This window comes from Zingiber officinale, chromosome 2A (assembly GCF_018446385.1).
Source record: "Zingiber officinale cultivar Zhangliang chromosome 2A, Zo_v1.1, whole genome shotgun sequence".
Taxonomy (NCBI): domain Eukaryota; kingdom Viridiplantae; phylum Streptophyta; class Magnoliopsida; order Zingiberales; family Zingiberaceae; genus Zingiber; species Zingiber officinale.
The window spans coordinates 108,954,161-109,026,249 of record NC_055988.1 but is presented as its reverse complement, the minus strand read 5'-3'; the positions used below and the strand labels follow the sequence as shown (position 1 = coordinate 109,026,249).

At 39.6% G+C, this 72,089-nt stretch overlaps 2 protein-coding genes across 2 annotated transcripts; both read right to left on the bottom strand.

The window, feature by feature from the left end:
• Positions 1–19,649: 19,649 nt before the first annotated feature.
• On the bottom strand, positions 19,650–22,463 carry LOC122043891 (AP2-like ethylene-responsive transcription factor BBM2). The gene is made up of 8 exons (XM_042604455.1): positions 22,253–22,463; positions 21,469–22,168; positions 21,297–21,379; positions 21,139–21,147; positions 20,965–21,053; positions 20,810–20,883; positions 20,596–20,723; positions 19,650–20,425 (listed from the first exon to the last, which is right to left on the bottom strand). Exons 1-8 carry the CDS (start codon positions 22,461–22,463, stop codon positions 19,650–19,652), a joined length of 2,070 nt encoding a protein of 689 aa, XP_042460389.1.
• Positions 22,464–35,600: 13,137 nt separating this feature from the next.
• On the bottom strand, positions 35,601–37,538 carry LOC122043890 (uncharacterized protein ycf23-like). Its single transcript, XM_042604454.1, has 7 exons — positions 37,418–37,538; positions 36,422–36,543; positions 36,283–36,342; positions 36,102–36,191; positions 35,917–36,024; positions 35,719–35,841; positions 35,601–35,606 (listed from the first exon to the last, which is right to left on the bottom strand). The coding sequence occupies exons 1-7, from the start codon at positions 37,536–37,538 to the stop codon at positions 35,601–35,603; spliced, it is 630 nt and encodes a 209-aa protein (XP_042460388.1).
• Between the last annotated feature and the right edge of the window lie 34,551 nt (positions 37,539–72,089).

Genomic DNA, 72,089 nt, shown 5'->3' with positions numbered 1-72,089 from the left:
TTCCAAGTGGCGAAGTCTCCGTCGAACTTCTGGGGATGGATGTTCGCTTCGGCCATCGTCTTGATCGTAGTGCTTCAGTTGGCGGTTAGTCCTTCTGAGGCGATCAGGCTCTGATACTACTTGTTGGTGCAGCGGAGTGCCGGCAAGAGGGGGGTGAATTGCTGAAAACAAAAATTAAACTATACCCTCCTCGTACTTTCAACTCAGTTAGTGCAATAGTTAACAAAATAATAAAACAGTAAAAGAAAGACACAGAAGAATTAACCTGGTTACAACCAAGGAGGTTGTTAATCCAGGGTAGTAGAAGCGCACTAAAAGAAACTCTCCTTTGCTGAAGGCGGAGAAGCCTTTTACACTTTCAAAAGCTCAGAACTATTGCTAGGAAACACTACAGATTGAATGCTTGAGTTGTTGTTGAATTCCTAGCTCCAGGGGCCTTTTTATAGCTCCTGGAAAGTCTATCCCGAGGGTCCAAGGCACCTCCAACAAGGTTTAAGGCGCCTCCAGCTCGGTCAGCGGATAAAACTTTATCCACAGCGCAAACGGTCAAAACAGACTGTTGAAGGCGCCTTCATCAAGCCTGAAGGCGCCCTTGGAGGCGCCTTCAGCAAGGCTGGAGGCGCCTCCAAGCCTGATGGAGGCGCCTCCAAGCTGGCAGCTCAACATTCCAGCTTGTTTCTTTGCTCCACTTTGACTTCCGACGCTCCGATCTTTTGGGTGATTGTGGCCAACCGAAATAGGGCTCACCCGAACCCAATTTCTGGCCTTCCTCGAGCAGCCTTCCGTCCCGGCTTAACGTCCCTCGAACGTCGCACACGCTCTTCACGCCCACCGGAGTACTCTTCCGCAGCTCTCTCGTCCTTCGGACACACCGAGCCCGTCGGCTCCCTTCCCGTGCCGTCCTTCTCGCTAGCTGCGTCTTCCGCTCGACTTCCTGTGTTCCTAAGCTCCTGCACACTCAGACACAGGGATCAAACACAGCAGGACCTAACTAACTTGGTTGATCACATCAAAACTACCACGAGGTCCAACATATGACTTAAGGGTTTAATTGTTATGAATAAATTAATGTGGATACCATGTGTAATTTCTAATTTGTTGAGGGGCCAAATTATAAATAAGCAACCTAGGCTTCTATAAATAAGGGTTATGGTCCCAGTTTGCAGATGATACTTTTGTTTTGTTTCCTCATCGACAAAACTCTCTGGATACTAAGGAAGATCTGCAAATTGAAGATCTTGCCTAAAATCGATTGCATACTATGGATTCTGGTACGCTTCCGTAATTTTATCTATTCCGTTTACAATTTCTTAAGAATTGAATAGAATGCATAAGTTTTATGTGTTGGTTGCTACTTGGAAAAACCTAATGGTTCCATTGTACAAAAATTTTGTACAAAGGTCTGAACCTTTTCCTAGCTACCATGTGTTCTTTTAAATTAAACTTGGATCGCCTGCGGAACTTAACACGTTTGATCCAAAGTTTAATTTATTTGTTCTTTTAGGTTTATACTTGGATCTCCTGCGGAACTTAACACGTTCGATCCAAATCACCTAGGTTATTAATTCCATTAAATATTAATTTCCAAAATTGGCTTCCAGGACTGCATGGCGAGACACATAGCCTTCTTGGATATGGGAACAACCACCACCGCCTAGACAAAGCCTTTTAAGGAAAGTTAATATTTAATTTCCTTAAATAACTTTAGGTCGACCAAAAAGAACAATCAAATCACAAGGAAAAGAAAAACAAAAGAACACAACATCGAAAACAAATTCGAAATACTAGAATCGCATGCCTCTTGTATTTGGTATTTTTACAAAGAAATAAAACTAGTATGATGCGGAAATTAATTACTAGTATACATTTTCTTTTGCAAACAAAAACCTCTAGGTCTTCTACCGTATTCCTCTTCTAACCTCGGACGTTGTGTGGGCAATGATCTTCCGAGATGAGAAACCACCAAAGCACCTTGTTCTCCTTCTTGTAAGGTTCGGCCAAAACAAGAGCACCTCCAAGGATGAAGAGAAAACACCACCAATGCTCCAAGGGATGCAAGCTTTCTCTCCTTCTTCTCCAAGCTAGAATCCGACCACCACTTGATCTCCAAGAGAGAAGAAAGTTTCGGCCACAAGGATGGAGAGAAGAGAAAGGGAAGAGGCCGGCCACACCAAGGAAGAAAAGAGAGAGAAAATAATAGAGGTTGTTCACCTTGAAAGCTCTCAAAACCCCCTCTTTTATAATCCTTAGCTTTGACAAATAAGGAAATTTAATTACAATAAAATTTCCTTAACTTTCCTTGACATGAATTAATTAAGAAAAATTAAATAAAATTTCCTAATTGATCATATCATGGTCGGCCACCTCATGGAGAGCAAACAAGGCAATTTTCAATCAACAATTAAAATTCCTTATTTGTCTTCGGAAATTTTAAAAAATAAAATTTCCCCAGTGCGAGTTATAAGTGAGCATGCTCTCACACCCAACGACCGAGATGCATGGTCGGCTGTCCCAGACTCTCGCTCCAGTGCGAGTTATAAGTGAGCATGCTCTCACGCCCAACGACTGGCAGGTCGGTTGTTCCAGACTCTCGCCCGAGTACGAGTTATAAGTGAGCATGCTCTCACGCCCAACGACCGGCAGGTCGGCTGTCCCAGACTCTGACCCCAGTGCGAGTTATAAGTGAGCATGCTCTCACGCCCAACGACCGACAGGTCGGCTGTCCCAGACTCTGGCCCCAGTGCGAGTTATAAGTGAGCATGCTCTCACGCCCAACGACCGAGCTGCTCGGTCGGCTGTTCCAGACTCTCGCCCCAGTGCGAGTTATAAGTGAGCATGCTCTCACGCCCAACGACCTCTTGGTCGGTGCTCACCGCTCACTTACAGTTATAAGTGACACTCATCACACTGACTCACTCGCCGCTCTGCCCGGCACGCATTACACTTGATTCACTTGCCGCTCTGCCCGACACTCTCATATCACGTTTTTGCTCACCGCTGTTCCTCGGTTGGCACTCATCGCTTCACTCGCCGCTCTGCTTGGCACTTATCATCCGCGCTTCGCTCATTAATGTGGCCCGATCGGCGCTCACCGCTTTACTCACCGCTCTGCCCGGCAATTATAATCCACGTTTCACTATTCGCTGTGGCCCGATCGGCGCTCACCGCTTCACTCACTGCTCTGCTTAGCATGCTCACGCCCAATGACCTTCTCCTAGACTCTCGCCGATCCACGAAGTTATAAGTGAGCATGCTCTCACGCCCAACGACGGGCAGGTCGGCTATCCCAGACTCTCGCCCCAGTGCGAGTTATAAGTGAGCATGCTCTCACGCCCAACGACCGGCAGGTCGGGTCCCAGACTCTCGCCCTAGTGCGAGTTATAAGTGAGTATGCTCTCACGCCCAACGACCTCTCGGTCGACACTGACTCACCCGCGCTCTGCCCGACACGCATCATGCTTGACTCACTTGCCGCTCTGCCCGGCTCTCTCAGCTCACGTTTTTGCTCACTACTATCGCTCGATCGGTATTCACCTCCTCACTCACCGCTCTGCTCGGCACTTATTATTTGCTTTTTTGCTCATCACTCTTGCCCGGTCGGCGCTCACCGCTTCACTCGCTGCTCTGCTCGGCACTTATCATCCGTGTTTTGCTCGTCGCTGTTGCCTGATCGGCGCTCACCACTTCGCTCGCCGCTTTGCCCGACACTTATCATATTTGCTTCGCTCACCGCTCTATCCGGCTCTCGGCATCCGCGTTTCATTCACCGCTGTGGCTAGGTTGGCATTCATCGCTCACTTGTCGCTCTGCCCTTCATGTTTCGCTCATCGCTGTTGCTTGGCTGTTTACTTGACCACTCACTGGTACCACTCGTCTACTCGCTTTACGCCGATCGACCCATTGCTTAATGCTTTTCTCAGTTACGCACTCGACATCGCTCGCTCGATCTTATTATGCCATATAGGCATTCTCTCTGTTTCCCTATTGACACTTTTTGGTCACCTAGTCATGATTTATTGTCGTCCGAGCACATGCTCTACACCATTCGCCCATCATCTTTTGACTCGCTTGACCTTTTTGGTCACTCGGTCGTCATTTTTCTGGTCGCGCTCATGGCCTTGCTCGTCGGTCTATCTCTCTATAGCCCGGTCGCGACTTATTATCGCTAGGTCGACACACGCTCGGGCACGATCACGATTTTGGGCATCCGTCATTTCTCTTTATTGTCAAGTCACGATTCGCTGTCGCTCAGTCGACACTCGTTCGGTCACGATTATGGCTTTGCTCGTCCGTCATTCTCTCCATTGCTCGGTCGTGATGTATCGTTGCTCAGTCAGTATTTTTCTCGATCGCACTCACGGCTCTGCTCGTCCAGCATTCTCGATCACCAGGGCATGATTTATCTGTTGGTTGCTACTCGGAAAACCTAGAGGTTCCACTGTACAAAAATTTTGTACAAAGGTCTGAACCTTTTCCTAGCTACCATGTGTTCTTTTAAATTAAATTTTGGATCACCTGCGGAACTTAACACGTTTGATCCAAAACTTAATCTATTTGTTCTTTTAGGTTTTGACTTGGATCTCCTGCGGAACTTTACACGTTCGACCCAAATCACCTTAAGTTATTAATTCCATTAAATATTAATTTCCATAATTGGTTCCCAGTACTGACGTGGCGAGGCACATGACCTTCTTGGATATGGGAGCAACCACCACCGACTAGACAAAACCTTTTATGGAAAGCTAATATTTAATTTCCTAAAATAACTTTAGGTTAACCGAAAAGAACAATCAAATCACAAGGAAAAATAAAACAAAAGAACACATCATCGAAAAACATATTCGAAATACTAGAATCGTAAGCCTCTTATATTTGGTATTATTTCCAAAAATAACTAGTATGATGCGGAAAGAAAAATGACTAGTTATACCTTTTAGAAAGACCTCTTGATCTTCTACCGTATTCCTCTTCTAACCTCGGACGTTGTGTGGGCAACAATCTTCCGAGATGAGAACCACCAAGCACCTTCTTCTTCCTTACAAGTTTCGGCCATCAAAACTTCTCCTAGGATGAAGAGGTTCGGCCACCACCACCATGCTCCAAGGGATGCTAGAAAAGAGGCTTCTTTTCTCTCCTTCTTCTCCTTCTTAGATCCGGCCACCAAAGCTATCTCCACCATGAGAAGGTTTCGGCCACACAAAGGAGAGGAGAGGAAAGAAAGGGCCGGCCACACCCAAGGAGAAAAGAGAGGAAAAATAGAATAGAGTCGTTCGCATTGAAGCCTCCTCTACCCCCTCTTTTATAATCCTTGATCTTGGCAAATAAGGAAAATTTAATAAAAACTTCCTTAATTCTTTTGCCATTGAAAAGGAAAATTTATTTAATTAAAATAATTTTCTCTTTTCAAATTATAATGGCCGGCCACTCTTCTCCCCAAAACAAGGAGAGTTTTAATTAAAACAAAAATTAAAATTTCCTAATTTGTTTCTAGAAATTTATAAAAATTTCTCCAATAATTTTAATCCCTTCATGATTGGTTAATAAAAAGAAATTTTATAAATTAAAATCTTTCTTTTAAACATATGGATAATTTCCAAAAAGGAAAGTTATCTCTAAAAATTAAAATCTCCTTTCAATATACAAATAAGGAAAGATATTAAATCTTTTCTTAATCTTTTGTAGAAACTAATACAAGAGAATTTTTTAATTTTTAAACTTTCTTTTAAATCATGAATATAATTAAAAGGAAAGTTTTTACCAAAATTAAAATCAACCTTTTAATCTACAAATAAGGAAAGAGATTTTAACTCTTCTCTTAATCTTTTGTAGAATCTTATAAAAGGAAGGATTTAAATTTTTAAACTCTCTTTTAAATTATATTATCCACATAAGAAAAATTTTAAAATTAAAATTCCTTTTTATTTTAATAGGGCCGGCCACATGAATTCACCCATGAACATACCCATGGCCGGCCCTAGCTTGGTCTCCAAGCTAGCTTGGCCGGCCCCTATAGGATGGGTAAGAAGGTGGGTATAGTACTCTATAATTAAGAGGCTACGATAGGGACTGAGAGGAGGAATTGGTTTTGGTCTCCCGATGAAATTAAGCATCCCGTGTTCGCCCCGAACACACAACTTAATTTCATCAATAAAAATTCATTCCACTAAAGAACTATTATTGAACTACCGCACCAATCCCAAATTACATTTTGGGCTCCTTCTTATTATGAGTGTGTTAGTCTCCCTGTGTTTAAGATAACAAATGTCCACTAATTAAGTAAGTTACTGACAACTCACTTAATTAATATCTAGCTCCAAGAGTAGTACCACTCAACTTCATCGTCATGTCGGACTAAGTCCACCTGCAGGGTTTAACATGACAATCCTTATGAGCTCCTCTTGGGGACATTCTCAACCTAGATCACTAGGACACAGTTTCCTTCTATAATTAACAACACACACTATAAGTGATATCATTTCCCAACTTATCGGGCTTATTGATTCATCGAACTAAATCTCACCCATTGATAAATTAAAGAAATAAATATCAAATATATGTGCTTGTTATTATATTAGGATTAAGAGCACACACTTCCATAATAACTGAGGTCTTTGTTCCTTCATAAAATCAGTATAAAAGGAACGACCTCAAATGGTCCTACTCAATACACTCTAAGTGTACTAGTGTAATTATATAGTTAAGATAAACTAATACCTAATTACACTACGACCTTCCAATGGTTTGTTCCTTTCCATCTTGGTCGTGAGCTACTGTTTATAATTTATAAGGAACCGATAACATGATCTTCTGTGTGTGACACCACACACCATGTTATCTATAATATAAATTAATTGAACAACTACATTTATCATAAATGTAGACATTTAACCAATGTGATTCTTATTTCTAGATAAATGTTTATACCAAAAGCTAGGCTTTTAGTATACATCCTAACATTATCGACGCTCGGTCAGTATTGTTCTCAGTCGCGCTCACGGCTCGGGCAATACTTTTCTCGGTCACACTCACGGCTTTACTCGCCCATCTTTCTCTCTAGGGATTGGTCGTGATTTATTGTCGCTCGATCGCACGCTCGATACCACTCGCTCGACATTCTTGATCACTCAGTTGGCCCTTTTCGGTCGCTTAATTATCGCTCGATCATTTTACTAGGCTTCTTTCGATCGTCTACTCGATATCGTTCGACATCTACTAGATCGCTCTTTTGACATTCGCTCGATATGTCTTGTGTCGCTCGGTTGGCACTTATTCTTTTCATCGCTCGACCCTTACCTTCATCCGCATCTCTTTTGTCGTTTTGTCATACACGCGTTGCTCGTGTATCACTCGTTGCTTTGCCTCATATTCGTTGCCCGGTCGACACATGTTTTTCACTTCTGGCTAGGCATTTGCATAATTGCTCGATCGCTCTGCTTAGCATCGCCCGACCGATTGCCCGCTCGATATCGCTCGACATTCGCCAGATCGCTCTTTCGACACTTGCTCGATATGTCTTTTATCGCTCGGTCGACGCTTATTCTTTTCGTCGCTTTGCCAGGTACCCGTCGTACACAGCTACTCATTCGACACTATGTGACAGACCCGCGATATGACTCTGCATTCAGTAGGGGTTCTGTGTTTCTTTTGGATGGGTCTAGTCAGTCGGACTTGCGCCTCCTTCGACTAAACTTGAAGGGGAGGCTTGTGACATGGATATGATTTAGGGCAGTGGAGGAATTAGGAGAATAGGGAGGGGTAATTTGGTCATTTTACATAGCACTTCTATTTAGGTTACTGTAGCATGCGTGGAGGGGGGAGTTCGGGTGGGGGTTTTTTCCGTTTGCGCCGCCGCCAACAGGAACACTGGCTTCCTCCCTCTCTTGCTCCTCGCCGGAGGCAACGCCGGCCGTCGGCCTCCTCCTCTCTTTCTCTCCCTCTTCTCGCCGACGACACCGACGACGCCCAGTAGCGTCTCGACTGCTTCCCTCCCCCACCAGCGGCGATACCATCTCCTCCTCCTCCTCTCTCCCGCGACCCACACTGCCGCTGGTCACCTGTCTTCTCGCGGCGCAGCCACCGGGCAGTCCATCTCCATCTGCCATCCCCTCGACTCCTCGCGCACACTGCGCCTCAAGGCCGAGGCCGCCGTAGAACACTGCTGCAACCCAAAGAGGCCTTCGGCGTCACCGGCAGCGGCCTCCCTCTCCTCGCTGCGCCGCCGCCGGCTCCTCCTCCTCGCTGCGCTGCTGCCGCCTCCCTCTCCTCGCTGCGCCACTGCCGGCTCCCCCTCCTTGCTACGCCGCCGTCGGCAGACCGCCACAGCTTTTCTCGCTCTCATGCACGCCGCCGCCGAGGCTGCTCGTCGTTGATGCCTATCGTCGTCGGGACAGAACCACCCTTTTCTCCCATTCCCTGCGCAGCAGCTTGGTTCGCCGGCAGTCACCGGGCGCCGCGACCCTGCTTGTCGACGCCTCCACGTGATATAGCCTCCCTGACCAACAGCCCCCGCGCGACAACAATCCACGTGTCGGCCGTCCTTATGTCGATTTCGTCCAGGCTCCGATTCCGTCTCGTTGTGTGCCGGCCTTCGTGCCGTATCTCGTTCCAGCTTCGTGTGTTGTGGTGTTTCAGCCTTTGTGCCATTGTTATTGTTCGACATCACTGATTTGATCGTATTCTGCTTTTGTTGTTATCCCGGCCTGCGTGCCGAGCCCGTGTCCCGGCTGTTAGGATGTATACTAAAAGTCTAGCTTTTGGTATAAACATTTATCTAGAAATAAGAATCACATTGGTCAAATGTCTACATTTATGATAAATGTAGTTGTTCAATTAATTTATATTGTAGATAACATGGTGTGTGGTGTTACACACAGAGGATCATGTTATCAGTACCTTATAAATTATAAACAGTAGCTCACGACCAAGATGGAAAGGAACAAACCATTGGAAGGTCGTAGTGTAATTAGGTATTGGTTTATCTTAACTATATAATTACACTAGTACACTTAGAGTGTATTGAGTAGGACCATTAGAGGTCGTTTCTTTTTATACTGACTTTATAAAGGAACAAAGACCTCAGTTATTATGGAAGTGTGTGCTCTTAATCCTAATATAATAACAAGCACATATATTTGATATTTATTTCTTTAATTTATCAATGAGTGAGATTTAGTTCGATAAATCAATAAGCCCAATAAGTTGGGAAATGATATCACTTATAGTGTGTGTTGTTGATTATAGAAGGAAACTGTGTCCTAGTAATTTAGGTTGAGAATGTCCTTAAGAGGAGCTCATAAGGATTGTCATGTTAAACCCTGCAGGTGGACTTAGTCCGACATGACGATGAAGTTGAGTGGTACTACTCTTGGAGCTAGATATTAATTAAATGAGTTGTCAGTAACTTACTTAATTAGTGGATATTTGTTATCTTAAACACAGGGAGACTAACACACTCATAATAAGAAGGAGCCCAAAATGTAATTTGGGATTGGTGCAGTAGTTCAATAATAGTTCTTTAGTGGAATGAATTATTATTGATGAAATTAAGTTGTGTGTTTGGAGCGAACACGGGATGCTTAATTTCATCGGAAGACCAAAACCAATTCCTCCTCTCGGTCTCTATCGTAGCCTCTTGTATATATAGATTTATACCCATCACATACCCACCTTCTTACCCATCCAATGGGGCCGGCCAAGCTAGCTTAGAACCCAAGCTAGGGCCGGCCAAGACCAAGTGGATGAGCCAAGTTGGTGGCCGGCCAAAGCTTGGGTCCCAAGCTTAGGTGGCCGGCCACTAGAGTATTAAAAGGATTTTTTAAAAATTATTTCTTATGTGGATATCAAGGTTTTTAAAAGAGAGTTTAAAAATTAAAAATTTCCTTTTATAGCTTTCTACAAAAGATTAAGAGAAGAGATTAATCTCTTTCCTTATTTGTAGATTAAAAGGATGGTTTTAATTTTTGGTAAAAACTTTCCTTATTTGTAAATCATCTACATGTTTAAAAGAGAGTTTAAAATTTGAAATCTTTCCTTATTTGTTGATTAAAAGGTGGATTTTAAATTTTAAGAAAACTTTCCTTTTTAACCATGTTCATGATTTAAAAGAGAGTTTTAAAATTAAATATTCTCTTTTATAAGTTTCTACAAAAGATTAAGAAAAGATTTGATATCTTTCCTTATTTGTAGATTAAAAGAGATTTTAATTTTTAGAGATAACTTTCTTTTTATCCACATGTTTAAAAGAAAGATTTTAATTTATTAAATTTCCTTTTTATAAACCAATCATGAAGGGATAAAAATTATTAGAGAAATTTTATTTCCGGAAACAAATTAGGAAGGTTTTAATTCTTGATTGAATTAAATTTCCTTTGCTTAGATTATTGTGGTCGGCCATGTTGATTAATAAAAGAGAAATTGATTTTATATCAATTAAATATATTTTTCATGGCAAAGGAATTATGGAAGTTTTTATTAAAATTTCCTTATTTGCCAAGACCAAGGATTATAAAAGAGGAGGTAGAGGTGCCTTCATGACAAGAACTCTATTCTATTTTTCTCCCTCTTTTTCTTCCTTGGTGTGGCCGACCATCCTCTCCTCCTCTCTTCTCTTTGATGGCCGAACCTCATCCTTCTTGTGGAGATTCATATGGTGGCCGGATCAAGTTTAGAGAAGAAGAAGAAGAAGGAGAGAAAGAAAGCTTTGTTTCTAGCATCCCTTGGAGCATGGTGGTGGTGGCCGAACCTCTTCATCCTAGGAGAAGTTTTGATGGCCGAAACTTGCAAGGAAGAAGAAGGTGCTTGGTGGTTCTCATCTCGGAAGGTCATTGCCCACACAACGTCCGAGGTTAGAAGAGGAATACGGTAGAAGACCTAGAGGTTTTTGTTTGCAAAAGAAAAGGTATAGTAGCATTTAATTTCCACATCATACTAGTTTTATTTCTTTGTAAAAATACCAAATACAAGAGGCATGCGATTCTAGTATTTCGAATTTGTTTTCGATGTTATGTTCTTTTGTTTTTTCTTTTCCTTGTGATTTGATTGTTCTTTTCGGTTGACCTAAAGTTATTTAAGGAAATTAAATATTAGCTTTCCTTAAAAGGCTTTGTCTAGGCGGTGGTGGTTGTTCCCATATCTAAGAAGGTCATGTGCCTCACCATACAGTCCTGGAAGCCAATTTTGGAAATAATATTTAATGAAATTAATAACCTAGGTGATTTGGATCGAAAGTGTTAAGTTCCGCAGGAGATCCAAGTCTAAACCTAAAAGAACAAATAAATTAAACTTTGGATCAAACGTGTTAAGTTCCGCAGGCGATCCAAGTTTAATTTAAAAGAACACATGGTAGCTAGGAAAAGGTTCAGACCTTTGTACAAAATTTTTGTACAGTGGAACCATTAGGCTTTCCGAGTAGCAACCAACAATTGGTATCAGAGCTAGGGTTTTGCCTCTGTGTATTTGGTATTAGTTTAATTATGCACATGTCATACATAATTTAGGCAGGATAATAATAGGATATGCTAACTTTGTGGATGTAGGATCCAACTATTATGGATTATAGATATTGTGTGTGTGATTGGACCCTTGGACATGCCAAGGGTATTTTATTGTGTGTGCATGATTGTATTATAAAATACAACAGGAGTTGTATTTAGTTTTATTAGGATTTTATTTTTTGATCTAGATACATGTACATTCCTTCGAGGAATATAGGATCGAAAAATGTAAAATTCTATTTATGTCGCGGATCGAATCTTGCAAAGCGTGGAACTTTTTGAGGATCAGAGGCACAGCGGAACAAGGAGCAAGATGGATGCGACAACTAGACCCGGTGGCGGTGGCCAAAGATGGCAGCAGCTAGGGTTAGCGACACACGGAGGACAGCAATAGATAAAAACCATAATAGTTGAAAATTAGTTTTTCTATTTATTATTTTTTATGTTGTGCTGTGTGTACTTGTTAGTATGCATGTCAAGTAGGCTAGCATAGTCAAAATTCCTCACTTTAAATAACTAAGTGGGAGAGAGATTTATTTTTAAATAAATTCCACGGTCTCCATTACTGGTTTATAAGTGATGCAACAAGCTTGCGCGTTGGCTCTGAGTGCCTTCCTCCATATCGGATGAGCTTGTTTGCGGATCACTAGATTAAACTTCCATTTTGGATGACTATAGGAAGTTAACTAAGAGCGTGTGATCTTCCCCATTGGAAGGGGCACAATCTTATTAATGGACTTAATGTCAAGTAATGGTATACACTTAGACACGTCTAATAGTATCCTCCCCATCGGAGTCACTGCTATTATTTGTGCGACTGAAGAAAACCAACTATTAATTTGTCAAATAAATAGGTTGACAAGATAATAAAATTAAAAACCCCTCTTACAAATGTTTGATTTTGTATACGTCCACACTATTGTGGCATACAAAATTCATGGTGTTTGAGATAATTTAATTTGTCATAAAGATTTATTGACAAGATAATTAATGGGTAAACCCCTCCTCTTACAAATGTTTAATTTTGTATATGTCCACACTATCGTGGCATGCAAAATTCACGGTGTTTGAGGTGTTGGTGAATTTAAATAATATTATTTGAGGAATCAATGTTATTTTAAATTCAAAAGTTTTGACCAAATATTTGATCAAAGAAAGATCAACTATTAATTTTATTCGTCATAATGTAAAGTTGACGAGATAATAAAATTAATGGATAAAATCTCTTCTTTGATTTTGTATACGTCCACACTATCGTGGCATACAAAATTCATGGGGATTTTAAGGAATTGATCTTGAACAAATATTTTTGTGATTCTTAGGATTTAAAATGTTTGTCAATTCCCTAGTTGTTATACTGTAAAAAAGACTTAGTAGTCCCGATTATAATGATTGGAAATAAGACTTGGACATTAAGGTAGTTTGTCTTTTTAGAACTAAAGAACAATATAGGTGTATTTAATTCATTAGTTGAAACATGTTTAGTGGTGTTATCTACTAGAACCTGGAGTGTAGATACAGATGTCATTAATCATGTCCGCAATTCATTGCAGGGTTTCAGGAAACCCGACAACTAAATGAAAATAAAAACACCGTCCACATGGGCACTGCTATAAAAAATGGCAGCTGTTGCAGTGGTAGATGTTTATCCTTTGATAAAATATGGATTTTAAGTAATTATCTTTACGTACCAAGTTTAGAAAGAACTAGTTTTCAGTTTCTAAACTATTCAAAGAACTTGATATTCTGCCTCTTTTAATAACAAAGTTGTTATTAAGAAAAAGAGAGAAATTATCTGTTCTGGTACGTTGGTTGGCAATTTATAAATCCAATAACTCCCACGATGCAACAAATGGAAATTAGTAACACATCTTCTAACTTTAGGAGAAAGCAACCTTCGGAAATGAACCAATTATATCTTTGGCATCTAGGGCTAGGTTATATTAACTTGAGTAGGATTCATTGGTAGCTGATGAACTTTTGGGTTCATTGGTAGTGGAAATCTTTCCAACCTGCAAGTCTTACTTGGAAGGAAAAATAACCAAGAAGCTTTTAAGTATAAGGGGTATGGAGCCAAAGATACATTGGAATAGGTTCTTTCTGATTTGTGTGATCCTATGACAAGAGTTAGTATCGAATATTTCGTCTAATTTATAGACAACTATTCAAGATACGGATACATTTACTTGATGTGTCGCAAGTCTAAGTGCTTTGATTAGTTCAAAGAGTACGAGGCTGATGTGGAGAAACGTCAAAGTAAAAGTATCAAGACACTACAGTGAGATCATAGTGGCAAGTACCTCTTGGGAGAATTTAGGAGTCACTTATCAGAAGTAGGGATTCAATCCCAACTAACTGCACCCGGTACACCCCTACAGAATGGTGTAGAAAAAGGAAGGTATAAGACTCTTATGAAAATAAGTAGATTGATGATGAGTTATTTGGAAAATTACCAAATTCATTTTAAGGATATACTCTGGAAACGGAAGTGAATATAGTACCTTCCAAAGTCAGAACTCTCTACTCATATAGAATTGCTAAATAAACATAAGCCTATTTTGAAGCATATTCGGATTCAGGTAGTCCAACACATATGCTGAAGAGAGACAATGATAAGTTGGACAGGAATTCACTTGTTTGTAAGTTATCCTAGAGAAATGAAAGTAGATTTATAGTCTTAAAAATCAGAAGGTTATTGTTAGCATCAATAACCGATTTTTAGAAAAGGACTATGTAATAAACCACAAGCCCATAAGTAAATTTGTTCTTAAAGAAATTATAAAGGACATGTCTAATCTAGTACCAACTGTACAAGATGAAATATCACAAGAAACTGCAACACATATCACAATTGATACACAATTATAGACAGTGCATCATCGTAGTGGGAGGGTTGTCAAACAACCAAAAGGATTCATGGTTTGGGAGAGTTTTTGGACTTGATCCCAAATGAACATGAGTCTGATCCCGGAAATATGATGAAGCACTCCAAGATAAAGATGCAGCATCTTGGCAAAGAGCAATGAATACAGAATTAGAATATATGTATTCTAATAAAATCTGGAAGCTTATAGAACCACCAGATGGTGTAAAAGCCATTGGGTGAAAATAGGTCTATAATAGGAAAAGATGGATAGACAGGAAGGTAGAAACTTTCAAAGCAAGGCTTGATGAAAAAGGAAACTTTTTCACTGGTAGTCATGCTTAAGTCTATCCGGATTCTTTTATCTATTTGGCAAGAGGATGTCAAGACAACATTCCTTAATGGAAGTCTTGAAGAAAGCATCCATACAAAGCAACCAGAAGGGTTCATTGCAAAGGGCAAAGAGCATTTTGTGTGCAAGCTCAATCAGTCTATGGACTGAGGCAAAGCTTCAAGGTCTTGGAATATCTGGTTTATCAAAGGAATCCAGACCTATGGATTTATTTAGTAACCGGATAAGTCTTGTGTATACAAAAAGTGTGATGGAAACATGGTGGTATTTCTTGAACTATACATAGATAACATTTTTGGTAGTTGGAAACAATATCAAATTGTTGTCAGAAGAAAGGGTATAGTTGTCCAAACAAATCGATATGAAGGACTTGGGAGAATGTATATATTCTTGGGATCAAAGTAATAAGGGATCGCAAGAAAAGGATATTTTACTTATCCCAAGCTTCGTATATCGAAAAAAAAAATCCTTGCTCGTTTTAAGCATGCAAAACTCCAAGAAAGGTTTCTTACCTTTTTAGCATGGAGTAACTTTATCTAAAGAAATGTCTCCGTAGACATCAAAGGAGATAGAGGATATGAAGGCAGTTCTTTATGCTTCGGCTGTCGGAAGCCTAATGTATGCTATGCACGAGATCAGAAATCTGTTTTGCCAAGGACATAATTAGCAGATATCAAAGTAACCCTAGACAAGGACATTGGACTGTAGTAAAGCATATATTGAAGTACCTTAGAGGCACTAGAGATTGTATGCTAGCTTACAAGGCTGTTAATTTGGTCCTTGTGGGTTGCACAGATTTTGACTTCCAATCGGATAGGGACAATAGTAAGTCAACCTCGGGGTTTTGTGTTTATTTTAGGAGGTAAAGTCATAACTATGGAAGAGTGATAAGCATAGGTGCTTTTCGAACTCCACCATAGAAGCTGAGTATATGGAAAACCTTTGAGGTAGTCATAAAAGCTGAATGATTCAATAACCTCAAGATAGACTTAGATATGATTTCTGGTTTGTCCAAAGATTATTACAATTTATTGTAATAATAGTGGTGCAGTAGCAAACTCGAAGAAACTATGAGTCTATAAGGCAAGTAAACACAATAGAGCGCAAGTACCACCCAATACGAGAAATCGTATAAACGAGGACATGTTGTTGTTGCCTAGATGATGACCTATAGATCTTTTCACTAGGGCCCTTAAGGCAAGAGCTTTTGATGGACATGTTGAAGGGTTGGGAATCAGATGTATGACAGCAGATATAACAGCTTAGTCTTTTAGTATAAGTGGGAGATTGTTAGGATGTATACTAAAAGTCTAGCTTTTGGTATAAACATTTATCTAGAAATAAGAATCACATTGGTCAAATGTCTACATTTATGATAAATGTAGTTGTTCAATTAATTTATATTGTAGATAACATGGTGTGTGGTGTCACACATAGAGGATCATGTTATCAGTACCTTATAAATTATAAACAGTAGCTCACGACCAAGATGGAAAGGAACAAATCATTGGAAGGTCGTAGTGTAATTAGGTATTAGTTTATCTTAACTATATAATTACACTAGTACACTTAGAGTGTATTGAGTAGGACCATTAGAAGTCGTTTCTTTTTATACTGACTTTATAAAGGAACAAAGACCTCAGTTATTATGGAAGTGTGTGCTCTTAATCCTAATATAATAACAAGCATATATATTTGATATTTATTTCTTTAATTTATCAATGGGTGAGATTTAGTTCGATAAATCAATAAGCTCGATAAGTTGGGAAATGATATCACTTATAGTGTGTGTTGTTGATTATAGAAGGAAACTGTGTCCTAGTAATTTAGGTTGAGAATGTCCTTAAGAGAAGCTCATAAGGATTGTCATGTTAAACCCTGCAGGTGGACTTAGTCCGACATGACGATGAAGTTGAGTGGTACTACTCTTGGAGCTAGATATTAATTAAGTGAGTTGTCAGTAACTTACTTAATTAGTGGACATTTGTTATCTTAAACACAGGGAGACTAACACACTCATAATAAGAAGGAGCCCAAAATGTAATTTGGGATTGGTGCGGTAGTTCAATAATAGTTCTTTAGTGGAATGAATTATTATTGATGAAATTAAGTTGTGTGTTTGGGGCGAACACGGGATGCTTAATTTCATCGGAAGACCAAAACCAATTCCTCCTCTCGGTCCCTATCGTAGCCTCTTGTATATAGAGATTTATACCCACCACATACCCACCTTCTTACCCATCCAATGGGGCCGGCCAAGCTAGCTTGGAACCTAAGCTAGGGCCGGCCAAGACCAAGTGGATGAGCTAAGTTGGTGGCCGGCCAAAGCTTGGGTCCCAAGCTTAGGTGGCCGGCCACTAGAGTATTAAAAGGATTTTTTAAAAATTATTTCTTATGTGGATATCAAGGTTTTTAAAAGAGAGTTTAAAAATTAAAAATTTTCTTTTATAGCTTTCTACAAAAGATTAAGAGAAGAGATTAATCTCTTTCCTTATTTGTAGATTAAAAGGATGGTTTTAATTTTTGGTAAAAACTTTCCTTATTTGTAAATTATCTACATGTTTAAAAGAGAGTTTAAAATTTGAAATCTTTCCTTATTTGTTGATTAAAAGGTGGATTTTAAATTTTAAGAAAACTTTCCTTTTTAACCATGTTCATGATTTAAAAGAGAGTTTTAAAATTAAATATTCTCTTTTATAAGTTTCTACAAAAAATTAAGAAAAGATTTAATATCTTTCCTTATTTGTAGATTAAAAGAGATTTTAATTTTTAGAGATAACTTTCTTTTTATCCACATGTTTAAAAGAAAGATTTTAATTTATTAAATTTCCTTTTTATAAACAATCATGAAGGGATAAAAATTATTAGAGAAATATTTACTTCCGGAAACAAATTAGGAAGGTTTTAATTCTTGATTGAATTAAATTTCCTTTGCTTAGATTATTGTGGCCGACCATGTTGATTAATAAAAGAGAAATTGATTTTATATCAATTAAATCTATTTTTCATGGCAAAGGAATTAAGGAAGTTTTTATTAAAATTTCCTTATTTGCCAAGACCAAGGATTATTAAAGAGGAGGTAGAGGTGCCTTCATGACAAGAACTCTATTCTATTTTCTCCCTCTTTTTCTTCCTTGGTGTGGCCGGCCATCCTCTCCTCCTCTCTTCTCTTTGATGGCCGAACCTCATCCTTCTTGTGGAGATTCATATGGTGGCCGGATCAAGTTTAGAGAAGAAGAAGAAGGAGAGAAAGAAAGCTTTGTTTCTAGCATCCCTTGGAGCATGGTGGTGGTGGCCGAACCTCTTCATCCTAGGAGAAGTTTTGATGACCGAAACTTGCAAGGAAGAAGAAGGTGCTTGGTGGTTCTCATCTCGGAAGGTCGTTGCCCACACAACATCCGAGGTTAGAAGAGGAATACAGTAGAAGACCTAGAGGTTTTTGTTTACAAAAGAAAAGGTATACTAGTATTTAATTTCCGCATCATACTAGTTTTATTTCTTTGTAAAAATACCAAATACAAGAGGCATGCGATTCTAGTATTTCGAATTTGTTTTCGATGTTGTGTTCTTTTGTTTTTTCTTTTCCTTGTGATTTGATTGTTCTTTTCGGTTGACCTAAAGTTATTTAAGGAAATTAAATATTAGCTTTCCTTAAAAGGCTTTGTCTAGGCGGTGGTGGTTGTTCCCATATCCAAGAAGGTCATGTGCCTCGCCATGCAGTCCTGGAAGCCAATTTTGGAAATTAATATTTAATGAAATTAATAACTTAGGTGATTTGGATCGAAAGTGTTAAGTTTCGCAGGAGATCCAAGTCTAAACCTAAAAGAACAAATAAATTAAACTTTGGATCAAACGTGTTAAGTTCCGCAGGCGATCCAAGTTTAATTTAAAAGAAAACATGGTAGCTAGGAAAAGGTTCAGACCTTTATACAAAATTTTTGTACAGTGGAACCATTAGGCTTTCCGAGTAACAACCAACACCGGCTTGCGTGCCGATCTAGTGTCCCGGCCTGCGTGCCGATCTAGTGTCCCGGCCTGCGTGCCGATCTAGTTTCTCGACTTGCGTGTTGATCTCGTACCCCGACCTGCGTGCCGGTGTCTTATTCCGGTCTACGTGCCGACATTATATCTCGACCTACAGCTAGTCCTCCAGGTATATGCCTCGTTCAGCTTCTCATCGTTAGATCCAGCTCTCCATCCTGATCGGACGTCGTCTACTTTTTTGGGTTGCGACAACTCGAACCGCGTCCCATCCAAGGGCGCCCCCTGGGCCAGGGTACGTTCCTCATACATATCTCATATGCATTTTCATTATTTTAAGGCTTGGTCTTGTACTCATATATTCGTTGTATCTGCCTCGAGCATCGGGGTACCGGGGTCGGGTCAACCCGGTCATTGGTTGCAGGTAGCGTTGACCAGAGGACTTCCGAAGACTTGATCAACACGGGAGCCATCTCAGCACACCCCCCTCCGGGAAGTCGCGATTCAGTCAACATTCTCATCCACCTCATCCGATGATCCGTCTGACTCAGCTTCCGGACGGGATCACGCATGAACCGATGCAGTTAGTTTATGCAAGGGTATTACTATCATAGGTTTGAAATCAATTCCTAACGGATATAAAATACCTTGCTAGTTTCCCAATTTCTTCTTGCATGCGCTGTTCTTACTCTACGAAACCCCATGATCTACCTCCTTGATGATTTCATCTATATAATTCTTCTGAATCATAATTAATAAACCGCCCCAAAATTAACAGCCTCAGCCAGAAGCACTACAGCCTTCAACTGCTCTCGTCTGCCGGCCGGCCGTTACCAAGCTACCATCAGAAGAACTGATCGACCAAACCCATTTATATATGGAAAAACGAGGAAAACCTAAACTACCAAATTAGCAGTAAATTAAGAGGAACTAATAACTTGTTTAACGCCGCTTTCATATATCATCCATCATTATTCCACGCCCTGAAGAATGATGCTCCGGCGACGGACCTGGAATCCGTAGCTTGACCCGACGTCGGCATCCATGTGGCATTATTCGTATCCAAATGCTGCGCGAGATAATAAGCGCTGCTGTCGTCGGCGTCCAATCCTCGATGATCCATCGCCGCCATCGGCGTCGCAAACCCACCCTGCTGGTAGCCGCCGGCGTTATAGATGGCCGAGTTTGACAGCCCGGTTCCGGGCTCGAGCGGCGAGTACTCCAAGGTGACTAAGTCGTGGAGAACGGCGTTGGCCGGTGACGACTGGCGGAAGAAGTTGTGCGCTCCGCCCAAGTGGAGCTGACGGAGGCCGTGCCCGCCGTGCGCCGCCTCCTGCTCCTGCTTGCACCACCCCGCGCGCTGCGGCGGCGGGGCGTAGGGGTGATACTGGAGTGCGAGCGGCGAAGAGTTCTCCACCTGCCCGGGTGGCTGGCGGAAGGCGATGGTGGGCCAGCCGAAGCCGGCTGCATCGAAGTGCTCTCCGGGGGCGAGGAGGTGGCGGCCGTGATCATCAGCGGTAGCCGCCCGGATCAGGTGTCCGTGGACCCTGGCCTCCGCGCGGTCTTCGGCTGCGGCTTCCTTGAGCCGCTTGGCTCCTCCGCCGCCGATGGCGAGGGTGCTGTTCTCGAGGATGCTCTTGACGTCGTAGCGGCTCATGTCGAAGTTGGTCACCGCGTTGAGACCGCGGAATTTAATCGCCGCCACGTCGTACGCCTCGGCGGCCTCTTCCTGTGTACCTGCATGCATGCAGGACTTAATTACTATCCATTATTTATTATTATTATTATTATACATTAAAATGTTTGATTAATTAAATTAATGAATTTTGACTTCATGCTCTGAGTCAAAGAGACACAAACTAGTTTTATAATCAACAATTTGTATAGTTAAAGCACAGCATGTATACTGAAAGTTCCCAAGTAGAGATCCTTGTTTCCGGCTACTCTTCCTATTCTTGCTTGCCATCGACCATGCTGGTGATGCCTAGTAACTCCACGATAAATGGATGCACCCCTAGAGAATCCACTGCTTTTCCTGCAGCACATTTTCGTGCAATATACTGGGTTAATGTCAGGCCTTTTGGTTTCTTTTCCGTAGAGAGATTAAGTGTAAATATATACCTTCTAAGAGATGCAACAAGTTCCTGCCTCGTCATGTGTTTCATCTCCTCCAACTCTTTCTCATAGTCTCTTATCTGCAAGTGTTTTTAATTTAATTATTTGAATGAGAAACAGAAATCAGTGAAATTAATAGTGAGATCATAGTCGATATATACTGGGAAATTGGTAGTGGTCGCGGGACCCCAATACTTGAGAGCAGCTAAATCATAGGCCCTTGCTGCCTTGTCTTCTTTGTCATATCCACCTACATACAGACAGAACAATTAATGAACAACATAAAGAAAGACAGAGGCAATTTGAAGATTGTAGCACTTAAATTCATTTCTTACCTAAATAGACTGTATATTGATTTGCAATGAGTAATCATATTCACCCGGCCGGCCACAATGTAAGAAAAAGACAAGAGAAATTGATTGCCAATAGAAAACAAAAAATTATATTATATTACAACAGAATGAACAGATCATGTATACAAAGATTTGTATACCTTGTCTCCCTTTGCGAGTCTGTCCTTCTCTTCTGCAACTATTGTCCCACAGATGAGCCTCGTATCTACCTGTCCATCTATGCCTGCATCGAGTGAATTATTAGATCTAATTTCTTCCACTGGAATAGATTTGAAGCTAGAGGATGATGAAGATGCATGCGTAGCAGCGCACCTTGTGACGCCCCGGTAAATGGAAGTTCTTTGGCCGAATGTGTCCGCCGGTTTCCTTGAGATCGCTTCGACTGCACCTGTTTGGGCATCGAGCTGCCCGATTCCTGCCCCTTTCTGCTTGCTGTTGGAGCAGGAACTCTCGCCGCCGCCCATTGCGACTGGAGGCAGCAGCGGTAGGACGGCGCCAGAGCCGCTTTTCGACTGCGTCCCGGTGCTCATCGACAACGACAGCCCCTGCGGCGCGTTCGTGTTCGCGTACGCCGCAATATTCGTCGCATTGCCCGCGCTGCTGCTACTCTCTCCGGCGACCGCCACCATTTCGCGGTCAGTGATTCTGTCGACGGTGCCGGCCGGTTGGTTCCTCAACCACGTCTTGATCATCGACAGACCGATGGAGTTGTTGTTGCTGCCGCTGCTGCTTCCGGAGAAAGACCCGACGGTGTGGATCAGGCCGCCGGCTCCGTGATCGTGTGCCAAGACGACGGAAGCGTCTTGCACCGGGAACATGTAGTCGGGAAGCACTGCTTTCTGGTCGTGATCGGCGAAGGAGTTGTTTCCGCCGAGAAAGTCTTCGAGTTTGGGCTCCTCCTCGTCGTCATGAATGCCGGTGTGGTTCCGGTAGCTTCTGCTGGACCCAACCAGCATCGACAACTCAGACGGCGGGCCGGCGCCCTTGAAGTCCAAGATCTTCAGGTTCCAGTCTGACAAAAGAAACAACATAAGATTCATAAACCACGCACGATTTATCGGATCTCATAAAACAGGAGATGCGATATATCCACCACCATGGTTTTGGTGCACAGGTCGGTGGAAGGCCTCTAAGACACCGAAAGAGGCATCGTTTCTGATGGTCGGTATCCCCATCGGAGGATCGTCGACGTAGCTGCTACCGGAGACACCGGCCGCGAGCGAGGAGATGAGATGAGGGATTTGTGAGGAATTCGTCACCTCCTGCGGGGAAAGAGAGAAGGCTAACCAGTCGTTCATGGAAGCCATCACTCATTTAGGCTGGAATTTGGAATTGAAGAAGCAGAAGAAGAAGAGGGGATAGCTGGGAAGAAGGAACAAGTGTGAGAGAGTAGAAAGGGTTGGACTAGAAAGTGTGTACGTATACCCTCAAACATTGAGTTTATATGGACCTTAATTATATCCATCTCCTTCTCCCTCTTCCTCTTCCTCTTTTCTTTCTCGCTAGTTATTAAGGGCACATGCAATTTTGTGGCAAATATTGATTAAAGAATCAAGAAAGTGAGTATTCCACTGCTCTTGGTTGATTATGAATTGTATAGTACTAATGGGTTAATAAAAACATATGGCAAGGCTTTTTCTCGCAAGGTATAAGGGCTTATACTTTTGGTGAGGGCTTAAACACATGTAACATAGTTCGAAACATCTTCAATTGGCAAGGATCTACTAGATTGACTAAGTGGCCACAACGTTGAGGGAGATGATTAATAAATGGTAATGGCGATCACATAGGGTAATCATGAGTGATCTAGGGATAGAGAGTGCACCGTAGAACTAGGATATTGTTCAGTGTAGGCAAATTATGGCTACCCTGGTGGGCACGTTGCAAAGGGTACTTCCATTGGTTCAGTTCCGGTTGCAGGCTCGACAGTAGTGCCGCGACTGAAGCTTTGGTGAGGTGTTTGAGCTATCCGTAAGTGCACAGAATAGTCGTTAAGTAATAAAAAATCGATTCTTAGGGACTGTGATTTAAGCACTAATCAAGTAGGTGAAGGAAATTATCTAAACTAACAAAAGTTATGTGCAAGCTTAAGAACTAGAGAGAGTAAGAGTTGAGAGGAGAGTTGAACTCTAAGAGTGCAAATGAGGGGAAGTTGGGAATTAGTTTAGGAAGGCTACCCTAGGATTTCATTTCATTACAACACTAGTTGATGTGCTATGTATTATTCATATCATGTCCTCTATGTCTATGCCCTCGGGGTGGTGCGATGGTTAAGACATGGGGTGTTGCCACATGAGGTCTTGAGGTCGAAACTCGGCGTGACCGAGCATAACCTCCCCTATGTCTTAGCCATTTGCACTAATGGCTAGTAGTCACCCGTGATTTACCTCCTTCGTGTTGGCCTAGGGACGGGTTGGCGGGGGCGCTGGGGGCGAGCGAATCACCTTTTGCCACATTGTAGGGATCCTAATTCTTACCTCCTCCGTGTTGGCCCTGGGACGAGTTGGCGGAGGCTGGGGCGAGCGTATTCAACTTTTGCCATCTTGTAGGGATCCTAATTCCTTATGTGCTAGTCACTATTCCCAAAGCTAATAGCCGCCCGTGATTTACCTCCTTCGTGTTGGCACTGGGATGGGTTAGCAGGGGCGCTGGGGGCGAGCGTATTCGCCTTTTGCCACCTTGTAAGGATCCTAATTTGCCCCTAGAGCGTAGTGCAAACAGTGGGTGCATGACATCTTTGGCGTAATGACCAGGGGTCAATTCTCAGGAACTGACAAACTAGGGTTTACCCCACCATGCAACTAACATCTGTGTACCTATATTTACCTCCCTCCATATTTGTGGGGTCGGCACTAGAAGGGTCGTTAAGGTAGTGTATCTACTTTTTTTTTTGTAGGAATCCTAACTATGTACATGTATGATCCTCTCGAGCTGGTGCACCGGAGTGTTTCTCCCATGCGTATCCAATGCCACTAAATAGATGAGGTAACTTAGAAAGTGGTTAAAGGGATATCTCCTATCACATGACGACCCCCTGATTATATGCGTCTCTAAATTACGCAGATCACTTCCTAACACGAAATTGAGAGAAACTCATTAAGTAATTAGACCATCTCTTATAGAGAATTGACCTTCATTTCAAGGCAATGCTTGAGATATCCAGTTAAAAGGATACTCTTTGTCACGAAAAACCCCCTAGTCATATGATCTCAATTGATCCCCTATGTGGCGACCAACCAATTCAACAGTTCAATCAAACAAGACAAATTCATAATTAAACTTCACATAAGTATTTAATAAAACATGAACAAGACATACACATGTCATAAGATAAGAAATTAACAAATACATAGCGTTTACATCAACAATCATATTACAATTACTCCATACACCTTAGGGCATTTGCAATAGGAGGTTTATAGCATGCAATTTATGCTATAAATCTCTCAATATAAACCCCTCCCCCACTACATAGGTGAGGTTTATAGTTTTTTTTTAAACCTGTATCAAAATCTTGGAACCGGGTTTATAAAAAAAATAGTGGAAAAAGGATAGAGAGAGAATTTTAAAAGAAGTGGAGTTTTTAAAAGCAAGAGGTTTTGTGATAATAGAGAATGATTTTTAAAAGAAGTAAGGTTTTTAACTTTTAATATGACAATGATGTGACAGAGCATAAACCTCTTTAATAAGTTTACGACTGCGGATGCCCTTATAGTTTGAAAATCTACTCTATAAATATAGGAATTGGACTCAAAGACATAGAAGTAGGCAAGTTTCAACCCAATCAAGGAAAAAGGAGAAGAAAACTTAGCTGAAGAGGAATTCAAGCCATCAAGATCCAATCCTTTGCTTTAGAGATGATTGCGAGATGGAGCGCGACTTTGGATCGTCGATTTGTGGTCGGATCTCATATGGATGTAGACCTCTTGGTCTTTCTCAAAGGAAGAACCCTCCTCAAGAAATGGGGGAGAAGTCTCGTTATATAGGCTCGGGCACGGGCTTAGCCTAGTTACACCACACGGCGGTGCCTGCTAGGCATGGTCGTGGCGCGTAACTCTCTAGAAATGGGGATATGGCCATGCCCACTGGGCACGACGCGACCATGTAACCCTCTGGAATCTGAGGCATGACCTTGCTTGCCCGACACGACACGATCGTGTATCTCTCTGGAAATCTGAGGAACACGGCATGTCTGTGTTTGGTGGACATGGGCCATGTCAACCATGCTACTTGGCTCCTTCTCCTGGCTCCGAAGTCACTCTAATAGATTTCTCTATCTATTTAACCTCCATATCGCATCCTGTAAATGAAAACTACGAAAAAGTAGATGTCCGAATGAACGAGGGTAATCATGCTGATTGATCCGGATATAGTTGAGTGGCAGAGAGGAAATTAGGAGGAAAAGACAGGGGCATTTAGGTCTTTTTACAAGCTAGGGCTTTAAGGGGAGAGGGGGCTGCTTCGGGCTGAGGGAAGGCCGCCACCACCGCGGAGGGGGAATTTTTGGAGAGGCGGCGGCAGAGATCGAGGAGAGGAAGGGAGAGATGAAGGGCACGGGGTGTTCTTCGAGCCGCAACCACCGCGACACAAGAGGCACTGTTGAAATCGCCGCCACCCCTCTCTTCTCCGGTCTTCTCCGCCGATGGCCCCCTTAGAGCATCGCCGGGCTCCAGAGGCTGCCGACGCCGATACCTCTCGCTGCAGCCACTGTCGCAGCCGTCTCCGGCCACCAGTGCCATCGTCCCGTGCAGCCACGGCCACAGCCGTCTTTGATGGCCATCACCTCCAGCGTTCGACGCCGGCTATAGCTCCGGCGGTCGCCAATGACGCCTCCAGTCGTTGACGACACCTCTGGACATCGCCGCACACCTCCCTGGCCGACCCGTCTCCACACGCCACAGCTGGTGGGTTCCGCCGCCTGCTCATGCTTCCGCCCTTGCCCCTTCCAGCTATCGCCGGCGCTTCCGGCGGCCGTCGCCGCTTTCCCTAGCGGTCAGCGGCATCCTCCACTGCTACTGTCGCCTCCTGCGGCTGTGGGCGGCTGTGGGCGTCACCATTGATTCCCGTATCTGCCTCCTTCACCCACGGGACAGCCACCATCCATTGTGATCTTCGAGTTGGGATAGTGCTCGGTCATCGAGTCGAGGAGGTTCCCACCATCGGGTCGTTGGGTTTTACTCTATGCATCTTTATTATGATTATGGGCTATTTGTGCTATCCGGCCTGCGTGCCGCGTATCGGCCTGCGAGCCGTTATGTCTCAGCCTACATGCCGCATTCCGGATCCAGGCTGCATCGGATTCCGTGCTGTCACCATTAGATTTGACTTCTCAGCGGGTTCACACTCATCTACTTGTCATGACCGCGACGACTTGATCGGCACCACGACCAAGCTCATCCATCCATCCGAGGGCGCCCCCCTGGGCCAGGGTATGTTCTCGTACTCGGTATCTGTTTATTTTACTACTGTTCTGTTATTATCTGGATACTCATACATTTGTGGGATTCGCCTCGAGCACCGAGGTACCAGAGACCTGGGGAACCCGGTCGCTGGATGCAGGTACAGTTGACCGGAGGAGAACCTCTGACGAGCCGGTCAACGTAGAGGACAGATCATCAACCGGGTCATGGGGATGCGGTCAACCTTCCAGACACGTCACACCGGCAGGTTCGTTTTCTCAGCTTCCAGACAGGAACAAATTGGCGTCATCTGTGGTAACGTGCCTGATCTGGAACGTGAAGATGGACGATGCCGGAGAGTTCTGCCATCCTCATGACCAAGAATACGAGCTGGACGCTCGAGTTAGGAGTTTCCCGGGCCGTTCGGCCGGGAAGGATTACCCGAAGACCCCGAGCCGTTTGGCCGGGCTGCGTATGGGATACGAGCGATGCTTGAAATAGAAGATCCCGAGCCGTTCGGTCGGGAAGGATATCCCGAAGACCCCAGGCCGCTCGGCCGGGCTGCGTATAGAATATAAGCAGCGTTCGAAAACGAAGACCCCGAGCTGTTCGGCCGGGCTGCATACTATTATGGCAGGATGGAAAACCAAAACCCTACGCTGTTCAAGATGATAGAGGGAGGTTATTGCCTTGTATTCTGAAGAGTGTCTTATGTTCTCCTAACTCCACGGGTGTTCGGGAGTAGGGAAATGATGCAGATCTCCGTTGGTCGCTAGGGAGCGAAGGCCTGAGCCGCTCGGCCAGGTACATTTTAGCTGAGTACTACCTCAGGGAGCGAAGGCCTGAGCCGCTCGGCCAGGTACATTTTAGCTGAGTACTACCTCAGGGAGCGAAGGCCTGAGCCGCCGCTGTGTACATTTTAGCCGAGTACTGTGGAGCGAAGGCCCGAGCCGCCAGTACATTTTAGCCGAGACTACCTCGGGAGGATTATATACTGAGCCAAGCGCTCGATGTGAAGGCCCGAGCTGGTCGGCCGGGTATATGGTTTTCCGAGCCAACGAAGGCCCCGAGCCGATCGGCCGGAGGTTTATATCCGAGCCACACGAAGGCCCCGAGCCGTTCGGCCGGGAGGTTTATATCCGAGCCACAGGCTCGAAGCCGAAGGCCCCCAAGCCGTTCGGCCGGGAGGATTATATACGAGCCCGTAGCTGCTACGGGCTCGATGGCGAAGGCCCCCGAGCCGATCGGCCGGGAGGTTTATATTCGAGCCACGGGCTCGAAGACGAAGGCCCCCGAGCCGATCGACCGGGAGGTTTATATCCGAGCCACGGGCTCGAAGACGAAGGCCCCCGAGCCGATCGGCCGAGCCAGGGGCTCGAAGCCGAAGGCCCCCGAGCCGATCGGCCGGGAAGTTTATATCCGAGCCAGGGGCTTGAAGACGAAGGCCCTCGAGCCGTTCGGCCGGGAGGATTATATCCGAGCCACAGGCTCGAAGCCGAAGGCCCCTGAGCCGATCGGCCGGGAGGTTTATATCCGAGCCAGGGGCTCGATGGCGAAGACCCCCGAGCCGAGCAGCCGGGAGGATTATATACGAGCCCGTAGCTGCTACGGGCTCGATGGCGAAGACCCCCGAGCCGAGCAGCTGGGAGGATTATATACGAGCCAGGGGTTCGATGGCGAAGACTCCCGAGCCGATCGGCCGGGAGGATTATATTCAAGCGATCATCACCGGTTTCGGACCAGTTCAGCGGACCAGCACATCATATGTCTAGATCCCCCGTTCGGGGTTGAGTGGCCTTCACTGGTCACTGACCAGATTCATGATCATCTATCTCCCCCGTTCGGGGTCGAGCAGTCGTCGCACGCGCGGTATCGTCCGCCCGACGTTTATCCGATCGATCGACATCATTCCGGTCGCACGCGCGGTATCGTCCGCCCGGCATTTATTCGACCGATCGACATCATTCCGATCGCACGCTCGGCATCTATTATTCCGATCGACATCAGTTCGATCGCACGCTCGACTTCGTTCGTCCGGCATCGATTTCCGTTCCTATGAGTGCTTGGTCAGCGCCTTCGTGGTCACACGCACGACATCGTCCGTCCGGCATCTATCCGTCCGATCGACATTATTCCGATCGCTCGCTTAGCATTTTCTGCTCGACGTCTATCCACCTGATCGGCATCACTTTGATCGTCCGGTCGGTATCTTCGCGGCTGCGCAATTGGCATTGGTCCAATTTCCGACTTGGTCTGCTCGGTATCGTTATCATCTCCTACGACACCACCATTACAGCGACCGCTCGAGCGACATTATATTATTGGTTTAGCGATTTGGCTTTGACATCGAGAGCGGTTCAATTCTTTGCAATAGACTGTCTAGTCAGTCGGACTCACGCCTCCTTCGACTAGACTTGAAGGGGAGGCTTGTGATCCGGATATAGTTGAGTGGCAAAGAGGAAATTAGGAGGAAAAGACAGGGGCATTTAGGTCTTTTTACAAGCTAGGGCTTTAAGGGGAGAGGGGGCTGCTTCGGGCTGAGGGGAGGCCGCCACCACCGCGGAGGGGGAATTTTTGGAGAGGCGGCGGCAGAGATCGAGGAGAGGAAGGGAGAGATGAAGGGCACGGGGTGTTCTTCGAGCCGCAACCACCGCGACACAAGAGGCACTGTTGAAATCGCCGCCACCCCTCTCTTCTCCGGTCTTCTCCGCCGATGGCCCCCTTGGAGCATCGCCGGGCTCCAGAGGCTGCCGACGCCGATACCTCTCGCTGCAGCCACTGTCGCAGCCGTCTCCGGCCACCAGTGCCATCGTCCCGTGCAGCCACGGCCACAGCCGTCTTTGATGGCCATCACCTCCAGCGTTCGACGCCGGCTACAGCTCCGGCGGTCGCCAACGACGCCTCCAGTCGTTGACGACACCTCTGGACATCGCCGCACACCTCCCTGGCCGACCCGTCTCCACACGCCACAGCTGGTGGGTTCCGCCGCCTGCTCATGCTTCCGCCCTTGCCCCTTCCAGCTATCGCCGGCGCTTCCGGCGGCCGTCGCCGCTTTCCCTAGCGGTCAGCGGCATCCTCCACTGCTACTGTCGCCTCCTGCGGCTGTGGGCGGCTGTGGGCGTCACCATTGATTCCCGTATCTGCCTCCTTCACCCACGGGACAGCCACCATCCATTGTGATCTTCGAGTTGGGATAGTGCTCGGTCATCGAGTCGAGGAGGTTCCCACCATCGGGTCGTTGGGTTTTACTCTATGCATCTTTATTATGATTATGGGCTATTTGTGCTATCCGGCCTGCGTGCCGCGTATCGGCCTGCGAGCCGTTATGTCTCAGCCTACATGCCGCATTCCGGATCCAGGCTGCATCGGATTCCGTGCTGTCACCATTAGATTTGACTTCTCAGCGGGTTCACACTCATCTACTTGTCATGACCGCGACGACTTGATCGGCACCACGACCAAGCTCATCCATCCATCCGAGGGCGCCCCCTGGGCCAGGGTATGTTCTCGTACTCGGTATCTGTTTATTTTACTACTGTTCTATTATTATCTGGATACTCATACATTTGTGGGATTCGCCTCGAGCACCGAGGTACTAGAGACCGGGGGAACCCGGTCGCTGGATGCAGGTACAGTTGACCGGAGGAGGACCTCTGACGAGCCGGTCAACGTAGAGGACAGATCATCAACCGGGTCATGGGGATGCGGTCAATCTTCCAGACACGTCACACAGGCAGGTTCGTTTTCTCAGCTTCCAGACAGGATCACTGATAAATGATAAAATGGAGTATAATGACATAAATCATAATTAAACAATAAATACTAGTGAATATGGGTCAAATAATACATAAAAATATATATAATTTATGCGTATCACGGGGCAACAGCTAACTCTAGTTCAAAAATTACAACGATGTCACAAATTAAATTAAACACCTATAATCAAGATTTAGCCATTAAGTCCAACTCTAAGGCAAATATCAAAAGAATAAAGAGGTCTTTTAGGAAATTATAGTTACATTTGATTGAGTTTTCTTGCTTGCTGTAGAGGGCATAGGAAGTAGAATGTAGTTTGCTGTGGATTGCGAAGATCAGAGGGTGTGTGAAGGGTGGAGCATGGGTGGCATGGGTGTAGAGTAGGGATGTAATCGAGCCGAGCCGAGTCGAATTCTTGAATATTTGAGCTTGACTCGTTTATAATCGAGCCGAACTCGAGCTTTATTTAACAAATATATTTATGGCTCACAAGCTTCTTCGAACTTTTATCGAACCTAAACGAGCTTAATAAATATAAATCATAAATTTAAATATTCATTAAAAACTAAATTATATATTTAGAGTAAATTATAATAATATTATTAAAATTTATAATTTTATTCTAATATAAATAAATTTAATATATTTATCTATATTTTTCATAAGTAGAGTATAAAATTTATAAATTCAATATCAAAACTATTATTATTTTTATTTAAAAGTTACTTAATGAACTTAACGAACGTGTTCACGAGCTAACGAGCCAAATATTGCGAAACTTGAGCTTGATTTATTTATCTTAACGAGTCTCATTAAACGAGCTCAAACGAGCTTTTATCGAATCGAACTTCGAATAGTTTGCGAACGACTTGGTTCATTTACACCCCTAGTGTAGAGAGGAAGTTTAATCAGGACTGCATAATATTATCTCACTGTTTACCACCGTACCATAATCCTAGGGTATATATCTCTATTATATATGTACACAAATCTTGTCGACAAATTAAAATTATACGAGTAATTAGCATACTCTCCGCATCATGCGGGCTTTCCTCATGCCTTATCTATCTACGTAGACTAATACCAAGAAAGTTTTTGGGGGAAAAAAAAAAAAAAGGAAACAATTAATAATATTAAATAAATAAATAAATTGGAGATGGGTGAGCTAGTTGTGTGCCCTAGACGAGGACACGAACCCTTGTCTTCCGGGTCCTTAGCCCTATTTTCATTCCCCCACAAATCGGATGATAACCCTTTATATATAATTAACCCTCATAGGATCCTCCTCGAACCCTCTTCCATTCTATTTAATTTAATTTTTTTCTTCTCTCATGCATTACAATACTACGAATGGTGTAGGATATGAGTGGCTTTTATCTCGGTTGTTGGGCTCTTTGCCCAAACTTTGACCGTCAAACAAGGCAAGAAAACTTAAGTTCAGTGGTGAAACACAAACACATGATCTCTCTCTCTCTCTCTCTCAAACTTTGACTAATGCGTATATTTATTAATTAGCAATTTAATTATTTAATTATGCACGTAAACTTCATATGGATCACAAATTCACAATGAGCCTCCTTTGAAGTTTCATTGAACAGGGCTTGATTGTGGCCATGTTAACAGGCGTAGATCATTGAATGCATGCATGCATGCATGGACTCGAATGAATTTTCACGTCCGTACTGGTGCATGCATGCACATGGAACTGATGGATGTCGGTTCGACGTCCCTGTGAACTAACTCAAGTGGGCATTGAGGAACTTGTTCATTATTGCACTTAAATGAAATTACATAGATTAATTAATGTGCGTATGGGGAGAGCCTGAGAGAGAGTATTTACTTTGAGGTAGACCTGATCATGGTTCGAAATCGACGGTTCGATGGTTTCAGACAAGTCGACCCTTAACCTTAACCGTCCAAGACAGTTACGGTTCACGGTTCAGAACCGCCGGTTCACGGTTCGATTCACGGTTCGTCACGGTTCGCCACGGGCCAAGATTAATATGTTAAAAAAAATTAAAAATTAAAAATTAAAAATTAAAAATTAAACATTAAAAATTAGAAATTAAAATTTATTGAAAAAAGGGTTTGCACTTATTGAAGTTGCCTACGTATCCCTTTAGGGAAATCAAAGCTCACGTAGTTCTTTTACATTTTTATCCTTTTACATTTTCATTCACTTCCATTTCCTGTTCCTGTCGTATTTGTTCCTTCAGTATCAAAATCTTCAACTTCGTCATCTGAAAGTTGCATTCCTTGGATTCTTTTCTCCGCTCTAGTCCAATCGTCCAGTAATGCTTGGGCTTCCAATGAGTCGGGAGACAAAGTTGATCGTCGTTCATCTAATATGTTGCCGCCGGCACTGAACGTCTGCTCCACAGCAACAGTTGACACTGGACAAGCTAAAATTTCTTTTGCGATCACGGAGAGAACGGGAAAGCTTTGAGCCTTCTATGACCACCACTTTAAGATATCGAAGTTTTCGTTATCTGCTTCATTAAAATCAAAAGAAGTCGTAAAATAATTCTCAAGTTCCTGTGTGGAACTTGAGGATCCTCGTGGACGTTTTGTCCGTTCTTTTAATAAGAGTTATGCTTTTGTAAGTTTTAAATTACTACTAGTAGTTTGTTGAATTTCAGAAATATTAATTTGTGTTCCATATTTTGCATAATATTGATTATAAATATCATATAAATAAATTCTAACATTATATATAATATTAACGGGATCAGGGGAAGAAGAATCTTTAATTGGAATTAAAGCGTCATAATATAAAGTTAACATTTCTTGTAAAACTTCTAATTTAAATCTAGGATCTAAAGCAAATGCAATTAAATAAATTTCAGGAATTAAATAAAAATATTTTTCCTATTTAGTTTTCATAGCTAAGATGCAAGGAGATAAAGATTCATTATTAATATGTTCATTTAAAACTAATACTATATTAGAAAAATTTTCTAAAACTAATTGAGCAGTGAGATAATAAACACCGGAAAGTTGTTCGGTTGTATCATTAAATACTTTTAAAATTTCACAAATACTACTACAAATATTCCATTGTTGTGAAAATAAATATATATTAGTATTAGTGTTTTGTGCAAAAAATGAACATAATAATTCTTTATATTGAAATGAATCTTGTAATAATTGGTATGTTGAATTCCAACGTGTTGGTACATCACGTGGAAATTTTTTAGGTCTCATTCCATTAATTTTACAAAACCTACCCCATTGTTTCATTATAGATGGATGAGACCATAAATAAGAAATTATAATTGGTTTAATATAACTTTCTAAAATTTTTAAACCATCTTGAACACATAAATTTAAAACATGGCATACACAACGAATATGAAAATAATAAACCCAATAATAGGTTGACAAACAAATTTTAGATCATCTATACAAGTGGTATTAGAACTAGCATTATCTAATGATATTGAAAATATTTTATGAGTTAAACCATATTCTTCTAAAATTAAACATAATAATTGTGCGATATTATGAGCATTATGTGATTCATCAAAAACTCTATAAGCTAATAATCTTTTTTGGAGGTTCCAAGAGTTATCGATCCAATGGCAAGTCACACCCATATACGAATGTGTTTGCCAATGATCACTCCAAATATCGGAACATAAAGAAACTTTATTATCTAATTTACTAAATTCATCAATTAAAAATTTTTTTCCTTGTTTTACTAATTTTTTAATTGTACGAGTAAGTGTAGTCCTAGGAACACGTTTAGCACATGGATTAAGAGATTCTTTACAAAAATCTTCAAATGTGCATTTAGATCCAAAACTAAAAGAAAGATGTTCTACGGAAACAAATTTAGCTAATGATTCTCTTAATTTATTATCCGAATATAAAAATAAACCAGAATCGGTACTACCGCTAGTTGAAGAAAATCTTGATAATTGTGTTTGAGAACGGTCGAGTCCATATTCCGTCGGGTGCTTCGTTTCTACATGTCGTTTCAACGACCCATAGCCACCAGGCTTGGAATTTGTAGGAAGCATTGCAGTGCTTACATTTTGCACGCATTTCTCCCGACGGAAGAGTGACATTCTCAAAATGTTTAGTAAAAATAGAAGACTTTAGAGGAGAAAGTTCCCGAACCTTAGAAGTAATTGCATCGGTACTTCCTTGTGTTTCGGGTGTCGGATTCGGAAGATGCTCGATCTCATCATCGGTGGATTGAATGTTGGGGTCCTCCTCCCGCGGATTCATTATTTGTTTTCCCTTCCGAGCTCGTGATGATGCACCTCCGCGGCCTTCTTCCATTGTAATTGAAAACGAAAGCGTGTAGAGATTAGAGAATACGAAAATGAGATTAAGAGTAGAGAAGATGTGTGTGAAAAATAATGAAATGAGCTCTCTATTTATAGAGTTTTGATAGTAACGGACACTAGATCATAGCCATTGATTAAAAAACGGTCAAATGATCCTAACCGTTGAAAAAAATACCCAAAAAACCCTCCCAACGGCTACGAACCGCCGGTTAACCGGCGGTTCCAACGACTATGAACCGCCGGTTAACCGGCGGTTCAAGCCGTTTAAAAAAAAACAAAATTGTTTGCGGCTGAACCGCCGGTTCAACCCGCCGGTTCGCCGGGTTTACAGCCCATGAACCGAAACCGCACTACAAGAAAAAAGCTAAACAACAACGCTTTTTTGGCGTTGTCGTATGTACTTAAAAAGTGATGTTGTAGATGGTGTTGTAGAAAGTCATATCAAAGACAACGCTTTAAAAGCGTTGTGGTTGGTCACAAAGACAACGCTTTTTAAGCGTTGTCTTTTCGTTCTTAAAAAGCGTTGTTATAGATGCTGTTGTAAAAATGCACATATCAAAGACAACGCTTTAAAAGCGTTGTGGTTGGTCTTAAAGACATTGTTTTTTAAGCGTTGTCTTTTATTACTTAAAAACGTTGTCTTTTTAAATTTATAAAAAATAGTGTTTTTCTTAATTAAATAGCAAAAATTATAAAAAAATACTCAAAATTTACATATAATTAAATATCCACAACCACAATCATTTTTATAATAAGACTATTTAACAAATAAATAAAACTTTATATTATACAAACAAAATGTATACATATTGATCCACAAATTAAATTTGTATCATACAAGTTATCCTTAACTTCATGACAATAATTTTTCAAACACACAAGTTTTACAAAACCTCATCATTGACTAACCGCTGTTGTTGGTGTCCATCGCATGGAATTGCTTCTTTAAGTCCAGCCAACTCAAAAATGTTGACGTCCAAGTGTTAGTGTTCAACTACTTCTGACAATGAAGTAGTAGCAGATAATCAAGAACACAAGAGAATCTGAAAGAGTCTATATTTCTTTCACTAGTAGCAGATAATGATTAGATTAGAAAGCAAAAGAACGCATACCACACCAGCTGCTCCTGCTGTTAAAGCCATAGGTGCAGTGACAGCGCTTAATCCAGATGAGCACATAACTGGAATCTGAACTGCTCGGGAAATGGAGTATGCAGCTGCTAGCGTTGGTGTGGCCTACATTTTAAAGAGGAAAAATATCACATTTTTCATCACAAGTGTGCTAAGATTTCTTATTCGTACTGTTGTTACCTTCTCGATCAAACCAAGGACACCAGGTTTTGATGGACTTGAGTATTTCCCTCCTTCAGTTTGGATTATATCAGCACCTTCCTGTTCCAGCAACTCTGCTAGCTTCACCTTTTTAAATTGAACAAAAAACAACGAGAGATTGTGTTAGTGACAAATCTCAGTTTACGAGGAAATAAATGAGCTACCTGATCAGGGAGACTAAGCATGTGTGGCACGGTTACAGACAGTGTAATGGATGGAAGAATCCTTCTAGTTTCTCTAGTGAGCTTTAGAATCTGACAATGGCACCACAGAATAGTGACGAGATAGAAATAGCTGAAAATACTCGAGGAACTGCAAGGAAAAGTACGATCATGATTCATATACCTGTTCAGGGGAAAACTGAATTCCCATCTCGTAGAAAGAATCATAATTTCCAATTTCCACCTGCATTTAGCACAAGGATTTTAATGTTTGGTATGACAGACAATCCGATCGAAACCAGTCAAGTTCATCGCATCCTAACCATTTGGGCACCTGCTTCCACTGCAGAAGGAAATGCCAAAGGGTCCACAGAGGAAACACAAATCTGCAAGAACAAGATCATCATAAGAAAGAAGAGCTGTGGAACTCTGAAAATGCGAGCTACTGAGGCAGCGAGCAATCTGCTTGAACAAGGTAATCATGCAGCGTTGGAACTCTGTCGTGAGCATCAAAGACCAAATATTACCAAATATTAAGATCACTGACAAACCAAATAATAGGAAGATTATTGGTATAATCAGCTTCCATAGTTTTGATGTTTGTGGTACCGATGATATTAAAAGATCTTCCTCCTGAATGCTTTGACATTTTGGAATTTAGGAGTTCGAACATGTGTATTAAAATAGAAGAGAATCATACGAATGTGGTATTATTCGATATGATTTGATACAAATTTTGTTTTATACGATTCTAAGATATAAAAAACTATTAAAAAGTAAATAAAACTAATTGAAAGTAAAGAATTAATCTAATTTACTAGAAATTAAATTGAAAGCATTATTACAAAAGAAAAGCAATAATGGGTGAAGTTTAAATCATACAAAACTTGAAAAGAATGAATCTGCACTCTTCACATGGAGACACAAAATTGTCTATAGGTAAGGTCGATTCAACACAAAATAAGTCTAGCCAAAGCCAAGTTGATATAAAAATATGACAATAAGAGTGAAAATTGCACTTCACTCTAGAAGTTATGTACTCTAAAAATTGCCATAAAAATTGAATTTTAATCGATTATCATGGTTTTCTATGGTATACAATTTGGTCTTCTAGGAACAACACATGTGACAAACATGTAAACGATTCATCAACCTAAATGCCATTCTTCAATGCACCAAAAGCACCACATTTGAAGGAAGTAAAACAGCAAGGATTTCACAACCAAAGCATATTATAAGGTAAGTTGCAGAGACGATATTTCATCAGCATGATGATTGATGAGCAGAAAATGCAAGCTATGTTTAATGGCATCACACACCTTTTGAGCCCACGTCGATTGAGTGCTTCCAGATCTTGAAGCTATAACACCATTTCCAAGTTGCCATCAGTAAGTAAAACTCCCACATTGACATTTCATTGAACAGGTGGGGGACTGGCATTACTGGGAATGGCGATGCTGAGATTGGTTGGGACTAGGCCTTGCCTCGACCACGGCTGCTGCGCTGCTTCAGGTAGTAGCGAAGACAAGGTAAGCCACCAAGGAACTTCCTAATTCAATAAAACATCAGGAATTAATTATAACGATCCTTTTGCTATATAAAATGTTTGGAAGAGTAAGCTCCTGAATGCATTGCCAAAACCTGAACAATGGTCAATTCATTCGATAGAGGTGTACCCAGTTACCCTCACTATGTACCTCTTTTCAGAAGTTTAACGCCCCTACTCCCAATCCATCCCAAACCAATTCCATGATTGCCTTCATCATAGGAATTCAATTTGTAACCAACATAAAAAAGGACAACTTTAACTAAATCAAACAATAACTTTCTCCGGATTCACAGACCTATAGTGCAGGAACTTCCCCTTGTGGAGGGGGAAAAAACAAGGAGCTTAGGACAAGAGAGGTTACACGATTTTCGCCACTAGGGTAAAGCAAAGCGCAGGAAGACCACATAAGACATCAAATAAATGAATAAGAACAGTACAGGGCGAAAAGAAGGATGACGACTTACAGAAACCAGTGTGGATCATGAATACCTCCATGGACGCTCCGATCAGCGCCGATACCGCGCCAATCTTCAAGTACCAATCCAGAAACTTCATTGCCTAAAAGATTCGAAGACAAAAACAGAAACGACAAAATCGAAGCCTCAGCGTGGATCTGCAAGTCAACCAGCCGCAACGGCGACGCGAAACAAAGCAAGAAACGAGGGACCAAGAATCAAAGAGAACACTACAGGCCGCCGCTGAGAACAGGAAGTCCGTGGAGCGCCGTTGTGGCTCCGGCGGCGGATGCTCCGTCAACGCGTCAGCGTGCAGAGGGAAAAGGGGGCAGCTCTGGCGGCGGATGCGGTGGCTTCGCCCAGAGGTAGCGGCTAGATCTGCCGTCAGAGATGGCGTCGGCCGGCGTCAGAGATGGTGGCGGATTAGGAAGGGTAAGCTGACTTTGATTGAGGAGATGGGGAAATGCGAGATTAGGGATCTCGACTTGGAGGAGTTGGGCCGGCGTGAGGAGTTTGGGTCGAGATTAGGGTTCAGAGGAGATCACGCGGCAAGGAGAGGAGAAGGCGCTCGTGGAGAGGAGAAGGCGCTCGTGGAGAGGAGTGGAGAGGAGAAGGCACTCGTGGAGAGGAGAAGGAGAGGAGAAGGCACTCGTGGAGAGGAGTGGAGAGGAGAACTCGTGGAGAGGAGTGGTGAGGAGAAGGCGCGCGCGCGTTGAGGGTTTAGAGTTTAGCAAAGCGAGGGCTGCGAATTTATTTTAAGTGAGTTTAGGGGAAACATACACAACACTTTAAAAAACGTTTTTTAAAAAAATGTTGTCTTTGACCATAAACAACAACACTAAAGACAACACTTCATTAAAAACCGTTGTCTTTAGTAAAAAGTAAATACCATAGACAACGCTTTTCACTAAAAGCGTTGTAAAACAAAGAACGACAACGTTTTTATTAAAAAGCGTTGTCTATTGGGTGTTGTTGAATGCAAAAATTCTTGTAGTGCCGGCCATGCAACTTGCCGGGCCGGTTCCGGTTCGACCAGGCGAACCGGGTCAACGGGCAACCGACCCGTTGACCCGGTTACGGGCCCGGGCCAGGTCCGGGCCAGACCCGGCCCGGGGTCGGGTCTACTTTGAGGGAGTGTTCATGTGATCAGGATCAAGAGCATGCAATTATATTTAGGATGCATATTGTTTATTATCTTTTTTTTTAATCGTCAAGGGGATAAGGGATAAATGATTAAGGTGGTGTTTAATTTAGAGGTTTGGGAATGAGGAAATGGATTCATTCTCAAATCTTATGTTTGGTTGATAGGAATGGAATCAAGATTTTGGAATAAAATCCAAAAATTTGGGTATGGATGAAACTCACCCCCTCCTTTGGATTTTGATGAATGGAAATAAAAATTAAATTTTAGACGAAAATACCCTTAGTATATTTGTTCAATTTTTCTTTCATTTCACTCTTTCTCATTGTTATCTCTCATCATACTTTCTCTCTCCTCATTCTATCATCACATTTTATCTCTCAACACACTTTCTCTCTCCTTATTTTCTCTCATCATACATTCTCTATCATTTTCTCTCTGTATTCTCTCTCATCACACACAAGCTCTTATTATTTTCTCTCTCTTCATTCTCTTCTCATTTTTTCATCATACTTTCTCTCTCATCATTCTTTCTCTCTCTTCAATCTCTCTTACCATACTCTCTCTCCATATTTTCTCTCATCACACTTTCTCTCTCTTTATCCTCTTCCATCACACTCTCTCTCATCATTCTCTCTCATCACACATTCTCTACCATTTTCTTTCTGTATTCTTTCTCATCACACACACTCTCTCTCATTATTTTCTCTCTCTTCATTCTGTCCTCATTTTTTTTATCATACTTTCTCTCTCATCATACTTTCTCCTCAATCTCTCTTACCATACTATCTCTCCATATTTTCTCTCATCACACTTTCTATCTCTTCATTCTCTTCCACCACACTCTCTCTCCTCATTTTCTCTCATCACACTTCCCCTCTCTTAATTTTTTCCCATCACACTTTCTCTCTAATCACATTTTCTCATCATACTTTCTCTTCTCAATCTCTCATTTTCTCTCATCACACTTTCTCTCTCTTCATTTTTTCCTATCACTCTTTCTCTCTCAACACACTTTCTCTCTCATCATACTTTTTCTCTTCTCAATCTCTCCTATCATGCTCTCTCTCCTCATTTTCTCTCATCACACTTTCTCTCTTTTCATTTTTTCCCATGACACTTTCTCTCTCATGACACTTTCTCTCACATTCAACTTTATCTTCTATATAATTTTTTCTCTTACTTTTCTCTAAGGGTAAAAAAAGAAATTTAAGTTCATTCCGATTGAAAATATTCAACTAACAAAATATTATTTTTAGGAATGATACCCAAGTTCACATCCATTCCCATTCCATAATACTATGATACTCATTCCCATTTCGATTCCTAGGAGAGAACCAAAAGCCACCTAATTATTTATTGATCAATTGATTTAGTTTGTTTTATTTGGTCTTCCATCGTATTGAATAGACTTACTTAACCTAATTGACTCATCTCGATCAACAAGTGATGTAGATGGGCCTATATATCCGATGCATTTGGGATGATGATAACCAATCTTTTATGTATGTAAATGGATATGACATATATTAAATGCATCTTTCAAATTGAAATCTACCCTAATTTAAATTAAATATTTATGACATGATATATATTGTATCAATTTCCAACACCATATATCAAAAATAAATAATATAATTATCATGTCAAGGTGAATGGATGATATATGATGATATCATGACATATAATTTGACATATAAAACATGGCAAATATAGTATAGTAACATAAAATTATCTAGATTTTCAATCTAAGTGTTTTCAACTAAACTTTATGTCAAATACTCGATCTAACATAGGTAATCTATCTCCCTCAAATGTGTCAAAAATATACACTTGATATAATTTTGAATTATATCTTATTTGTGTTAATTTGAACAACTTAATGACTTAAATTTTTTTATTAGTACCCTATTAAATCCTCAAGGATAAAAATTAAAGTCTTATTCTCAAGATATGACAATACCTTGAAAATGCCCTAAATATTAATTTTGCCATAGTTGGATTAATTACTCTTCCAATTAAGGTTGACATACCATACACCCGTCTAGTGTGAAATAGACACACATAAGAATTCAATACCTATTGGTGCTCTTTAGGTGTATTAGGTACTCACTAGGGATAATCTCCCTAGATACTTTCCTAATTACTCTCCTAGGCTTCTTAGAAGCCTTAGTCATTGTGGTCTCATCAAGATTAACTTTAGGAATGACCTCCCTTTTAACCTTGACTTTACTCCTAGACCTAGGAATAGTTCCATAGTTATATGATAACTCTATACTATGAGGTCATACTTTCTATGTGTTAGGTTTATATCACAAATCCATTATTGTAGGGTTAGATAGCGATTATCTCGTGGGCTAACGAGAAAGAGGATTTATGGAGAAAACAAGAAGAGAAACTATCATCCCCCCACCCAAAAAAAAAATATCATTCAATAATAGAGGGTAATCCCTAGCTCAAATAGCTAAACATAAGTTTATATATACTAAATCTAACTCATAATAGGTAAAGTTGTCAAAAATACCTTACATACAAAAAAGAAAAATTACTAAAAATAATAAAATAGATGTTCGGAACCTTCGAAAAGGTCCTAAATAATATTTTTAGGATCCAAAATTTTAGGGTTATGGGTTCCACCGGCAACAAAAGGTCTATAAATGAGTTTCGTTTCAGGCCAAACAACGTCTTGTTCTGATACCCAAGTTAAAAATTATGGCCTTTTAAAATTGAATAGCTCTTTTAGGGTTGATTCTACATCACCCATCTCGTTCATAGAGGATAAATTCTTCTCTACCTATCTCTTGTGCTTCTTCGACCCTTTAATCTTATTTGTCATTTTCTTTAGGGTGTTCTCTGTTGGGTTGTAAGGTTGCAAGCAAAGTCCCACATTGAAAATACATGGAAAAGATCATGGGTTTATAAGGAAAAGATATCTCCATTGATATGAGACATTTTGGGTAGAGCTTAAAAATAAAACCATGAGGGTATAGACCCAAAGTGGACAATATCATGTCATTGTGGAGATATCTAAATTTCTTTTAGTCATAATAATTGGTATCAGAACTAGGACTGTCAGAAGGTCTAATCATCGACTGCGCACAAGAGTTATGATCTAATTAAACCATGTGAATAAAATATTGACCTCGAACAAAAGAAGTGAGGGCTCCCATGTTCGGATCAAGAGGACCAGACACCAGGTAGGAAGTCTTGCGGCTAGGCAAGGAAGTCGTAATAGGTCGGGTGGATCGAGGGGCATGTAGGAAGACCTAGTGGGTCAAGGATAGGACGTGGAAAGTCTGTAGTCCTTTATTTGAGGGGAGGATTATTGGGTTGCAAGGTTGCAAAAAAAGTCTCACATTAAAAATACATGGGAAAGATCATGAGTTTATAAGAGAAAGATATCTTCATTGGTATGAGACCTTTTAGATAGAGCTTAAAAATAAAACCATAAAGGCTTAGACTCAAAGTAAGCAATATCATGACATTGCAGAGATATCTAAATTCCTTTGGTCATAATATTCTCCAATTAATCAAGTCTTGACATCGAAACCTGATTTTCAATCCTTAAATTTTAATTTTTCATGATTTACTTGAATATTTATTTTTCTAGCCATATGTCTAAATTTCTTTAGGTTATTATCTAGAGTATTTTTTTATACTTCTATCCTTAGGTGAGGTAATTCTAGCATGATATAATCTAAAATTATCTTTAGAACATGCATCCTATTTTTATGATAATAAGACCAAAATTCATAAAATTTATTTCTAGCATGTTTTTTATCATGACATAAGGGAATTGCATTATGAAATGATACCTTGGAAGCTCCCCCTAAATTTGAGATTTCTTCCTTGTCTTTTCCTTGATTCCTCCCCTTTGGACATTGGTTTCGCTAATATCCTCGTTAATTACATGTAAAGCACACAATGTGATCGTTCTCTTTTCGGACCATAGAGTTCAACCTCCTTTAGCTTCTTCTTCTCTGTGGGTGCCAACTTAGTTTTTTCCTCATCAATTTAGGACACTTGCTCTTATAGTGTCCCTTGTCCCTATACTCAAAGTATATTATATGTTTTTTTTATAGTTGAAATTGTTATACCTTCTCAACCATAGGAGTTGCATGCGCTTCTTCATTCGCTCTAGATGTTGAGGGTTCATCTTATTACCATGTTGTTGATTTATCCTCTCCCTCAACTCTTGAGGTGGATGCTTCTTCATGTTCATTCTTCATCTCTACAATTGAGTGTCTCTTAATCTCCAAGTTTTTCAGTTCTTGGGTCGATGAGTTTCCCTCCTTCAACTCGTCTTCACTTTATATTATGGTTGGATCTTTATGAAGCTTTATTAGCTTCGCCCACAATTCTTTGGTATCTTGATATTCACCTATCCTACATAAAACATTGTTAGAGATCAAATTAACCAAAATTTTGATTACCTTGTCATTTATCTTGATTTTTTAGATTTGCTACTCGATCCATTTTTTCTTGTTGAGGAGTCTCCTTTGCTATCCTTTGGGGCTTTGAATCCCTCCATTAGGTTGAACCAATTCTCAATTGCCATCATCAAGAAATATTCCATCCTTACCTTCCATTGATCGAATCCATCCGAAGGATGAAAGTGCCTAGATTTCGTATTCGAATCCATCCCAAGTTTCAATTATGAAGCTGAGCTCCTTCAATGATCAGTCCTTTGACTTGTTGACATTGAAGGGCTTAAAATTTCAACTTCTTCTTCTACTTGTTGACATTGAAGGGCTTAAAATTCAACTTCTTCTTCTTCTTCCTCTAACTTTGTGCTCCAATGGAGATTAATTCGATGAAGAGCGACATCATTTTGATGCCACCTTTTAGGACCCTGCAAGCTAGAGGGAGTGAATAGCTTCGATCAATTTATCTCGATTGTGGGCTGATTGTTTGAATGCACAATTGAATTCTTGAATCAAATTTGATGCCACATACACAACACCCTAATTTTTACTTGGTATAGATCTCTCAAGACAACTAATCCAAATCCTAGTTATATCGATCTACTGCCACTAAATTTTCTCCTTCTTAGATATCTTTTGGAGGTAGAGAAATCTCTTATAATAAATTTTCTTAATAATACAACAAGAACATGAAACAAAAGAAAATATATGAAAGTAAACTACTTTACAAGAATCTATTTTGGATGCTTTCTTGTTGCTTGGAATTGCCTTTTGATGGTTCGGAAATGTAGCACTTTGTACTCAAACTTCCAAGAATTGACGCCCTCAAATGATCTCATAACTCTCTTTTATAGGGTTGTATTCTGACTGATTTTCTCCAAGCAATTGATTGCTTTCCTTCACCAATCGATTGCTATCAAATCCGGCTATTAAACCTACAAAACAACTCTTTTTTTTACCTTAACAATTGATTGCTAGAAACCACCAATCGACTGCCAATGAGGAATCGAACTAGCTAGTCGATTCCATAGCGTTATGTTCACTGCTACAGTGCCATCAATCGATTGATAGAATTCATCAATTGATTGGTAGTATATAGTTGAACAGACCAGTTCAACCAGCTAGCCTTCTTTCTCACCTCAAATCCCGAATTCGGGGTTTAGGGTTAACAATCAATTGCTACTTCTATTTTAACATTTTTAAGGCTAAACTCTTGCCTCCCCTAGTATCCGATTGACCTTAACTTATTAAAATTTCTTTTACTCAACATTTGGTCACCATTGACTAGTTGAGACTTTTCGTTGCCCAACATCCGATCAATCTTCACATGCTGTGAGTTGATTATTATCTAGTATCTAATTGATTTCAACCTACCAGAACTTCATTTATGTTATAGGTGTTTAATCCTTCATGACCCGCTTATTGGATCGAGACACACGTGGGAGGGGGTTTGAATCACATGATTTTAAAAAACTTATATTTTTTATTTTATAAAATAAGTACGCAGTGGAATAATATGAAAATAAAAATAAGTACACAAATTTGGTCAATTTTATTTGGTTCAGAGCTTTCGGCGACTCCTACTTCAAGACCCAGGTCTCGTAGATCTATCAATGGGTAATCCACTAATAACCTCTTCCGGAATTGCTAAAAGAGGGGGTCGAATACAAAAAGAGTAGGAACAAGTATAACATGCTACAATTTTCCTTTTGTAAAAATTAAGTACATAATTGAACTTTGTTACCCAACATTTTCGAAGATGATCTAATCGCGCTCAGTGTTGGACAACTTCTTAGCAGTAATCAGGCATAGAAATGTTGTAGTAGAGCAGTAGCAAGAAGCCAGAGCAGTCATAACGTCAAACGGACGTATAGAAGCTTATAGAAGAGATGTTGTTGAAACCATGGTCGAAATGCTCTTTTATAAGGGGATGGAAGATGCCTTCCATAGCATTGAAGGCGCCTTCAATGCCAAGTTCTATCCCTTAAAAAGTGGTTCCTTATCGACGATGTCTCTGCCTTATCCGACCAAAGGCACCTTCCAAGCACTTGAAGATGTCTTCCATGAACAGTACTCAAGGCACCTTCTGTCTCCTAGAAAGCTCCTTGGGTATATTTAACCTGCAAACAAGATTAGCACAATAATAATATAATTAGTTTATGACTTAGATCCTTTCCTCCAGACCAAGATCTAGTTAGGGTGTCAATTTAGACCAGGATCTAGTTAAGCACTTGACTGATGCCTACTATTTCCTCAATCGGGACACGTCCTCACTAAGTGACTCTCCTCCAGTGACTTACTTCCACTTACCTGTCAAACATCTGGTCCTCCGGGCCTATTTAGACTTTCTCTGGTTTTACTCACTATCTGATCAAGTTGATCTACTAAGACTTGTTGGTACCCCAAGATTATTTTTGGTGTGATCAACCAAGTTAGGTTAGGTCCTGTTATTTTCTGATCCCTATGTCTAAGTGTGCAGGAGCTTAGGAGCACAGGAAGTCAAGCTGAAGACACGGCTAGCGAGAAGGACAGCGCGGGAGAGAGCTGACGGGCTCGGTGCATCCGAGGGATGAAACGTTGCGGAAGAGTAAACCGATGGACGAGAATGGCGTGCACGATGTTCGAGGGATGAGAAGCCAGAGAGGAAGCCTGCAGGAGGAGAAGGCCAAAAATTGAGTTCGGGTGAACTATATTCCAGTAGTCAAAATCACCTAGGAGATCACAACAGCAAAGGAGTGAAGTGGAGCTATACATGTTGCTGGAGGCGCCTTCAAAGGCTGTTGAAGGCGCCTCCATACCTTCTGTGGAAGGCGCCTTCCATGGCTGGAAGGCGTCTTCGATGAACAGTGCGAAGGCGCCTTCCAAGGCTATGGAAGGCGCCTTTGGCTAGTTAACTTGATTGTTGCCAAGGGATAAAGCGTTATCCCTTGGCGCCTCGCTGGAGGCAACCTATAAACCCTTGGGAGGCGCCTTCAAGCTTCGGATGAGATTTACCAGGGACTATAAAAAGACCCCTTGATCTAGGAATTCTGCAACAACTTCAGTATTCAGTTTCCTACTATTTTCTGAGCTATTAACGAGTGTAAAAGACCTCTCCACCTTCAGTGAAGGAGATTCTTAGTAAGCGTTCATTTTCCTTGGATTAACAACCATCTAGGTTGTAACCAAGTAAACTCTGATGCCTTTTACTATTTTTCTTTAAGTTGTTGTTTCTGTTATAATTGCAATACTAATCCGAGTCAAAAGATCGAGAAGGTGTTTTATTTTTGTGTTTTAGGCAACCTGACCCTCTCCAGCCGGTCTACCCGGTCCAACAAGCGGTATCAAAGCCTAATAGCTTCAGGAGGACTAATCACTGAACAAAGCACACAAGATGGCCGGTTCAAGCATCCATCCACTAAAGTTCGAGGGGGACTTCGCCAACGGGAAAAAGAAAATAGAGGTATTTTTCAAGACTGATTTTGATTTATTTTTAATAATGGAGTTTAGTTTTGTAGCACCCGAAGGTAAAGATAAATATCACTGGATCAAGAAGGAGCAAGCTGATTCCGTGGCAAACGGGAAAGCAGAGTTCCATCTGCTAAGAGTTCTACCGCCACAAGAAGTCAGTCGGATCAAAGCCTATGAGTCTGCGAAGGAGCTCTGGGAGAAGTTCCTGGAACTAAACGAAGGAACCTCGGAGGTGAAACTCTCAAGATGGGATATGCTTAGAAACCAGATCAACAACATCAACATAGAACAAGGCGAAACAGTTGCACACCTTCATTCAAGGATTAAGGAGCTCATCACTGGACTCATAAATCTCGGAGAAAAGGTAAGTAACCGAAATTCACTAAGGTACGCGCTTAATGCATTCCCTAGAAGTACTGAATGGACATCATTAGTAGATGCCTATTACATATCTAAGGATTTAGATTCAACTACGTTAAAAGAGTTATTTTCTACCCTTTGAAGTCCACAAAACAAGATGTGCAGATCCGAAGGACCTGAAGCACAATATTGCCTTTAAGGCAAAGATGGACGAACAATAGTCAGAATCCTCTCTCGACGATAGTGAAATGATAATGATGGTAAGACAGTTTAAGAAATTGTTTAAAATTCAAAAATCTAACCATCTGTAGGGTAGAAAGAAAAGGACAATAAGATGTTACCACTGCAATGAAGAATGACGCGTTAAAGACAACTGCCCTAAGTTAAAGATCAACGAGAAGGACAAAGGCAAGAACAAGAAGCTCATTCAAAAGAATAAATACAAGACCCTAAATGCGATGTGGGACGAAATGTCGTCCGAATCGGAGGTCGAAGCCTTTCCGGACTTGCGTTGATGACAAGTCTTCAAGAAGATGAACACGAAGAAAGTTCTTCTGAAATGAGCATCAAGATTCAAGAGCATCGATGAAGGGAGAGCTACATCAGAAGAAAGCAGCAGTTTAGGGGGAGCTATAGATGATAGGATCGACAAGGTAAGTCAGGTACGATCTCTTCCACCTAATAAGCTATTCAAATTTGTCAAGTTTTTATGAAAAAAGTATTGCAAGTTAGAAAAAGAAAACTTAGATTTGAAAATATAATTGTCGAAAGCATGTCTACTAGATTTATATGATAATTTAAAAATAGAAATGACAAATTAAAAATAGAGATAGAATATATGAAAAATCGTGCATGCTCATATAATAAAGATTATAAAAATCTGAACTGGTATCTTAGATTCCATAGGGGTCAAATCAGAAAAATACTCAAAAGTTACGTACCCCCAAAATTTTTAATTAAATCTAGTTGGAAGAAATCTATATTGAGTTCTAAAGACTTGTCTTAATTAAAAGTTTAATTAGACTTAGGGCTTTTAGAGAGTATATTAAATATTTGATTTATTATGAGACTTTGTCTAGAAGTGGTTGATGATCCAATAATCAAGAAGGCCTAGTGTCTCACCACAGTCTGGAAATTGATTAACGAAATAAAATGTTTAATTGATAAACTGATAAGCATGAAATAGTGAGTTAAAATAATGCTTTCAATTTTTGTCAATTTCATAACTTAGATTTTTTTTTTTCAAAACTTAGAGTTTCAAAAATTATTGCAATTTTTCTAAGTGATATCAAAATGATTTTCAAAATATTTTTTTTTTCAAAAATACTTACTTTTTGGAAAATTACCCTTAGCTTTTTTTTACCCTATTTTTTTATGTGATCAAAATGGGAGAAGGGAAAATTAAGTCTAGGGGGGGATATAGTTAAAATTTTAATTTTAAAATTTAATCTTTTTGCACTTTATTGCATACTTGTATTTTTATTGCTTTAACATTATATTTGTTAACCCTAACTTAACTTGGGTTGCTCACATAAAAAAGGGGAAGATTGTTGGAGCCCCAATGTTATTTTTGGTGTGATCAACCAAGTTAGGTTAGGTCCTGTTATTTTCTGATCCCTGTGTCTAAGTATGCAGGAGCTTTTGAGCATAGAAAGTCGAGCGAAAGACACGGCTAGCGAGAAGGACGGCACGGGAGTGAGCCGACGGGCTCGGTGTCCGAGGGATGAGACACTGCGGAATAATACACTAGTGGATGAGAAGGACATACGCGATGTTTGAGGGACAAGAAGCTGAAGCGGAAGTCTGCTCAAGGAGAAGGCTGAAAATTAGGTTCGGGTGAGCCCTATTCTAGTAGCCGAAATTACCCAGGAGATCGTAGCAGTAAAGGAGCGAAGTGGAGCTATAAGTGCTGCTGGAGGCGCCTTCAAAGGCTTTTGAAGGCATCTCCGTGTCTTCTGTGGAAGACGCCTTCCATGGCTGGAAGGTGCTTTTGTTGAATAGTGCGAAGGCGCCTCCAAAGCCTTGGAAGGCACCTTCGGCTAGTCAACTTGACCATTGCCAAGGGATAAAGCTTTATCCCTTGGCGCCTCGCTGGAGGCACCCTCCAAACCCTTGGGAGGCACCCTCCAAACCCTTGGGAGGCACCTTCAAGCTTCGGATGAGATTTCCCGGTGTAACGACCCGGCCCTCTTGGCCCATTTGGCGGCCCATTTGGCGACTCTCGGGTCGTCGACCGTCGGGCCTTATGTCGTCGGCCCATTTGGCGACCACTCATGTCGTCGACCGACGACCCTTGGCCGTGCCGTTACTCACTAGGACTTTCCACTCTAAACCTCCAGGCTTAAGTATTAGAGTTTATGAATCCTGGTAACCAAGTGAGATGAATCTCACTTGGTTACCAGGATTCATAAACTCTAATACTTAAGCCTGGAGGTTTAGAGTTCGAATCCTGGGGGAGGCAAAAATCCACTGCCAGGGGTGGAAAGTCCTAGTGAGTAACGACACGGCCAGAAGGTCGTCGGTCGATGACACAGAGGTCGCCAAATGGGCCGACGACATAAGGGCCACCAGTTGGGCCGCCACAAGGGCCGCCCAAGAGGCCAAAGGGTCGGGTCGTTACACCCGGGGGCTATAAAAAGACCCCTAGACCTAGGAAATCTACAACAACTTCGGTATTCAGTTTCCTAGTCTTTTCTGAGCTATTAACGAGTGCAAAAGGCTTCTCCACCTTCAATGAAGGAGATTCTTAGTGAGGGTTCATTTTCCTTGGATTAACAACCATCTAAGTTATAACCAAGTAAACTCTGATGCCTTTTACTATTTTTCTTTAAGTTGTTGCTTTTGTTATAATTGCAATACTAATCCGAGTCAAAAGATCGAGAAGGTGTTTTATTTTTATGTTTCAGGCAACCCGACCCTCTCTAGCCGGCCTACCCGGTCCAACAAGACTTACTTGCAACACTAAGTTAGCATAATAGATAAAATAGTAAAGTAAAACAATGTTAACAGATTTCAAGATTCATTGGTCCGGTCAACCACATTACCTAAGATTACCTCCCCCTAAGGTTGCTCAGCTTTACTCACTAGGACCTCCATTACCTGACTTCACTCACCAGGACTTTCACAACTCAACTTCACTCAATAGGGTCTGACTTCACTCACCAAGACTTCCATCACCTAGCTTCACTCATTAGGGTCTGACTTCACTTACCAGGACTTCTACTACCTGTATTCACTCATTAGGGCCTGACTTCACTCATCAGTACTTTCACTTACCTAACTTCCAATTAGGACTAGTCACTCAGTAGACTTTTCACCTATCTATCATTTGGTTAGGACTTACCCTTGCTAGTAATCTAATCTTGACTGACTTCTTTCTTCTAAACATCAAGTCATGTTTGGATCAACCCTTGGTTAAACTAACCAAACTTAGGTACATTGTCAAACATCGAAACCCTGGAGGTTGATTGCACCAACGCCACTTAGACTTCATCTATCTCATGTTAAGTGTTCGATCAATATTGATTAACTTGGACTTTGCTTCTTATGCCAAATGTTTAGTTATCCATGACCCACTTGGATTTTCCTCTTGCTAACTTCCCATTAAACTTCTAATCACCATGTGTCTGGTCAGTCGTGACCCACTTGAACTTTTCTCTTATTAACTTCATGTTGGACTTTTGATCACTAAGTGTTTGGTCAACCGTGACTCACTTGGATTTTCCTCTTGCTAACTCTCTGTTGGACTTCTAATCACCAAGTATCCTGTCAGTCGTAATCCACTTGGATTTTTCTTTCACATGTTAGGTGTCTGGTTAACTGTGATCCACTTGGACTTTTGTCATCTTCAATCACCAAATGTTCGATCAACCTTGACCCAATTAGATTTTTCGTCTCATGCCAAATTTATATTGGACTTCCAATGGCTAAGCGTCTAGTCACCCATGCCCCACTTGGATTTTTCATATTTTGTTAAGTATTCAGTTAAATTTGACCTATTTGACTTTTCACTTAACTACTTAACATACACTCAACAATGCTCATCAAGTTAAGTATCTGGTCAATGGCGGATCCAGACAAAAAAAGAAGAGGGTGCTCAAAAAAGAGAGATGAAACTTGTCTTCCTTCTCGCTACCCCTCGGACTTAGGGATGATAATTTTTTCCGCGGATTCGGGGCCCCGCGGGGAAAACCCGAAATGGGGACGGTGATCCTCGATTTATTCGGGGATGAGGCGGGTTCGGAGCGGGTATGGAGATATTGTCCCCATCCCCGAACCCGCCCCGAAAATAATAATAATAATAATAATAATAATAATAATATAATAATAATAATATTTTTAAAAATATTAATAATAATATTGATAATAATATTAATATTAAAAAATTTTAAAATATTAATAATAGAATTATTATTATTATTACTGATATTAATATTAATAATATTAATATTAATAATATTAATATTAATATTAATAGTAAAATAATAATAATATTAAATTAATTTGGGGATGAAAGTGGGAATGGGGTCGGGATGAGGATTTGATCCCCGATGGTTCGGATTCGGGGATTCCCTGAACCCGAAAAAGTGGGGATCGGGGCGGGGATGGGGACAGGGATGAAATTCAGGGACGGGGATGAGAATGGCAAATCCGTCTCCGCCCCGGCCCATTACCATCCTTACTCGGACTGTAACATACTGATGAAATTTTCCGGAAGCAAAGGGGTGCTCAAGCACACCCCTGCTCCCCCCTAGATCCACCACTGTATTTGATCAATATTGACTTACTTGACGTCTTCCTTGACCACTTAATATATTGATCAAACATCAAAATCTAACTCGAGCTTGGTGATCAACCTTGACCAGAGATCGATTACACCAATAATAAATTTCATATTACTTTTTTCAAAATCTAGCATTTCAACCTATCCCAAGCCTGAAATTACACTGAAGTAGACTGAATCTCATCTTGTTTCTTTGCTTTTTTCAGAACACACTCGTATTTTTGAATGTTATGGCAAAACAATCTAATTCTCATTCACTTTGTCATCTGATGCAAAAAGTGCTACAAGTGTTATAGGACCCTAACACTTTCACTATCTTATTTCTCTATATTAATAATTGTACGTGAAACTTTTCCTTTGTTATCAGCTCATTAGCACCTTATGCTTGCTTTAATCCAGCAAGGCAATCATGTCGCTCACAGGATGCTGTTGCAAAACCATTTCAAGCACCTACCTTAATGCATGAAGTTGTTGAAACAAAATTTGAGTGTAACCGAAGAAGAGAAAAAAATTACTTTTCATATTTTTCCTCATCTTCTTCCAATTAGTGATCTTACATTTGCCTTGTTTATCTTGTGAGCATCACAATTACTTCCACCATATTGATGCTCAACTCTTGAGTTTGATGACAATCAATTTTATTTTCACACGGTTGGATACTTCATTATAATAAAAAATTCTCTTAACTTCATTAAGCCAATCAACAAATTTCTTGGTATGTAATATACCAAAAAACTTAGGAAAATCAATTGAAAACCAGATATCTTCGTACCATTCCTCTTGACCATGACTTTTGAGACTGTGATAGGGTTTTACAAAGTGGAATCAAAATTAAGATAAGGAAACTTATAACCTTCAAGATCTCATGTGGCCATATACTGAGTTAATTTTGTGACTTGTCTCTATAGATCTTCAAGCCTCACATCCTGGATGCTACGATCACTCTATGGGGCTTTTTCAATTGGAATCTGTCTATTGTGATTATACTCATGATCACGACGACCATCTATCATATCTGATACGTTTTGATGTTAACTGACACTGGATAGAATAATGATTATTATATAGGTTCATTTTCTCAAAGGAGTTTTAGAGAAAGACACAAGAAATTGATAAATGTAAAGAAGTCATCTCTAGGTTAAACTAATCAAAAAAAATTCAAAATAAAAAAGTCTCCCTAAACATGAACCAAACAAGTACTTGTTTAAATACACTATACTAACTAACACTAGAGTTTAAATAAACTTCAAACCCTAATAATGTAAAAGACAAAAAATAGCACTAAAATAATAGTAAAACAATTCGTTCGACGCTTTAGTCTGTCAATCTCACGGTGGCATAACATGTTTATGTCAATAAACATAGTTTGGTCATGCTCAGAAGCACGATCATGCCAAGGAACACAAGTTGGCCATCTTCCCTATTGGAACTTCTATTTGCTCCTCATCGGAGCACGGAATGGGCCACGGACATGTTGGGGAACACGGGTTGGTCATGTTCCATGTTGGAATCTTCAATTCTCCCTTGTCAAGGCACAAAATGTAACATGAATGTGTTGGGTAACATGGGATGGTCGTGCGCTAGAATCTTCGATTAATCCTTGTCAAGGCTCAGTATGGAGTATGAGTATGTCAGGCTAGCTATGTTCCGAGATCCTCCTGCATCAATATCATAGTATATGATTTATACTACTAATACTAAATGTGACCAATAAAAAGTATTGAAAGTTACATATTACAAGTAATCTTATTTTAGTAAGTAATGAAAATTGAGATAGAGGAAGATCATGAGGTGATGCTTATCACATCATGTTTTATTCATTAGTTGAGTTATTATGTTTACTTTTGTGATGAAAAATAATTATAGATACAAATAATTTAACAAGTGAGATCATAGAGCATAAAGATCTATGTGATAAATTCTCTAGGATACTAGATATCAAATATACTCTAACAATATTTTGTTTGAAAAATATAGTTATATGCTTCTAACAAATAAATAAAAATTGAATTATGACACAATTTATTTATTAGATATGAAGTCTCTCTAGAAAAGATGACTTGATCTCATCATGTGCATGTTAGAGATGAATGAATAATGGATTTGGCCTTCCCATATATAATGGATCAAATTGATCAAATCCATAAGTAGTAATAACTGTAGGTTTCGTGTAGGCCGACTAGTGGAGGATGAATAGCCTTGAAATTCAAGTTAGATAAATTTCTCTTATTTTTGCTTCAACAAGGATGCATAATTAATTAACAAATAATTTGCATAAAATTAAAAGAAATAAAGTAAGAGAATTGAGAATTTTTTTACTTGATTACAACCTAGTGGTTATTAATCCAAGGCAGCTGAAAGCTCCACAAAGAAAAATCTCCTTTATGTAGGAAGAATAGTCTCTTACAGACTTTAAATGCTCAGAAAAAGTTAGGGAAATGAATATAATAATTGATATTTAATTCCTATCTCCAAGGAGATTTTTATAGTCTCCTGAAAAGAAATTATCATTACTTGGAGGTGCCTCTAAAGGGATGCAAGTCACCTCCAAGAAGATAAAAATTTATCCTCTTCTCAACGGTAGCCTAAAGGCTACTGTTCATTGGAGGCACCTCTATGGAAGCTCCAAGGCACCTCCAAGGTAGGCACGCGAGAGCGCCTCCAAGATCTATAAGGGTGCCTCCATCAAGTGGCATGAGGGCACCTCCAAACTCCTTCATGGTGTTTCCAAACTTCTTCAGAGCGCCTCCAAGATCCTTTAGGGCATCCAATTAACCTACAATCGGTTAACTCTTCCTTTTGCTTCTTTGGTTGATGTTCCGGTTATCCGGAGTTGAGCTCACCCGAACTCAACTCTGACTTTCTCCTCGAGCAGGCTTTCTCCCTGAATCTCGTCTCTCGAACGCTCCACGCACGTCCTTCTCGTCTGCTGGTGTACTCGTCCGTAACTTTTCATCGCTCGGATACACTGAGCCTATCGACTCATTTCCAGTGTCATCCTTCTCCCTCATCGTATCTTCTGTTGAGATGTATACTATAAGCCTAGCTTTTGTATGAACATCTGTTTTGAAATATTTTGAAATGAGAATCACTTTGGTCAAATATTTGCATTTTATATTTATATATATGTTAATGCAGTTGTCTATTTAATTTATATTATAGATAATATGGTGTATGGTGGCACACAGAAGATCATGTTATCGATTCCTTATAAATTAAATAGTAACTCACAACCAAGATGGATTGGGATAAACCATTGGAACGGTTGTAGTGTAATTTGGTATTAGTCTGTCTTGACTATAAAATCACACTAGTACACTATGTATGTATTGAGTAGGACCGTTTGAGGTTGTTTGATTTGTACTGACTACATAAAAGAATAGAACCTCTGTTATTATAGATGTACGTCTTCCTAATCCTTATATAATAACAAGCACGTATACTTAGTATTTATTTCTTTAACTTATCAATGGGTGAGATCTATTCATTAAATCAATAGGCCTGATGCGTTGGGAAATAGTACTATTTATATGGTGTGTTGTTGATTATAGAAGTAATCAGTGCCCTAATTATTTAGGCTGATGATGCCCCCTTGAGGAGCTCATGAGGATTATCATGTAAACTCTGCAGGTGGACTTAGTCCGATATGATAATAAAGTTGAGTGGTACTGCTCTTGGAATCAGATGTTAATTAATTGAGTTGTCAGTAACTCATTTAATGAACGTGCATACGATATCTTAAACACAGGGAGATTAACGCACTCATGATAAGAAGGAGCCCATATTGTAATATGAGATTAGTGTGGTAGTTCAATAATAACCCTTTAGTGGTATAGGTTATTATTGATGGACTTGAGTTGAGTGTTCGGACCGAACACAGGAAGCCCAAGCCCATTAGGAGGCCTAAACCAATTCCTCCTTTAGGTCCCTGTTGTAGCCTCTATATAAAGTCTCGCATCCACCCATCCACGAGTTGTTATTATGGTTTTTGGTTTTCCTCTTCCTTTCCTAGGGCCGGTGGCACCTCCTTCTCCTTGCTAGGGTCGGCGCCACCTCCTCCTCCTTGCTAGGGTCGGCGCCACCTCTTCCTCGCTAGGGCCGGCGCCACCTCCTCCTCCTTGCTAGGGGTCGACGCCTCCTCCTTACTAGCGTCGGCACCTCCTCTAGCTTTCCTTTGTGGGTGGCGGATTGGAAAAGAAGAAGAAGAGGAGAAGGTGTCCCATCCTAGCTATTCTCTTGGTGGTCGGCGGTTTGGGAACAACGAAGGGAAGGGTATTTGTTATCTTGGTAGATCGTCGCCCACACGACGTCCAAGAAGAGGAGAGAAATACAATAGAAGATCAAGAGATCTTTAGCTACAAAGGAAAGGTACAACTAGTTTTTTTATTCCGCTGCTTAATTAGTTTAGTTTTCTTTGTATCAATTTTTGAATACTAACACAAGAGGCCAGCGATCTTGTACTTCGATCAAGGTGTGCTTTGATCCGTTAAGAACTTGCTTGATTGATCAAACACATGTTTGATCGAGCATGCGGACTGCTAGGAAAAGTTCTGTACTTATATAATTTTTGTACAGGGAAAATTGAAACAGAATGGAATTCCAGCGCCTTCATCTTCTGCTTGACTTTCTGTATTCTTAAGTTCCTGCACACTTATATACAAGACATCAAAACAACACATAACTTAACTCGATTGATTACATTAAAATTAACCTGAGGTATTTACAATCTCCTTCTTTTTAATGTACATTAACCCAAGTTAAGATTAGGATTAAACAAACCAATAAAATGCAATTAAAATAAAAATATAGAATTTAAACAAATTTAATTAAATTACAGAAAAAATAAATATGACAAATTAAAATAAAACCTCCCCTAAACTTAATATCTTCTCTCCTTTTGACCATAACAAAAAATAGAGAAAAAATAAATAAAGTTAGAGAAAAATATGAAAATATTTCTAGGGGTCGTACACAACCATTCCAAAGCTTTAGACTTTTACTGAAATTAATTCGCAAACAAATTAATTTTTAAGAATTAAACCTCAAATCTTCCAAAAATAATTTAAAAATTATTGTAAGTTTTTTTTTTTTGAAAATTTTTGTCAAGTCAAGATAAGTTTTCGGATCTGTATAAAAAATTTCATGAACAAGATACTTTCTTTTATTATCAAAATAAAGATTTTGAGATAGAAATGCATATTTTTTTAAAATTTAATGTAAAAATTATTTTTAGACTTAAAAAAATTATAAATTTTTTTTTGAGCATTTGAAATATAATGTTTATTCAAAAAATTAAAATTAAAAAATTTGAGAATTTTTAATTATAAAAATATTATTTTCAATAAAAAATTATAAAAATTAATATAACGTTAAAAAAATTTGAAATAATTTCTATCAAAACAAAAGGTTTTATTACAAAAGATTTAATTCTGTCAAGAATCAATTTTCAAAATAATTTTAATTTTAAAAATCTATTTTTTCTTAAAAAAATATAATAGTAAATAAATTAATTTTTTTTTTCTGTTAGTCGATGATAATTTTATTTTTACACAAAAAAAATTAGATAGAAAATAAAAAGATAGTCTACGAAATGATTACTTTTGTTAAAAAATATTAATAAATCAACATAATTCAAATTTTTAACAAATTAATTAAAATATAGAAATTAAACAAATTTAATTAAATTACATAAAAAATAAATATGACAAATTAAAATAAAACATCTCCTAAACTTAATATCTTCTCTCCCTTACATCACAATAAAAAATAGAGAAAAAGTAAGCAAAGTTAGAAAAAAAAATATGGAAATATTTTTAGGAGCCGTACACAAACATTCCCAAGCTGTAGATTTTTATTGAAATTTATTTTTAAAAATTAAATCTCAAATCTTCCAAAAATAATTTAAAAATTATTTTAAGTTTTTTTTTGAAAAAAAATTGAAAATTTTTGTCAGAGTCAAAGATAAATTTATAGATATGCATAAAAAATTTCATGAAAAAGTTATTTTCTTTTATTATCAAAATAAATATTTTGATACAGAAATGTATATTTTAAAAAATTTAGTGTTTAAAATATTTTTAGACTTAAAAAAATTATGACATTATTTTCAGCATTTGAAATATAATATTTATCCATAAAAATATTAAAATTAAAAAATTGAGAATTTTAAATTATAAAAATATTATTTTCAATAAAAAATTATAAAATTAATATAATGGTAAAAAAAATTGAAATAATTTCTATCAATAGAAAACAAAAGGTTTTATAACAAAAAAATTAATTCTTTCAAGAATCAATTTTCAAAATAATTTTAATTTTAAAAATCTATTTTTTTTCTTATAAAATTATTAAAAAAATAATATAACGGTAAAAAAAATAAAAAATTTCTTTTGGAAGATGATATTTTTATTTTTACACAAAAAAATGGATAAAAAAATAAGCTATGAAATGATTAATTTGTTGGATAAAATTATCCCTATTTGGTGGGCTTATTTGTAAGTTGCACACGTGAATATGATCCGAACCCTTTAAAGTGGTCTAACTTAGGTCAAGTGGGTTTCGGTTAATTGGTGACGGAAAAATAAGTTGAGAAATATCAACATAAATCTTATGCATTCTATTCAATTCTTAAGAAAATATAAATTGGATAAACAGAAATTACGGAAGCGTACCAGAATCCATAGTATGCAATCGATTTTGGACAAGATCTTCAATTTGCAGATCTTCCTTAGTATCCAGAGAGTTTTGTCAATGAGGAAACAAAACAAAAGCATCATCTGCAAACTGGGACCATAACCCTTATTTATAGAAATATAAGTTTGCCTATTTCTAATTTGGCCCCTCAACAAATTAGAAATTGCACATGGTATCCACATTAATGTATTCATAACAATTAAACCCTTAAGTCATATTTCTTAATCATAAATTAGATCACATTAAACTATGACTTCTTTAATTGATGACATTAGATATTTATAATTACAATTATGGTCCCAAAATTCTAACAATCTCCCACTGGACCATATGTGTAAACTTATAAATGTTAACCTTAATGAGCTCATAACTTTTGTCATCATAGCTGTAGGGTTTCCTTAACAATCTCGTCCATTTATCTTTCACAACTAAACCATCAATGGTCACGTACATCAATATAATAAAATGACATAGATCAATTATGAATATGTGGCATGAAAATTACGTGCAAGGTGATCTATTCATGTCAATTTTCAACTGGTCCTCCTTATAACCAAAGTGAGATCAAAACTTTAACTGAAGTTATACAAAGTGTAATGAAGTAAACATTGAACTTTATATCTGATCAGATAATCTCCAAATATATATGTTTTATTAACATAACCAAACATATATAGAAAACATATATAGTACAAACTCCCACTAGATCTAGATTTCACCAAACTGAATAACACCCATATGAGTGGTATGCTCATAGAAGACATTGGGTGGTAAACCCTTTGTAAAAGGATATGCAATCATGGAGTTTGTGCCTATGTGTTCTATCGAAATCTGTCCACTTTGTACTCTTTCTTTCACAACAAGGAACTTGATATCGATGTGCTTCGATTTTATCGAGCTCCTATTGTTGTTAGAATATAATACAGCTGATCGATTGCCACAAAATAACTTCAGTGGTCTTTCAACCTTTCCCAAAATACGCAGCTCAGTGACAAAATTTTTCAACCATATTCCATGATTAGATGCCTCATAACATGCTATAAACTCTGCTGCCATGGTGGAAGAAGTTGTCAATGCCTGTTTGGCACTTCTCCAAGAGACGGCTCCACCAGCCAACAGAAAAACATAGCCTGAAGTGGATCTCATGCTATCTTGGCATCCTGCAAAATCAGAGTCAGAATATCCCATGATCTCAAGAGTATCTGACCTCTTATATGTGAGCATGTAATCACTAGTTCTCTTTAAATATCTCATTACCCTCTTTGCTGCTTTCCAATGATCCATTCCTGGGTTGCTTAAATATCTGCCCAACACTCCAACAATGTACGCAATATCCGGACGCGTACAAACTTGAGCATACATAAGACTTCCTACAGCTGAAGCATAGGGAATCTTTTGCATTTCTTGAGTCTCGAGGTTTCCTTTAGGGCATTGTTTAAGACTAAACTTGTCTCCTTTAGCGACTGGGGTATTACCTGGTTTGCAATCTTGCATGCCAAATCTTTTAAGCACCTTATCGATATAGTTCTTTTGCGATAATCCAAGAATATCTCGAGAACGATCTCGGTGTATTTGGATTCCTAATACAAAAGATGCGTTACCAAGATCTTTCATTTCAAAATATCTAGATAGAAATCTCTTGGTATCATTCAACATACCTATATCGTTTGTGGCAATCAAAATATCATCAACATATAGAACCAAGAAGATATGCTTACTCCCACTGAACTTATGATACACACAATCATCTACCACATTTACCTCAAAACCAAACGAGATTATTATTTGATGAAATTTGTGGTACCATTGACGAGATGCTTGTTTTAACCCATAGATGGACTTCTTAAGTTTGCAAACCATACTCTTTGGATCTCCTAATACAAAGTATTCTGGTTACACCATATAGATTGTTTCCTCAATGTCTCCATTGAGAAAAGCTGTCTTAACATCCATCTGATGGAGTTCCATATCGAAGTGTACGACAAGTGCCATGATTGTCCTTAAAGAGTCCTTCGTTGAAATTGGAGAAAAGGTCTCTTTAAAGTCAATACCATATTTCTAAGTATAACCTTTATCTACAAGACGTGCCTTATACCTTTCCACATTACCATTTGAATCGCGTTTGGTTTTAAAAATCCACTTACAACCAATGGGTTTCACACCTTCAGGTAATAGGACAAGTTCCCAAACTTTATTGTCTTGCATTGACTTATACTCCTCATTCATTGCCTCAATCCACTTTTGAGAATTTGAATCTTGCATGGCTTGACGAAAGTTGATAGGATCATCCTCCACCATGCCATCATTTTCTTCATGTTCTTGAAGTAGTACTATGTAATCATCCGAAATAGCACTCCTCCTTTCTCTAGTGGACCTTCGTAAAGGCACTTGTTCTACATGCACTGGTTCTTGAGGTTGTTGAGTTTGTCCTTATGGGAGTTGATTAACAATGTCTTGTTGTTCTTGTATTGCATCTTGATCATTGACAGGAATAAAATCCTGATCATTATTAGAAGCAATCATAGGAATATAAACCATTTCCTCTTGAAGAGTAGTGGGAATACATTCCTCCTCAAAAACAAGGTCAGTTACTTTATTCTTCCCCCCAAACTCAATATCCTCAAAGAACGTTGCAGTTCCCGTCTCAAAGATGGTCTTTACTTTGGGATCATAAAACTTATAGCCCCGTGATCGCTCAGAATATCCAATAAAGAAGCTACTTACTGTTCTGGAGTCCAGTTTCTTTTCATGTGGCCTATATGGTCTAGCCTCAGCTGGACATCCCCAAATATGAAAATGTTTGAGACTTGGCTTTCGCCTTGTCCAAAGCTCAAAAGGTGTTTTAGTAGCTGCTTTAGTGGGTACTCGATTTAGAATGTAAGCTGCTGTCTTTAATGCTTCTCCCCAGAGTGACATTGGTAAGGTTGAATGACTAATCATACTCCTTACCATATCCTTAAGAGTTCGATTACGTCGTTCAGCTACACCATTCATGTTTGGTGATCCTGGCATGGTGTACTGTGGGACGATTCCACACTCCTCTAGGTATTGAGCAAAAGGTCCTGGACGTTGTTCACCTGAACCGTCATATCTACCGTAGTATTCACCACCACGATCAGATCTGACTTTCTTAATTCTTTTGTTTAGTTGGTTCTCAACTTCAAACTTAAATGATTTGAAAACGTCCAATGTTTGAGCCTTCTCATGAATAAGAAATAGGTATGCATATCGAGAATAATCATTAATAAATGATACAAAATATTGTTGACCATTCCAAGAAGGTGTTGGAAATAGTCCACAAACATCTGTATGTATCAATTCCAATACTTCTGTAGCTCTATATGCACCCTCTTTCTTTCTTTTGGTCTGTTTGCCCTTAATGCATTCAATACAAACATTTAGGTCTGAAAAATCAATGGAATGTAAAATTCCATCTGATACAAGTCGTTCAACTCTATTTCTAGAGATGTGTCCTAAACGTTTGTGCCATAAGGCACCTGAATTTTCATTATTAAATTTACGCTTAGTACCACATGATTCCACATTCAGGGTTTCAATATAAGAAGCATTTATATCAAGCATATAAAGATTGTCATAAATTATAAGTGAACCGGTTCCAACAATAATAGAGTTAATAGATAAACTGAATTGACCATTTCCAAAAGAACAACAGTAACCTAATTTGTCCAAATTAGAAACAGAAACCAAATTCCGTCTAAATGACGGTACAACAAAAGTATCTATTAAGTCTAAATAGTAACCGGTGCTTAACAACAATCTAAAATGCCCTATTGCTTCCACCTCAACCGACTTGCCATCACCCACATAAATGCATCTTTCAGCATCAGTTGGCTTTCGGTAGCTCAGGCAACCCTGCATTGAAACACTGATGTTAGTAGTAGCACCAGAGTCTAACCACAAAGTGTTTCTAGGTACTGAAGCTAAATTTACTTCAGAACAGACCAAAGTGAAAAATGTACCCTTTTTCGCACGCCATGCATGGTACTTAGGACATTCTTTCTTGACATGATTAGGCTTGTTACAGAAGAAACAACCTTTCTTGTCAGTATCCTGCTTTTGTTTCTTCACATAAGGACCTTTAGTAGCCTCATTCTTTCTTTTGTTGCCCTTATCTTTAGGGGTGCTTGCCAAATAGGCACTTTCAGTCTTGATTTGCTTCAACCTCTGTTTCTCTTGAACACAGTATGAAATGAGCTCATTAAGAGTCCATTTCTCCCTTTGACAGTTATAATTGATTTGGAACTGACTGAACTGGTTCGGGAGAGATATAAGCACTAAATGCACAAGCATGTCATCTGACAATTCAAGATTAAGTGCCTTCAACTTTGATGCAAGGTGGGACATTTTCATGATATATTCCCGAACATTTCCCTTGCCTTTATACTTCATGGAAATCAAGCTCTTCAGAATTGTGCTTGTTTCCGCCTTATCGCTTTTGGCAAAGCACTTTTCAATCTCATCGAGATATTCCTTAGCTTTGGTGACACTATTAGACACCGCGCCCCTAAAAGCCTCAGGTATGCCGCGCTTGTTGATCATAAGACTCATGCGGTTAGAGCGATCTCACTTCTCATATTTAACTCTCTGTTCAGAGGAACTAGTATCTGTAGGAGCAGTGGGTTGCTTAGTCCTAAGCGCAAGATCCAGATCCATGCAGCCAAGAACAATTAAAATGTTCTCCTTCCAATCCTTAAAATTTGTACCATTAAGGATCGGCACTGAATTTAAGTTAGTAGAAATAGTAGCAACACTTGCTGAAAAGAGAACACAAAAATTATAACATAAATAACATGCTCATTTTGAATCAATTAAACAAACAAATAGTAAATCTCATCTAAAGATACCTAGTGCAACAACAATATCAAGTCTTTGGACAGTAATATTATTTGCAAATGGTACTCTTTCTGTAATAATCAAACACTAACAATAATGCATGACAAATAATAAACCTATCTTTGGATCGATTTATTATATGCATGAAACATAACAAATAAAACATGATAATTGTTACGTGTTTATTATCACAAGTAAATGTATAATTTGTTAAGTATAAATCTTCCTTTGGGCCGATTAATACTCACATAAATATATACATTTACACTTTATTTAATACCTCAATAATATCTTAATATTTCAAGTAAAATTAAATTCAAACAATAGAGGTCACTTTGGTGACATATAATTTGAATTTAATTTAATTTAAAATAATAGATATTAATAGAATCCATACAAACCAATTAAAATTTAATTTTATAAAATAATTTAATTAAATTATTTTATCCAAATAATTAAATTTAATGGAATGTCATTAAAGGGGATAAAATAAAGACAATTTAAGAAAATATGCACTAACTGTTACGTTTATTTAATTAAGTAAATAAATAATATTTAAATAATTTATTTACTTAACTAAATGCTTTTATAGTATTGATTTAAAATTAATAGAACGTGGCATTCACAAAACGTGGCATTCACAAAAAAAAAACTTGTGAAAATTGAACGTGACCACTTTCTGAAATAACTGTTCATCCACGTAAGTTATTGAAACCATATAACCGTTCATCGTCTCCCAAAAAACAAAAAATACATACGCAAATTTTTGAAACCATGATTCCCCACCGCTGTCGTCCCTTCCGGCTGAAGCATAATCAAACGACAGCATCTTATAAGGGAACGATTACGACGACAACCCATAAGGAAACAATCACCGCCGCATCGTCACCAACACCTAATTTGTTGGAAAATCACAGAAGCAATTTCCGACAACTACTCATTCCAATCCTGCGGTTTTCGACAAACACTCGTCCCCTCATGGCCGCTACTGTAAGGGTCACAGTCTGCCACAGGAAATCAACCTTCGACGAGTTCCTTATTAGGCAGGCCAAAATCCAAAAAAATTTGGAATTTCATCGATGCAGACGATTGAACGAGGAAAAGACAAAATAGTTGCGTATGTTTATCAAAACAGAATAATTGCTTAAGAATTGGAAATAGAGCGCTCTGATACCAATTGACGGAAAAATAAGTTGAGAAATATCAACATAAATCTTATGCATTCTATTAAATTCTTAAGAAAATATAAATTGGATAAACAGAAATTACGGAAGCGTACCAGAATCCATAATATGCAATCGATTTTGGGCAAGATCTTCAATTTGCAGATCTTCCTTAGTATCCAGAGAGTTTTGAGTTTTGTCGATGAGTAAACAAAACAAAAGCATCATCTGCAAACTGGGACCATAACCCTTATTTATAGAAATATAAGTTTGTCTATTTCTAATTTGGCCCCTCAACAAATTAGAAATTGCACATGGTATCCACATTAATGTATTCATAACAATTAAACCCTTAAATCATATTTTTTAATCATAAATTAGATCACATTAAACTATGACTTCTTTAATTGATGTCATTAGACATTTATAATTGCAATTATGGTCCTAAAATTCTAACAATTAGATGTGGATCTCATATGTGTTAAACCTATAGTCCCGCATCTATTATCATCTATTTGCTGATAATAGATATTTAGTATATATGGATTTATAGTTCCACATCTATTATCATCGATAGGCTGATAATAGATATGCACTATATAATGGGTTGATCCCCAAAGGATTAGGGTAATCTTGGGACGTCTCTTCGTTCCCCATTGACAAAGAGAATCCGACGCCGTCAACCCTAACTCCTCCGGAAGGTCAACCTTCTTCTCCTCCTTCTTCTTCCGCAGGATTGTTGGATCACAGTATTTATTTCTAACACGATGAAACGAAGATCCATGCTCATATGTTCTTGTTTTTCCTATTCGAATCCATGCGGCTTAGGTTTTACGAGAACCATAATTAGTATCAAAGCCAAGTTTTTTGTTTCATCATTTTCATGGGCTATAAAGTTTGAATTTTTCATCGATTTATTGTTTGTATGCTATATTAAGTTTTCCTAGTATAATACAATTATTTGATCGTCGAAATCTTTTGTATAGAAAATCTAGGAAAAGACTTAATCTTTCATATAGTAATGGTTTAATAGATTGGTTTGGTCGACCAATATATTATCAAGTCTAAAATATCGAACAGAATTAATAAAAATTGATTAAGAATTTTTCTTAAATAATTTTCAATTTTAAAGTTACGATTATATCAAGTATCAATCGATTAATTTTTTTTTAATCGATTAAGATTATAATTTTTAATTAATTAAGTTTCTTTTTTAAATTTTTTTCGTGAAACAGTCTAGTTAATGTTTCAAGAAAAGAAGACAAAAAAAAAAAACTTAATTTAATTGAAACAGTATTCGGAAAGTGAAAAAAAAGGAGATACATTATATTTATATTTTTTTTCCATTCAAGTTTGGGCGTGATTTTTTTTTATAAACAGTAGCATACTGTTTCACGTATGCATTAAAGAAATAAACATTTTTAATTATAAACGTTTTTTTTTCTGTTTATAAAAAAAATAATGAACGAATAATTAAAGGATTAAATAGTAGTAAATAATACTATTTAATTATAGAACTCGAAGCTTTAATTTCTTTTTTTAAAGAAGAGTTCTATGTATAATTATGTAGTTGCATATAGTAGGTTTTCGAATCGATTGGGATAATCGATTGGATCTATCAATCGACTACCATAAAATATCAATCGATTAATAAACCTAATTTTATATTGTTAAGGCTGATTAAATAATTTCTGTTCAAATTAAGTTAGTATTTTCTTGGGTCTATCTACACAACGTGCTACTAAGTTAAACTAATTTGTCAGCCCAAAGGAAGGCACCTTAAATAGGTTTAGTGCATTTTGTGTTGGTAGACGTATATCTATGCTAAAAGTAATCGACCCAAAGGAATGTTACTTTTATGTCAGATATATGCATAAAGTAACTTACAACTATAGAACAAAATTTTATTTTGTTCAGATCATGCACAAAATATGTCGGCCCAAAAGAAGACATATTTTGTGGCCAATTAAGGTTGGTGTAAGTTATGGACCAAAATATAACTCATATACAGTATCATATTATGCGCACAATGGGTCGGCCCAAAGGAAGACACATTGTGTGGTCAATTAAAGTTTGAGTTATATTAGAGAGTATCGCTAATAAATAATGTGTCGGCCCAAAGGAAGGCACATTATGTTATACTTGATATCTCATAAAGAGTCCATTTATATGCATTTAAAATTTTATTTTATTTGCATAATTTTATATTACTTAATATGTTCTTGGCTTTAGTAAAATCGTGAGCTTAAATAAATTTCTCTCTTTAATTTCAGTGCAATCTGTAACTGCCAGCATTAATAATATCCCAACACTAACTGGTTCGAATTTTGCTGAATGGAAATAATACGTAATCGTAGTCTTAGGCTGCATGGACTTGGACTATGCATTAAGGAATGATCGCCTCACACCTTTAACCAGTGCCAACACTATAGAGCAAAGGGCTGAATTTCAGTTGTGGGAGAAATCTAATCGCATGTGTCTGAGTATCATGAAGCTTTCCATAACGGCACCAATAAAGGGCTCGATAACTAAGAGAGAAGATGCTAGGAGTTTCCTGGACCAATTAGCAGACCGATTCACCTCAAATGAAAAGGTCGACACTACCACACTTCTTACGAAGTTGGTAACCATGCGGTATACTGGAAAAGGAAGTATAAAGGAGACACCTGAAAGTGCTCACCTAGCATCTAGATCTCAAGGTTCAAGCAAGAAGAGAAAGAGGATCAATAATGGAAAAGGAAAACAAACTGCAGATTCTGGGAGTTTTCAAAATTTTGTTAGTTCGGAAGTTAATTTAGCTATAGTACCCACTAACACTTGGTGGATAGATATCGGTGCTATTACTCACATAAGTGTCATTATGCAAGGTTGTCTCAGGAGCCGACTTCCGCTTGATGGCGAAAGATACATCTATACAGGAAATGGAAAGAAGGCTTAAAGTCGAGTCGATTAGTGTTTTTAGGCTTTGTTTAGGAACCAATGTTTTTCTGAATTTAGAAAATACATTTATTGTACCATCTTTTCGACGAAATTTAATTTCAATTTCTCGTTTGGACAAATCAGGTTATTCTTGTTCATTTAGAAATAGAATTTTTAGTATTTTCTTTAATTTAGTGTTGGTTGGCAATGGTTCCTTGGTTGATAAGCTTTATAAATTGAACACCTTTACTCCTGCAATTAACAACGTGATAATGGATAGTATAGGTAAAAAACGTAAATTGACTAACGATAATTCTTCCATGCTGTGACATAGGCGTTTAAGACATATATCAAAATAACACCTAGAAAGGTTAATGTCACATGGAATTCTCGATTCTCTTGACATGTCAGACTTTGATATCTGCATAGAGTATCTCAAGGGAAAGACCACTAACAAAAGGAATAAGGGGGCTTGCCGTTGTAGTGATGTTTTGGAGCTAATACATATGGATATTTGTGGACCATTCCCTAAGGCATCTTGGAATAGACACACATATTTTATTAGCTTCATAGACGACTATTCCAGATTTGGCTATCTATACATTATTCATGAGAAATCACAATCTTTGGACATGTTCAAAATTTTCAAAGCCGAAGTTGAACTTCAACTAGGTAAGAAAATTAAAGCTGTCCGATCCGACCGTGGAGGTGAATATTACGGTCGATATAATGGATCAGGTGAACAACGTCCAAGACCTTTTGCGAATTACCTTGCTGAGTGTGGAATTGTGCCTCAATATACTGTAGGACTGTTAGAGTCGATAGAGGGGGGGGGGGGTGAATATCGATTCGAAAAAGACGAGTATAAACGCAGCGGAAAAATAAAATAGACACAGATGTTTTTACTTCGTTCGGAGCCTGTGACGACTCCTACTCGAAGGCCCGTGGTCCTTGACCACTTTCGTTGGGCAATCACTAACAAGTCGAAATATGATTACAGAATGAGTACAGGAACTGCAAGTGAAAATAAAGCAATACCGACAAGGAAATTAAGTAAAAACCGAAGTAGCACTTTGTCGGAACTTTGTTGGCGTCGCACTGAACGTCGAGCAGCAAGACTAGCAGTAGAAGAGTTCTCAGCTTGATTGAATTCATCTGAAACTCCTGTCTGGGGCTTCTTTTATATGCTGTTCCAGGCGCCTGGAACCCTTCCGGGCGCCTGGAATGTACGTAGCTGCACAAACCATGATACTCCACGTGGCGACGACTCGGCTGGATAGAATTCGCCTTCCGGGCACCCGGACCACCTTGTTTCAGAAAACTCCCTTTTCCTGCAAAACAAAGTTAGTCCGAGGCAAATATGTATCCTGTAAAACAGATTGTTAGCACAGTTAAAGTTCAACAGATGGATAAAAAGAGTATGACTTAGATTCCGTCTTTCCGAGACCGGAATCTAGTCACGATCTCGACTTAGACATCCGAAATGGATCTAAGCCGGATCGACGCCTAATGTCCCCTTTCCGGGACCGCGTCCTCACAGTCACTCCCCTCCAGTGACTTACCTCACTTACCTGCCAGACGTCCGGTCATCCCGTCGACCCTTCTGGACTTCTCGCCAAGCGTCCGGTCAGCCCGTCGACCCGCTTGGACTTCTTGCCAACTATCCGGTCAGCCCGTCGACCTAGCTGGACTTCTCGCCAAGCGTCCGGTCAGCCCGTCGACCCGCTTGGACTTCGTGCCAGACATCCGTCTGGACTTCTCCTGCACACTCGATCAAAGTGTCAGACAACAACAAAACTAACTTAACCTATTTGTCATTCATCAAAACCTGGGTTAAATCGTTAGTGCTAACCGCACCAACAATCTCCCCCTTTTTGATGGAATGACAACCTGGTTAAGTTAGTGTTAACATATGCAAGAAACAACATGCATTTATGTGATTTTTAAAGTTAGTTTGTATTTTCAAATTGGTTTAGCTAACTTAACCACCTAACCCTCCCCCTTTGGCATTCATCAAAAAAAATAAGCAAGGGTAAATAATCAAAGTGTTGAGTTACTGCAAAAAGTAACTAGATTTTGCAATATATTTAAGTTTGGTTTAATTTTTAACACCAAAAAAATAGTCAAAATGACTTGGGGGAGACAAGTTGAATTTTTGAAAAATATAAGGTTAATCAAGTTCCACTTTTCAAGTGTGTAAAGATTTCCAAGCATATTTTACAAGAGCTGAATGCTATATTCAACTTTTAAATTCAGGTTTAAAAAAAAAAATTAGATGGGATTTAAACTTTCAAGTTTTGCTATTAATTTCTCCCCCTGAACTTGATATCTTAAAATTAAACAGCTGTCTAACCAATTAGGTACTAACTAACTATCAGAAGATAGTAGCTTTCACTTGGTTAGTTAGATTAAGGTCAGTGTATGACTTGACTGATTATCTTTAATCTGATTACTGTCTGATTTGTATTTAACGTCCAGACTTATGCTGATGCACTGTAATAAGCATCTTAAGTCCAGATAGTTGGCCTATGCATCTCACCCCTTTCTATGTTTGTCAAACACAAGCAAGGTAAGCCTAAGGTTTTGGTGAGATGCTCAAAAACTAGTCCTATGGGTACATGCTTTCTAAGGATTCAAAACTAGTCTAAGGCCAAAACTTTTTTTTTAAAAAAAATCTAAAAATGGCAAGTTTTGAAAACAAATAAATTTGACTTATACTTTGATAAAACCATTTTTGAAAGTATTTTTTTTTTTGAAAGAACCTAGTCTATCAAGTTGGAACATAACCAATGTGAGTCTGAGCTATCACTAGATGGATCCAAAGTATTTTACAAGTAGTGTAGATACAGAAGTGAGTCATAACTAGATCTACTGAGATGATGAAGGGGGTGGTCCTGATCCCAAGGATCGGAGAAGCGTCATCAGCTCAGTGTGTCGGGTATCCCCGGCAGCTCGTAACTCGGCTACCTCTCGTCGAATGTCTCGATGAAAATCAGAGTTCTCCTGCTGGAGACTCGCCATAGCTCTCTCTAGTTCGGTCATACGGTCGGATAGAGAGCGGGGAGCGTGACGTGGTGCTCGAGCTGGGGGAGGTGGTGGAGCTGGTGCGGCTTCCTCCGGAAATAGTGTGAGCATGAACTCGTCCACCTGTGCGTCTGGATCGGGCTGGTGCTGTGCCCCCCTCCGCCAAGACATAGTCCCGTCATCTCTATCTATCTGGATACCGGCTAGGGAGAAGTTCCGGGCTGCTATAACATCGAACTCGGTCATATGGGCAATGTCTCCTCTAGTGACATCAATACGCAACGAGGACATATAGGATGTCAGAATGTGACCGAATGGTATGTGGACTCGTCTATCAGTCATGAATCCAGCCGAGTAGATAATGGTGGAGAAAATGTGTAGGCTGATGTCAATATCTAACCTATGAATCAGGGCATAAAGTAAGAATGAATGAAATGGACGCATCACAGCGATGTCCCGAGTAGTCAGTGGTAAAATGCAAAGGACTACAACCCTATAAAGAGCGTAGTTCTGGACCCGAAGTTCTACTGACCTAAACTGTGTCACAGTGGGATCTCTCTCTCCCCCAAAAAAATACGAGTAAATCGTATCGAGAGTAATATGTGAGTAGGGATCTCCGAATGGTAGATCCCTCGGAGGATAGCACAAAACGGAACAGGTAGATGGACGCAACTCTAAGAACTCTCGGATGGTCGTAGGGGAAAATGTGATATCAATGCCTGCTGCCCTAGTGGTATATGTGAGATAGTCCACTCTCACTAGGTTATTGTAAAATTCGGCACACAGACTTATGTTTATTGGACTAGTACATTCGACAAGGTTCCTTAAGTTATAGTGGCCTATAACCTCTAAAGCGGAGGGACATGACCTTAGAAAGAACGATCTATCTATGCAGGTAGTCCTAATGGCCTTATAAATAGTAGACTCAAACTTAATCCTAAGTTCGTCTGTGGGAAACCTAGGGTCTGTACTAGCATTGGAGGGTCCAGCACCAGTATTTGTTCGTTTCTTACTGTTTTAAAAAATATTCTAAGAAAGTTTGCAAAGATAATTTCAAATAAAATTTCAGATAGGGGAAGAAGTTTTACCGATGAGCCATCGATAAATATAGATCTGACGACCTCGGTTGAATCGCGACAACGTCTTCACCGTAAGAAAATTTTAGTTAAAAGTACT

Bases quoted from the DNA above. Each gene is read 5' to 3' on its own strand.
- LOC122043891 (XM_042604455.1), bottom strand. From the start codon at position 22,463: ATGGCTTCCATGAACGACTGGTTAGCCTTCTCTCTTTCCCCGCAGGAG. The intron at 22,169-22,252 runs GTGGTGGATATA...TTCTTTTGTCAG, and splicing joins ACCTGTGCACCAAAACCATG to ACTGGAACCTGAAGATCTTG. The intron at 20,724-20,809 runs GTATATATTTAC...AATGTGCTGCAG, and splicing joins CTTGTTGCATCTCTTAGAAG to GAAAAGCAGTGGATTCTCTA.
- LOC122043890 (XM_042604454.1), bottom strand. From the start codon at position 37,538: ATGCCAGTCCCCCACCTGTTCAATGAAATGTCAATGTGGGAGTTTTAC. The intron at 36,343-36,421 runs GTTAGGATGCGA...TGCTAAATGCAG, and splicing joins TGGAAGCAGGTGCCCAAATG to GTGGAAATTGGAAATTATGA. The intron at 35,842-35,916 runs GTAACAACAGTA...TTTAAAATGTAG, and splicing joins TCCTTGGTTTGATCGAGAAG to GCCACACCAACGCTAGCAGC.